Genomic DNA, 72,089 nt, shown 5'->3' with positions numbered 1-72,089 from the left:
GTACTATTTCTCTCTGCTAAATTATTGAAGATAAAAGAAGATATGATCAAATGGTTTCCCCACACATTGTTGGGTTTGTCCCTGGCTAACCACTACATCTTGTGTCTCTTGTCTTGGCTTGTTTTCTGTCGATCGTTTAATGTTCTATCTGCACTTTAATTTATCTACATGTGATTGCTAATCTGTGGAATATAATAAGAAAAAGAAGTAAATTGTTATAAGCATAGAACATACCATAACTTAACACAAGTTCTAGGTGGGCAACAAAGTTTGGTTACATTTGGAGAAGGAGTGCCTCTTTAAGACCCACCACAAGCTTTCCCATCACCATCACTAAGGCTATAGGGGAGAATGATTTCGAACTCAAAATTCCACCATTCATTGGCCTGCACACAGTGTTCAATTTGGACCGCGTTTGACCATATTTTCCACCATTACTGGGCACATTAGACATTGCGGAATATCTCACACCAACAAAGTTAAACCCATACTGCATGGAATAGGTCATAAATGATCAGATAATGGACACGTAGATCAAGAACACTCGCCAGAAAAAGATCCAATTGTATCAGGTTGTCAAAGTTGGCCAACTCCTACACCAAGGCAAGTGGCTCACTAGGGATGAAGTTCAGTAGAAGTTTCCCCATCTCATGGAGGCACCCAATGCAATGGGGACCATTGCTTCCTAATGGGGGGGGGACTGATCCAAGTGGATATTGGTGTCCACCTTACTATTCCACTTGGACCCCCACCCTTGTTTCATTTTAGTTTCCTTAATTTTAGCACAACTTACTATTTTTGGCAGTTTTTCAGGTCCTAAACTTCTAGAGCCATTTTGAGGGAATAAAGTATGTTTTAAGGGAATACGGACATACCAAAAAATCCTTACACTTGTTTACTAGTTTTCTTTCAGCGTCCTCTTCAATTTATTCAAAATGAGGTATTATGATAGCCAAACGGAAATCGTATGCCAAAGTTACGACCCCAGGTAGTTGATGTACCGGTTTACCTAAACAGGGCCCATAGTTTTGGCGCTTCATATCCTAGGGTTTGGTTTTTGGATTTTTATGGTTTTCCATTATTTCTAAATAACAAATAGACCTTTGAGCCTCATTCTAACATAGTTCAGAGGCATGTATCTGTCACATCTCTTCTTAGAGATAAGCTACCATCACTCAAGCTAGTTTATTTCCATTTCTATTTGTAAGCATATTTTAGTTCTTTGATATTAATGAAAGGAAGTTTTATTTCCACTGCATATCTATGTTTGTGTATATTTGTACTTTGTTGCATTCTTGCATAAGTCCGGATCAAAGGGAAGTCACCTGGGGGGGGCGGGGGCGAAGAGAGCAGGATATTTCTGTAGGAGAGATAGAAATGTGTTGAGAATGGGGTGTTTATGGGGGGGAGAGATAGAAGAGGCACGCACAGGAAGAGAGAGAGAGAAGAGAGAGAGAGAGAGAGAGAGAGAGAGAGAGAGAGAGAGAGAGAGAGAGAGAGAGAGATAGAGATGTAGGAGGGAGATGTATAAAAAGAGAGAGAGAGAGAGAGAGATAAATAGGGGAAGGAAGCAGAGAAAGAGATAGATATGGGGGAAGAGAAGAGAGAGAGAGAACTAGAGAGAGAGAACTAGAGAGAGAGAGAGGGAGAGAGACAGAGAGAGAGAGTTGTGGTAAAGGGAAGCTAGAGAAAGATGATAAAATAAGGAAAGAGGTGATAGATAAAAATATGGAGTCATAGGTCCAATGAGAGATAATGGAAGGGATAGGGAAATATGTCGATAGATGAGGGAAACATGGGGGGTGGGGAGAGAGAGTGGGAAAGAGAGAGAGGGGTAGGGATGCTTAAAAAATGAAAGAGAGAAGGATATATTAGGAATAAATAATCACAAAGAGAGAAATGGATAGGGAGAGAGAAAAGGATGAAGAGTGGGGGTGGAGTAAAGGGAGGGGGGGGAGGAAGAGAAATGAGAGAGAAAGAGAGAGTAGGAAATAGGGAAAATTGAGAGAGATATAAAGAGGGAGACATGGGGAGAGAGATAAAGAAATGGATTTGGAAAAGGGGAGAGAGAAGCTAGGGGAGAGAGGACAAAAGCACGGGGAGAACAAGAGAGAGAAAGGGATAGGGAAAGAGAGAAAGAGGGAGTGGGGGGGTTAGGGAAGGGGATTATTAGTGAAGGGGGGAGAGATCCTACTATAGGAGGGATACATAAGGATAAAGTGTAAAAATTATGATGTATATTTGCAACTTCTCGTGAAGTTTTAATCAAAATCATAAGACCCAAACCTACTCTATTGTTATGTGGAAATCAATTCACAATTTAGAACATCAATCACAAACATGCAATGAGAAATAACACAAATGCACACAATATATTTCCAGGGAAAGTAATCTGCTAAAAACCCCAATGTATTCTTTCATTAATCTGGTGAATATAGATTTATTATAATATCTTTGCTCAACTGAGCACAACCTACAAGTGAATAACCTATCTCTTTTCTCACTGAGAAGCTCTGACCCAAACATAGTCAAATTATGCCTGTGCTTGAGGCCCTATTTCCTTGTGTAATTCCTTTATAAATTAGGCCCTCATTATTTAGGAAATTCCTCAAATTGATTGTGTAATTCCCAAGGATGATCATCTCACTACATGCAACACCTATACACTCAAGACTAGTCTACAACTGATGTTACACTACCTTGGATTATCCACCAAAGCCGAGGAAATCAAATTATCTACATGAAATAGCTATCTTGGGCTAATAGATCAGTTAACTAGATCATCATTGAGGTTGATTGAAGTCCCACTACATAATTGACCTTCCACTAGGTCCACAAACAGTTAGAACTAGTTTGGTTGAAAAAAAACTGAGATAATTGACCTTGATTGGTAAAAATTAGCAATCACACATGCTTATAGGGGGGTATGCAAGGGGGCTACAACCCCCCTACAAGGGGTCTGAGGCAGTGCTCTGGGACTTTTTTTTTGACCCTATATTAGGTGCGCAAACCTACCTATAGTTTTGTGTATGTATTTCACACATGGTTTTGGGCGTGATGGTTTTCGGTCCATGGAATTTTGTACATCCGTTCAAGGGAACTATGATTATGTTATAATGTAGGGTTAATGGATTGGGGTTTATGGATGCTTCTGCATGTATAGATTTGTATTGTAACATTGAAAAGAACATAATGAAAAATCAATCTGGTAGTCTCGGTTTTGGGATCCAGGGGAAAATCTCTGTGTATATTTGTTTTATGTGTTATGCTCTTGCCATTGTTTATTTTTTATTTTTAGAATTTGTATGCAGGTAGTTTATGTACGGTGTTAAAACCTAGACTTAGTGAAGGGCGCAGAGATAGTACTATAAGAGAGAGGGATAAGGATAAAATGTAGAAATTATGATGTATATTTGCAACTGCTCATGAAGTTTTAATCAAAATCATAAGACACAAACCTACTCTACTGTTATGCGAAAATCAATTCACAATTTAGAACATGAATCACAAACATGAAATTATAAATAACACAGATGAACAGAGTATTTTTCCAGGGAAAGAAATCTACTAAAAACCCCAATGTATGCTTGCATTAATCTGGTGAATATAGATGTATTATAATTTCTTTGCTCAACTGAGCACAACCTGCAAGTGAATAACCTATCTCTCTACTCACTCAAAAGTTATTACCCAAACTTAGTCAAAGTATGCCTCTTCTTGAGCCCTTATTTCCTTGCGTAATTCCTTGATAAATTAGGCCCTCATTATTTAGGAAATTCCTCAAATTGATTGTGTAATTCCCAAGGATGATCATCTGAGTACATGCGACACCTATACACTCAAGACTAGTCTACAATTGATGTTAAACTCCCTTGGACTCTCCACCATAGTTGGGGAACTTGAATTCTCTGCATGCAATAGATATTTTGGGCAAATAGATCAGTTAACTAGATCATAATTGAGTTTGATTAAAGTCCAACTACATGGCCTTTTACTAGGTCCCCCAACAGTTAGAACTAGTTTGGTTGAAAACAACCTGAGATAATTGACCTTGATTGCTACAAATTAGCAATGACACATGCTTACAGGGAGGTATGCAGGAGGGCGGTAGCCCCCCTGCACGGGGTCTAGAGCAGTGCCCTAGGAATTTTTTTTTGGACCCTATATTAGGTGGGCAGGCCTACCTATGGCGTGCATTCTATACATGGTTTTGGGCGTGATGGTTTTAAGTCCATGGTATTTTGTAGATCCGATCAAGGGAACTATGGTTATGTTCTAATCCAGGGTTAATCGATTGGGATTTATGGATGCTTCGACATGTATATATATGTATTGTAACATTGAAAGGAACATAATCAAAAATCAATCTGGTAGTTCCGATTTTAGGATCCAGGGGAAAATCTCTGTGTATATTTGTTTTATGTGTTACGCTCTCACCATAGTTTATTTTCTACCTTTAGAATTCGTATGCAAATAATTTCTGTACGGGGTTAAAACCCACACTTAGTAAAGAGGCGAGAGATCCTACTATAGGAGGGAGACATAAGGATAAAGTGTAGAAATTATGATGTATATTTGCAACTGCTTATGAAGTTTTAATCAAAATCATGACACAAACCTACTCTACTATTATGCAGAATTCAATTCACAATTTAGAACATCAATCACGAACATGCAATGAGAAATAATGCACAAGCACAGAATATTTTTCCAAGGAAACAAATCTGATAAAACCCCAAAGTATGGTTGCATTAATCTGGTGAATATAGATGTATTACAATTTCTTTGCTCTGTTGAGCACAACCTACAATTTAATAACCTAACTCTCTGCTCACTGAGAAGCTCTGACTCAAACTTAGTCAAATCATGCCTCTTCTTGAGCCCCTATTTGCTTGTGTAATTCCTTGATAAACTAGGCCCTCATTATTTAGGAAATTCCTCAAATTGATTGTGTAATTCCCAAGGATGATCATCTGACTGCATGCAACACCTATACATTCAAGACTAGTCTACAACTAATGTTACACTACCTTGGACTGTACACCACAATTGGGGAACTTGAATCATTTGCATGCACTAGCTATTTTGGGCTAATAGATTTGTTAACTAGATCATCATTGAGTTTGACTGAAGTCCCACTACACAATTGGCCTTCTACTCGGTCCTCCAACAATTATAACTAGTTTGGTTAAAAACAACCTGAGATAACTGACCTTGATTACTACAAATTAGCAATCATACATTCTTACAGGGCGGGTATGCACGAGGTTGCTATCCCCCTGCACAGGGTTGGGGGCAGCACCCAGTGAATTTCTTTTTGGACCCTATATTAGGTGGGCATACCTACCTGTGGTTTTGTGCATGGATTTTGCACATGGTTTTGAGTGCGACGATTTTCGGTCCATAGTATTTTTTAGATCCAGTCAAGGGAACTACGGTTATGTTCTAATCCAAGGTTAATGGATTTGTGTTTATGGATGCTTTGGCATGTATACATATGTATTGTAACATTGAAAGGAACATAATGAAAAATGAATGTGGTAGTCCCGGTTTTGGGATCCAGAGGAAAATCTCTGTGTATATTTGTTTTATGTGTTATGCTCTTGCCATTGTTTATTTTCTATTTTTAGAATTCCTATGCAAGTAATTTATGTACAGGGTTGAAACCTACACTTAGTGAAGGGGGGAGAGATCCTACTATAGGAGGGAGGCATAAGGATAAATTGTATAAATTATGATGTATATTTGCAACTACTCATGAAGTTTTAATCAAAATCATAAGACACAAACCTACACTACTATTATGCATAAATCAATTCAAAATTTAGAACATCAATCACAAACATGCAATGAGAAATAACACACATGCACATAGTATTTTTCCAGGGAAAGAAATCTGTTGAAAACCCCAATGTATGCTTGCATTAATCTAGTGAATATAGATGTATTACAATTTCTTTGCTTAGCTGGGCACAACTTGCAAGTGAATAACCTATCTCGCTACTCACTGAGAAGCTATGACCCAAACTTAGTCAAATTATGCCTCTACTTGAGCCCCTATTTCCTTTCATAATTCCTTGATCAATTAGGCTCTCATTATTTAGGAAATTCTTCAAATTGATTGTGTAATTCCCAAGGTTGATCGTCTCACTGCATGCAACACCTATACACTCAAGACTAGTCTACAACTGACGTTACACTACCTTGGACTCTCCACCATAGTTGGGGAACTCAAATTCTCTGCATGCACTAGCTATTTTGGGCTAATAGATCAGTTAACTAGATCACAATTGTCTGAAATCCCACTACACAACTGACCTTCTACTAGGTCCTCCAACAATTAGAACTAGTTTGGTTGAAAACAACCTAAGATAACTGACCTTGATTGCTACAAATTAGCAATCACACAAGCTTAACTGAACTCTAACTCCTCCAACTAAAATTTACTAATCTAATTGAGTGACAAGAGCCATGTCACGTCAATTAACTGCAACCAAGTTATCTATTGTTGTGGAAATTCTAATTTTCTCAATTTAATCAAGGCAAAATCAAATTGAAAATTGCTTGCTGCATTTTTCAACACAAAGAGAGAAATAGATAAGCAAAGATAAAGGAATAAAGAGGAAAAGGACGAAGAGGGAAACAAAGTGAGAGGGGCGAAAGAGGGAGAGATAGAGAAAGAAAAAAAGATAGAAGAAGATGGGAAATGAGCATGTGTGTGTGTGTGTGTGTTATACAATGTGTGTTCATTATATAATGCACGTGTCTTTTTAAAAAACATGTAGTTTATTAATGTGCATGTGTTACTAATTCAAAAATATTTTCGATAGGGACACCTTTTCCAGTTACATGGTGGATGAGGTGGCCTCTTTGATTTTAGGTTTGTGGTAACAAACATCTTAGTTTGTTCCGTATAAATCAAAACACATCCATTTTTACAGCTTCTTAATTTTCAACCATGATTCCTCAACACATTTATAGAATGTATGCAAACACACACAATATCTCTATATATTAGAAATTAATTATTATTTTTAACACACACACACACACACACACACATATATGGAATTAATTATTACTTTTTATTTAATTTTTTTGGACATATAACAAATTTATAAAAAATCATAGGTCTTTTATTTCCACTATAACGTTCCATTTGTTGACTTAGTTTGAAAAAACAAAAAAACCACACTAGAATATATGAGGACCTGTGTAGTTAAAAGAGAAAATATGAATATGATAAGAACCTCATAGCAATGCTATCAATTAACCTCGTCATTTTAAGGCTTCATTTCTTAATTTAAAATAATATAAAATCAACATTCAAAATTATAGAAAAATTATTTGATGCACAATATCCCTTAGTTATATACAATCATAACCAAACCTAAGGCCTAATAGGAAGATATGCATCATGTTTTAGAGAAAAATCATACAAATTTGTTTCAAAAAATTCCACCATTACATACCAAACCTGGGGCCTAACATGAAGATATGCATTATGCTTTAGAGAAAAATTAACATACCAATTTGATAGAAGCACCATTTTTTTTAAGTTACACCATTTTTCTATAAATAAAAGTTATATATTCAGGAAAAAAAATTGATTGTCTACATCTCATCCTTTTACATTATGTCCTAAAACATTGTGTAAATACTTCTATTAATTCCTTTTAGTGATCAAAATTTTGTTTTTCCATATTTCTATTGCAATTAGCATATCATAATTTGGTAGCTTTATCTTGCACCAACCAATAAATATTCTTTTGGAAATTAAAAAGCTAATTTACATTTCATTGTAGCATGATAAACTTGAGAGATTTATAACTTCATGGATTTACGAGGTGGGCCTAATCTTATCTTAATTTGTGATTAGAATAGTATTCTTGCTAATAGACTAATCTATCTTGAGTATAGCTGCAATGGAAAAGTACAAATTTAAAGGAACTCTCTGTGTTTATGTTGAAATAACCGCATGTTTTCGAACCTTTATTTTTCAATATATAAAGAAAATATGTCAATATCATTTGTTTAAAAAGGAAATTAACGCACTTATTTATCTAAATATTCTTTAATAATTGTCACATTTAATAACTACCTTCCCAAAATTTAGGCATTCTAGTTTTAATTTACTAGTTTAGGCTCACAAACCCCATAGAGAATATGGATGCCTAATAAATATGAAGTTTTATTGCTTAATAAATATATTTTTTATTAGAATAGCACTATGACTAATTCAAATTATATATTGCATTTTATTACATTCTTTTGTCTCTTTCCCAATTTATTGTAATAATCGCTTGATTCCATATTGAGGGTGCTAAGATCTTTTAAAGGTTCATAATAATAAAGCATTAAATTCATGAGAACAAAAATCAGCTTGCTTAGATATAAGACAACTAGTATCTTTATGAAAATGGTGTGCTAGTGATTTAAGTTATCTCTCAATTTCCAACATGTCTCCCTTAACATTATCTACCTGAAGAAATCAACTTGGCTTACATCATCTCTCACAAGGGGCCGCAAACTACCCATGAGTTCCCCACATGTAAAAATAAGCTTTCACGAGTACTTACACATTATCCATCCACAAAGTTACATGTAAATATCAACTCTTTCAAGTGCTCACAAACAAGCCAATTGTAAAATATAGCTCCCCTAGAATTAGTACCCTTAGTGAATATTAAGTGCTACAATGATTAGTATTAAACGCTTATATATAAAATTAAGTACTTAAAACAATTTTTTTTCTTATTTCATCAACAATGAGAAAAGAGTAAAGAGAGTTGTGTTCTTATATGTATATGCGGGTTTAATTGACCCTTTTTTATGTTTTAGGATGTTAGCACTCCTTAGTTTCCCATGGCTGAGAAAGGAGATCGAAGGAGGTAACATCAAACCAGAATTTGACTTGGTATATAGCCCTACCAAATCAAACAGGCATCTCTGAAGCAATCTCACAGTCAATGAAAGTGACTAGAGAACATGTAGATTTTAGGCTAGGTAATTGGCATAGTAGGGTTTGATTTAGGGTGTGTTGGACAGAAGCAGTAGGTCTAAAATCTACGTCAAGAATCCCAAATGATGAGTTGCAAAGATAAGATGGGGCAAGGTAAATACGATTAGTGCCACAAAGAAAAAAATTTCATTGTAGTATGGTGAGGGAAAAAGAAAAAGAAAAATGAGCATATAAGCATGAATTCATTTGCTTAGAAGAGAAAACACTTAATGCAAAACCTCAAATAAAACATAGCATATTGATAATGAAATATTCTTTAAAACTTAAGATATAATCACCAAAAGAATATAAATGGATGCTAAAATACTTAATCATCAAATGAATAAAGAAAACTGAAGAAACATAGTGCCACAAACCACATCACAGGAATCCCATGAAAATAGTTGTAACTGCTTATATTTCTGCAAAAATGTCTAATACACTTGTCCAAGAGATGAGCTTCAGGAATCCAACTCCCTCTATGAGTTCATTTTTACTACATATAGATGTGAAACAACATTCCCCCTCTCAGGGGTCAAATCCTCCTTCTTAGGCACTGATTTCCTACTCCCACCTAATCCCTTCCACATCATGAGTAGTTAGAAACTACTTTCCTCTTTTACATAAATTGATTTGAATTTGACTTGAGAGCATTTAATTACAAAATATCCACTCTAACCATCATTATAATATTCAACTACATCAAGTAAAAATATTTGGACACTAATTACATTGGCCAAAGTTGAATTTGACCAAGAAAAACTCGAAATCTGGCTTTGCCACATAAGCGCAATGAAAAACTCAGAAGTGCAACGTGGTCTAGTAGAAACGTAGTGTCGTCTTTGAGGAGTTTTTCGTTGGCTTTACTTGATCTCTGAGCTGAACTAATGGTTCGTGAAGGTATTTGACAATGTCTAGAAGACATCTAAAGCTTCAAGCCTACAAAAATCCACCTCCAAAGTGCCTAAAAATCCAATCTCCTAAGACTACTCCAGAAGCATAGCGTGGGGTCCAGAATACTGGCAGAAACATGAAAAAATGCTAGTTTTTTTACTTTTCCTTCAAAATTGTGAGCTGACATGAGAGACCAAGTATATATTTGTGATGTAGAGGTTAAGAGAAACCTAGATATGTGTTCCATTCGTCATTTTGATGCTCTAAGAAGAAGCATATCATGGCCATGTTGCGCTTTTGTACATCAAAATTTCTAGAATTAAACAAAAAAATCAAAATTTGCCATACAATTCCCAAAATTCTCTGCTTCCTCATTTTTCAGTCATGGCTTAGACAACTAGAGATGGATCAGCTAGAAAATCCAAGTTATCTCTCTTCTTAAGCTTGATTAGGGATTTCTTAATCCCTCTCTTCATGTTCCTAACCCTGATCTTGCACACCATGTTTCTTACATAATAGAGCCTTGCCATATGCCTCTACAACAAAGTGTTTCTTTTTTTCTTCCTCACAACCTTCTCTAGGTACACATTCACTCTCTCAAACCAATATTCCTTGTCCTCTTCAATTTCAGTTACTATGGAGTCATGAAAGGTTTTTAGGGTTTGAGTAGGAGGAGGATTTTCTGCTTGTTGTCCCTTATTAATCATGGCTCTGGTTGTGGGTCTCTTTGACTGTACCTATGTGTCTTAACCTTGCCTTGATTCGTAAATGACTGCCTTACCTTTGCCCTTACCTAACTTGCTGGATGATGGAGGCTCTTCATGTGATTTACCTTGCTGCATTAGGCTTAGCTTCAATTTCCTGTTCTCTTGTTTCAAGAGAGCCACCGTGAAATTTTCATTGGAAAGATCATCTTTGAGCTCCCTAATCTGTGCCTATTTCTCTTTGATTATGTCTTCAACTTCTTTGTCTTCATTGTGTTCTGTTAGGTCAACCATGTCTAAACCAAGAGATGGTTATTCTTCACTATGCAATGGTGTATCATGTATGCCTCTTAATGATTCTTGTCTCATAGTGCTAGGCTGAACTCTTTCCTCATTGATAGTCTTCCTAGGAAGCATCTTAGCTTGATCCCTAGTTCTAGGTCTAAGAATCTCAACTATTTCAGGGGAAAACACCAATCTTTTACCTCTTCTATAAGTCTTTGTAATCTCTTCCCTAGGTGTCTTTGTCACTAATGGCCTACTTGATGAGCCAACCTCCTGTGTCCTACATGGTGCTAATGGAGTTCTTTTACTATTAGGTTGACTAATGGTAGGCATAAGAAAAGCTGCTTGCATGAATGTCTCCCATGGTATGTTAACCTATGAAAGCTGAGGAAGAATTATGACTTTGATCAAACCATGATGAAATAAACTGGTCTGATGATATCTCCCTTTGCTTTGTACTTTCTCAGTCATCTTGACTAGGCTCCTGAATAAGTAATGGGCCAAGTTAAATGGTTTGATTGTAGTGAAGTGAATCAACAACCTTATGTGATACTAATACAACCGAGAATCTCTCCCTTCACAAGTAAAATACCTCATAATCACCTTCATCAAAGGAGCAAATCTATCCAACAATTGCCTGAAAGAAAAGATATGAGTGGAAGCATCTTTGTAGTGTGGTTTCAGGAAGACTTTGTAGTCTTCAATGTCCAAATCCATCCCCTTAAACCAAATTTATTATTTTATATGGATACCTGTGGCTAAAGCTATGACATCTACTGATATGATGAAATCCATCCATACTATGGTGGTTTTATCCCTCTTGAAATTTGTAGCAAAAAGGTTGGTCAACTTAGCATGGCAGCCCACCTCTTGTATCTTTTCACAAAACCCTAGGAAACCCACACCTTCAAATGATTTCTTGATAATGATGATCCATTTATCTCCTTCATATGAGTTGGCTCATATTTGGAGACATTCCCTCCTTTGTTATACTTCTTCTTCTCACTGGCCATGGTGTTGGTTTGCATGATAAAAACCCTAGCTTGATAGGAGGGAAGGGAAGGGTAGGATTGGAAAAACAGGGGAAAATGAGGAAACTAGTTTAGGTAAGAGAATAGATGGGATAGGGATTAGTGAAATTTGTAGGAAAATTATAAGGGGTAGGGATAAATGTTAGGGAGACTTAGGAAGTGGAATTTCTTGAAATGGATGAGGGAAAGAGGGGAAAAATGCAACAACACAATCCTAACCCGGAATTTTAGCAAAAGTGCAATGTGGCTTAGGGTTTTTGGGGAGAATGATGGAAATGAGGGAGACAGGTGTGGGAAGTGGTTTGGGGGTGTGTATGAAGTGTGTAAAGGGGTGTTAGGGAAAGAAAACTAGGGTATTTATCTCTAAACTGGAGCAAACAAAAAGAATACCAAAAGCGCAGTGAAAAACCCTAGGAGAATAATTTCACCATTTATTGAAGGAAATCTTTATATAAAAGTTTGATGAGAGGCTATACTTGCTAAACGTCTCTGGAACTTGTAGATTGCTGAATGAACCCTTTTTATGCTCTATTTTACCTCCAAATCCAAAAACACAATATGCTTACAAAAAACGCAACGTGCTCAATAGCAAGGGCATTAGTGATGGAAAAATCAGAGTTTTGAAGCCTGAAGTGAAGCACAATGGTGGATGAGATCTCTAGGAAGATGAAATGAAGTGATTTAATGCTTATATGGTCTCTTTATAGCTTGAAAGTCAATTTTTTCTTTTGGTAATGGTATGACATTACATGTCCTTTTGAGAATCAACACAATGAGGTAGTGTACTATAGATTTATTGCTCTTTCTGGAAAGGTTACATCTCCATGTGGGGTCAATGTACCTTTGAAAACTTTTTTGAACGCTTTTCCCTAATTACTAACTCCCATATGGTGGCTATGGTGATGACATGACTCCCTACATGAATTTTGATGACATGGTCTAATCATGACACCAAATGCATATCTTGAACCATGATTTGGAACTTTGAACCTTTAAAGTATGAATGTTTATGATTTGATGACCAAAATGATGACCAAGACACTCATTTGATGACCTATTATAAAGAATGATGACATGACCATAATGACATTGTATGACCTTGAAAATGGAGGGAGTAGTAATAATACCTAGACACTGACCCATGATCATTTGAGAATAAGGACATGTCAAATTTTATTTGAAACTATAACAATTTGACCTAAGACCTTATTAACCACATGAAAGAGTACATTTTATCACTGAAACTACGTGAACACTAACATAAACAACCTTCACGGGGGCTTATCTTTAACATTACGATATGGTATTGTACATCCTAACCATTCCAAGGACATATCTTTCTCTATTAGGCATACTTGAAATAGACTCATCCATGATTTTGGGATATATCTTTCCTTGATATATGTACGTATGTATCAATGTACATTACATATATTTTGTTGAGATATGGTTTTTTGGATAAAGTTTTTTTTTTTTTCAAAATTAAATATGCTAACTACAATTTTTGAAGTTTAGATTTCTTTGAGGAAATCAACTTCAGCTAAAAGTTGTTTTTCTAAGAATGAACAATCATCCTTCTACATTATGTTTATATTACATGGACATTATCTACATATTTTTTTATTATTGCAGTGTGAATGGCTCATAATAGACATGATGGGGGGTAATAGTATGTGTTAAAGTGGACCAAATTCTATGAATCATGGACTTCAGAAAGGCCTTCATGTTGCATTGGAAGTTTTTAATATAAAAGAGTGAGAATGGGTTGTGAGAACTTCTATGAAATCCGAAGGTAGTAGAGTGATTTTATTTGTGGAAGCATTTTTTCCATCTTCCTAATTATGTTGTTTTTAACTTTTAAAAAGGTTATATGCATATTCATACACTATATTCCTTTATGGATAATGAAAATTAAATTTATTGCGAGCGTGGAGGAGAATAGATAAAATAGAAATGATGCAATAATGATTTTTAAGAGAACTCAAGGCTTTGTTACCATGTGTAAAATCCCTGAAATGTTTACATGTTTACCTTATCATGTGATTTATTACCCTCATTGCTTGATAAAATTCAAGTATTTGTTCAAATTCATTATCAAACCACCTTGATGTTCCCTCGTGTAGTGTTATTGTAGCTTACTTATATATCCTTGTCATAATAGGGGGAATTTGTTCATGAGTATCTTAATGAAATGTTGTAATATCCCCCAACCGATTGAAATGGCTGGACAAAATAATAATAATAATAATAATAATAATAATAATAATAATAATAATAATAATAATAATAATAATAATAATAATAGTAATAAATAAATAAGCGGCATTAGCCCATAGTAATTTCCCGTAGTTTCTTCCAAGAAGGCCAGCTATAAAAGGAGCAACATCCTAGAAAGGCATGGAATTTAGTTTTCTCTTCATTGTTATTTTGAGAGCTCATGCGAGTTTTCAAGTGAGGGAATTTAGGATTCTCTATGATTCATGGGAGCACACCAACATAGTAATTTCCCGTAGTTTCTTCCAAGAAGGCCAGCTATAAAAGGAGCAACATCCTAGAAAGGCATGGAATTTAGTTTTCTCTTCATTGTTATTTTGAGAGCTCATGCGAGTTTTCAAGTGAGGGATTTTAGGATTCTCTATGATTCATGGGAGCGCACCAACATGTATATCCAGTTTGCAAGATGACATAGGCTGCCAGATGCTGAAAGGGAGAGCATAAAAAACGACCCTGCTTGTATGTATCATTCTAAGCATTTAATGAGGGTCGAGCCTCACTCTTTGGCAATAAAAAAACAACTATTTCCTTCGGTTTTAAGTATGTGGGTTGATTTCTCAAGCCAGTTAGCTACCGAATAATGGAGTGTGACTAGCTAATCCATAAAGTCAAAAGTAAGTTATCCATGTGGGAACATAGATGACTTTCTATTTGTTGAAGAGTAATTATGATCAAAGTTGTGCTTCAAAGGATATATATATATATATATATATATATATATATATATATATATATATATATATATATATATATATATATATATATATATATATATATATATATATATATATATATATATATATATATATTGGATGCATTTTTTTCTCATCCCCTCGACAGTCATTAAAAAAATTGATGCCATTATTGCATGATTTCTCTGGTCTGGTGTTGGAAATGATAAAAAGATACACCTTAGTATACTAGAGGCTCTATCTCAGCTATACGAGATGGGGGGATGGGGCATGAGAGACACAAAGTGCTTCAACTTAGAACTTCTCTCTAGAAATGTTAGGCCCATATACTACTAGTGTAACCCCTTATTGTTATTAGTACATGCCCCTTATTATATTCTTGTACCCATGTAGTCCCCATATTGTTACTATTGTGCCCCATAGAAGCCCACTATTGTTATTATTGTGCCCTTACATTATTATTGTTATGTCGGCTCTGATTATATTATGACTCCTTAGACTCCTATATATAGAAAGGAGGTCTTTTCATTTTTGTCATCCAAGAATTGTTCATTTATCTAATGTAAAGGAGGTTTCCCCCTCGAAGAGGCTGAATTCTAAGGCGTTGATCTGTCTTTTCTATCTCTTCTTGAGCTGGTTTCATAACATTTGGTATTAGAGCTTTGGATTCTAGGGTTTCGCTGCTCCAAACAGGTCATTGTGGCATTTTCGCTATAATTTTTTTCTACGATGTTTAAGAAGCTAAAAAAAAAACCATTTGATAAGACATCGCGCTGAATCTCGGGTCCAAATTTCAGAGCTTTTCGCGCTATATTTTCGGAGATATGATCTGAGGAAGCCGGTATTTTTGCAGACTCTTGAATTACATTCCAAACAGGTGACCTGGGGAAAATCGTCATAACTTTCTCTCTGAGCATCGGATTGAAATTTTGTAAGAAGGTACAAAAATAGGACGAACTATAGTTTCTTGTATATATTTTTTAGTGCCAAAGGTTGAAACAGTGACACGTGGAACTTCATACAAGTTTTCTCTTCTGGAAAGGTCTATAATCAGGTCATCTTGGGAGATTGTGCATAACCCTTTCTTGGAGAATCCAATTTGGATCATACCGGTGGCATTGGAAATAGGACGCAGAGGGCTACTACAAGTCACAATTTCAGAACTCAAAGATCCGAAAGTACGGAGTTACAGTCATTTCAAGATCAAGCTCCTAAAATCGAGAAAAGGCAAGATGAGGAAGTTTGATGGCAAGGATCCGGTAAATTGGATACTTCAGATGGAGCAATATTTTGATCTACATGGTGTACCACTATTACAAAAGGTATGTATTGCATCTTCATATTTAGAATCAGATCAATTTTTATGGTATGGAGGGCTTTGTTCTCTTAAACAACTTGTAACGTGGTCAATTGTCATGGAGGAAATGATAGCACATTATGAGGATACAAAGAGCAACACCTTCTTTATAGCAAAACCACAACAATTGGAAAGAGTAAAAGGGATTTGTGACATAGTGGAAATCAAAATTATGGAAACGAGGAAGCATACCCCTCACAACTATAAAGATGGAAGTGTTGTTTCTCCTAGCATTCCACAACCTACAAGGGTTACACCACAACAATTGGAAGAAAAAAGAGAAAAAGGGCTTTGTTACAATTGTGATAGCAAATGTACTAAAGGTCATAAGTGTGTTGAGAAGAAATTATTTTACATAGAATATGAAGAGGAGGAAGAAAAAGATCAAGAAACATCAAATGAAGAGGATATACGCCAGGACCCCACCCTAGAGAAAGAAGAAATGAATCAAACCATATCTTGTAAAACATTGGCAAGAATTACCACTCCTCAAACTCTCAAGATAGAAGGATATATCAAGAAGAGAAAGGTGCAAGAAGTGAAAGATCACATCGAGAAAGAAGAAATGAATCCAACCATATCTTGTAATTCATTGGTCGAAATTACCGCTCCTCAAACTATCAAGGTAGAAGGACATATCAAGAAGAAAAATGTTCAAGAAGTGAAAGATCACATCGAGCATCAAGAAATGAATCCGACCATATCTTGTAAATGATTGGAAGAAATTACCACTCAAACTCTAGAGATAGAAGGACATATCAAGAAGGAAAAGGTTCAAGCAGTGAAAGATCACATCAAGCATCAACAACAAGTTCTCCAACTTTTAAAGGATAACGCCACTTCAGTGAAAAATCAAACGAAACAACAGGTAGATCAACATCGTAGTGAAAAATGTTCTGATGTAGGTGATTGGGTATTTTTACTGCTACATCTCAAGCAAGCTATTTATGAGAAGGAAATGTTGGCAATACTACATGCACTTAAAAAATGGCGACCTTACCGAATGGGAAGACTCTTGAAGCTAAAAATGGATCATGATAGTCTTAAATACTTTTTAGAACAACTATTATCTTTAGAAGAAAAGAAAAAATGTGTCACAAATATGTTGGGTTATGACTTTGACATCATCTATAGAAAATGGAAGCAAAATCTTGTTACAGATGCACTCTCAAGAAAGGATGAGGATGTGGAAGCATTGTTTTGTGTTATATATATTATCCAACCAGATTAGATAAACGAAGCAAAGGATGAATGGAAGAAGGACGAAGAAGTGTGGCCACTCATTCAAAAGTTGCAGAAGATCCCAATTCAAACAATATTTCCATAACTTGAAGAGGAAGGAAAAATCATATTGGAACCTAGAGCAGTCACATAAACAAGAACCCGACAGCTACGAAATCAATCAATTTCAGAGTATCTCATCAAGTGGAAGAACTTACCCACTGAGGATTCTACATGGGAGGACAAGAATATTCTACAGAAGCATCAAGAACTACTCAAGTGTTGAGGACAACACTTTTTGAAGGAGAGGGGGATGTTAGGCCCCTATACTACTAGTGTAACCCCTTATTGTTATTAGTATAGACCCCTTATTATATTGTTGTACCCATGTAGTCCCCATATTGTTACTATTGTGCCCCATAGAAGCCCACTATTGTTATTATTGTGCCCTTACATTATTATTGTTATGTTGGATCTGATTATATTATGACTCCTTAGACTCCTATATATAGAAACGAGGTCTTGTCATTTGTATCATCCAAGTATTGTTCATTTGTGTAATGTAAAGGAGGTTTCCCCCTCGAAGAGGCTGAATTCTAAGGCGTTGATCTGTCTTTTCTATCTTTTCTTGAGCTGGTTTCATAACAATAAACCTATGAAGGGCTTTTAACTCTCAAGGAATTTAGTAGGAGGTTGTACAAGGGAAGTATCTTAGACTCCATAGTTTGGAAGAATGGGTTAAATTTTGAGCTCTATAAGCCAGCAGATAATCATACATTTGGAGGAGCATGACATCATCAAAAGACTAGATATGTGGAAACTTGTGATGGAAAGGTTGAGATGGGAGAAAAATCCACATTAGATTAGATGACACTAAGGGATTTTCTATGAACTACTTCCTTTCTCCGCAAACCATTTAATATTTGCACCAAAGGGGTATATGTTTCCTAGCAGATTTTCACAGCATTGAGTTTCAAGGAACTCTTGAACACATATGGCCCCACTCGTGGGACTTGGGTCTACTGACTGGTTTGGAACTGGAATGGGAAACATACAGATATAATTTAGTTTCCACAAGTATCTCAATCACCAATAGGGATGACTCTCTTACCTAGGGTGGCAGGAATGTCAACAGAAAGATAACAGTCAAAGAATTTTACCTATGCATCTCTGGTTTTCCTATGAGATCCCTCCTTGAAGATTGGACTATTTCTATGTGGAAGTGGGAGGCTACTTTAAAGCTCAAATGCTTCTCTTGGTTGACTCTATTCAACTAAATTATCACATGGGATAATTTGATGAAAAGAGGTTTTCTTGGTCCTACTAGATGTCAATTATGTGAAATAGTGGTTGAGAATTGCCTACACTTATTTCTTGGATTCTCTTATGTGAAAGAAGTTTGGAGGCACATTGCTGGGTTTTATTGGGGATAACAATGGATTCCAATTGGTCTAGCATGCACAAGTCCTTCAAGATAGTCCCACTATATGTGATTTGGGGCATTTGGATCTCCCAAAATGCTGTTATTTTTTAGGACAAAGTCTCTCTCATTGCTACCATATGCCTTAACATTATTGTGAAGTTTTCAGAGAATGGTCCATGGATGCCTCGACTCTCCAAGCGAGATGCCTCCTTCAAAGATCTAGGAGATTCTTTCCCAATGGGTTTTTTTGATGTGACTGAGAAAGGTGGCAACTATGGGTGTGGGGCACTCATCAAGCTTAGCCCTGAAATGGAAGATCATTTTTACCAGCATGGGGGGGGGAGGGTACAATCTTCAAGGCTAAAATTGTAGCTCTTTGGGGGCTCCTGAAATGTCTGAAATGGTTAGAGATTGAATCTATCAAGATCATTGGAGATTTGAAATCTATCAGTGAGTGGGTGTTGGGACAAAATTACCTCTAGATTCCCCCACCTTACACCATTGGATGGCACAAATCATGAAGATCATTCATTCTTATGAGGAAATATCCTTTTCTCATGTATATAGGGAACAAAATGGGATGATAGTTGCCTTGTCTAAATGTGGACTTCTCCTCTGTTTTGGCACGGTGGAATTTGAAATAATTATGGATGGATATATATGTGCTCGAGGATCCTTTGAGTTCTGAGCTGGGGTATATTTTGGTATTCATGTTGCTATCTTCCTGTAGATGTTGGGAGTTTTTATTTTTATTTTTTGGTTTTATGGAATCTGAAAATTTTGAATGCAAGGTATTGAGAATTTTATTATATCTTTATTGTAAGGTACATGGATGTATGAAAAATTTAGAAGATTGGTATTTTCCCATCTACTATATAAACATTTTATTAATCAAGATGTTGTGTTTTTGTTTTTATTTATTTATTTATTTATTTTTTTTGCTGTTGAAAAAAAAGGAGGTTCAAGCCTCTGCTAGTTGATTAATTTGTCCCTACACAGTCTTCATGACCAATAATGTCGTCTCAGTAGTTCCTATGGTGTGGAAAGGGGATCATTACATCACAAAGGAAGAGGGTCAGTTGTCATCATTGTCTCTGTCCAAAACATGAGAAAGCTGGTCATCGTTGGAGTCATAGCTTGCTAAAATCATCACTGATCGTTAGGTCAAGTCGTCAGTCATCGCTGGATTCTAAGCCTGCAGAGTTCACATAATCTACAACGGGTGTTGAGGATCTTATCTCCGGGGGGGAGAATGTTACCATTGTACATGTTGGGGAGAGAAGATCAGGGTGGAGGGTGTTACCATGGCACACAATGGAGAGAGGAGATCGTGAACCTTTAAGCTCTTCACTCTTCGCATAGATTCTCATCCACTTTCATGGTAGTTGTAATGGCCATCTTTCACTTCTATTGTGTGTGGATGTTCGCTTTCACATGAGTTGCATGTTAGTGAACTAATTTGTGGATTTTTTCACATATTTTTTTTGAATCTTGCTCTTTCATTCCATGCATAGCACTAGTTGTTAGTTGTGAAGTACTTTACAATTAATTTTAGTACTCTTTTACTCTTGCACATCCTATATGGTTTTTGCTAACTAATTTCTATTAAGATATACTTAGTACTCTCATTGTTGTGATATTACGATCTTGTATGTTGTATTAAAAGTTTATAATTTGTGGGTTGATTCATCCTCACTCTTCGAGTATTTCACACTCGCCTCGGATTAACATTTCTTCACTCGAAACCCAAGAAAAAGAAACAAATTGGTGGTAGTTGAGCCCACATATCGAATGAGACTCATATCCCAAATAGTGTGAGGTATAAATGGGACTTCACAGTGGCGAGATCCCTTTACCATTGGTGGTGCATTTTTCCTTGTCAACATAATGATAATACTGGTTTTGGATCTCAACCTATTTTTTGAAGGGTGTAGTTCTCATTAAAATCTAAAACTGACAATGTAGTACCTAGGGGAAAGGTTTCCTTACATATTCTAAATTGTTCATCTTGCCATCATGCTACATGCACATGTTGAGAAAATGTTCCAACTTTTATAAAAAAATATTTCATGAAATCACATACTCATGCCTAATGCCAAATATAAGTTCATCATAAAAAAAATATATGTTGAATTTGAACATGCGATAAGAAATAATGTGATGTTAACTTAGCTAGGACTTCAAGAATGTAGTCTATTTTCTTTCCTTCCCGCTATGTAGTTCATAGGTAACATATTTGAAGTTTCGTTTACTATCACCCTCCAAAATTTGTGCTCCTTAATTTTATGAATGCACCAACTTAATGATGCAAATCCATTGCACCTAGAGCATGTCCCATCTGAACAAGATTTTGCATAATATCTTTTTTTCTTAGGCCATGGATGTGTGATGCTATGAACAAATTCTCTTGATGAAAAATGTGGTAATTTGGATGAGAAATCCTACACAATGTCACGATGAAAAACATGATGAATGTGTACATATGTTTCATACCAATAATCTATTTTTGCATGGTATTTACAACATGTGTTACGATCTATGCATGTTTTAACATACCAAGTTTTGTATTTCTCAAAAGATCTTTGGTATAGGTTTAGTTCCATGGGCTCTATCTTAAATATCTCATAGAGTTATATTTGTGTCATGTCAAGGAAGTGCTTAAGGTGGGGTTAGTGGTCTTCAAGAATTTTTTATTTTATTTTAGCACATATTTTTTATTGGATGAAGCCCTATTATTTCCATGCTAAAAAATTTGTAGTAGTTCCTTAACATCATAAATTGACTTCATGTGTGAATGAGACGACCTACCTATGAAGGGACAATAATATGTTTTGAATGTGGTAACCTACCAATGAATACCCAATAATTTGTTTGACATGGTTTATCAATTTTTTCTTTCAAAGATTTTTTCTTTTTCCTTTTTAATTATGAGACATGCATGATATAAAATGATGTTGCCTTGTGGATGTGTTTGCAATATATTCTAATATTACAATATGAACCACATTATGATATTTTAAATTAGTCTTTCCAATTGTATTGAAAGCATCTTGAAGGTTTCTAGTAATGTGATTATTGGTGTTTGTACTTCTAACTATATTTAAGCCTAACATTCTCCTTGCAACAACTAAATAGTGTACTTTTAAGAAGGCCAAAATAATTTACATTTAGTTGCATCACTTTTTGAATCAAAATATTCTTTCAAAATTTTATGGCACTACCAATAAATAGTTTGTTTACGTAACTTACCTACAAGGCATTCTAGAGAACTTTCATCCACCTGATTAAATATATGAGTTCTTTGTCATTCACTTGAGAGCCTAGGTAAGGAAGGTGAACACAAAGTGTCAATCCATTTTCCAATAGAATGTAGCACTTCATTCACCTAATTGTCAAGCTTAGGATTGCTTTGGACAATTTTTTTGGTTTATATTTTGAACATATAATTTTTGAAATTCAACTTTCACATGATGATACACTTCACCAAAAGGATTCAAATCATTCAATTTTTTAGTTTCCACCACTAGATACTCAACATCTCAAAAAATTTAAATGTATTCTTCTGCTATGTAATGCCTCATTGATTGAATATTAGCCATAAGATAACTTGATGTTGTAATTTGAATGGCCTCCATTGGATGCATACACTTCACTTGCAGCAAGAAACTAGAGTCCACCATGGAATTTGTTGTGCAATGATTTGAGCTAGTCATGGGTGGATGCAAATCTTTCTCCATATCAAATCTTGCATTTACTCTTAGGTATGCAACTTTTTAAAGGGGGGAAAACTTTGTCCTAGAAGTTTTTGATTGTTTAAGTTACCCATAATTAAAAGGTTCTAATAGATCAATACTATGTCAAAAACAGTTAGCGAAATCACTTTTAAAAAACCACCACTTGCAATAGAATATTTTCCATGGTATTTTTGAATATGAGTTTTAAACATATGAGGCAAAATGATAGGAATGTAAAAGTGTGTTTCTTTCTTATACATGTATGAACATGCATGTGTTAATAATGTGCACAAGTTCTTGCTTCTATGCCTAGTCTCATCCAAGAAGGAAATGCCAACATGGTGAAGGGAAGGAATGGGCATGCATTAATAACACATGTGCACATTCCTATCCCACTCTCATGTCATAAGGAAGAGATATATGGAGGGGTGGATTAATGAGAGAAAGAGATTGGGGGGGGGGGGGGTAGAGGGACAGAGAGAGTAAAGGGATAAGGAAATGAGGATATAGAAAATGGATACATGGAGGGAGGAGAGATAGAGATAATGGGGACATAAAGATAATGTTTGTTTTTGTTAGAGAGAGAGATGGAAAGGAGGAGTGGGGGAGGAAGAGAGAGGTATAAAAGAATAATGAGAGAGAGAAAATTAGGGATAGGGAAGAGGGAGGGGGGAGATATAGGATAGGGAAATGGAGATAGAAGGAAAATGAGAGGGGGTTACATAGATTGTGTTAGAGAGAGAGAGAGGAGGGGGAAGGGAGAGGGATCTGGTGTTAGAAAATTATATATTACAGAGAAATGGAACACATAAAATATTGCATAAATATAAACACAGAAAAGAGCGTAAAATAAGAGAGACATAGATATACGTGGATCACCTAGTTTGGGCTACATCCATGGAGAAACAACCAATCCTTCATTTATTATATTATCTAGAAAACTGAAGAGATACAACCTACAACAAATCCGTTGTAACACCCTCTTCACTCTCAATCTCCTCTCTCTTCCTCACTCAGAATACAGATATACATAGACACAATACAATTCCCTCATATATAGTGAGGGGTTTCCTTCTAGGGAAAAAAACCCTAAAGTAAACATACCTTCTACTGTCAGATCATCTGCCTAATGAACAACCCAGATTGACTAGAAATTACTAGACTTTTACAAGGAAATTTTACATCTATTTTTAGCTTCGGGGGCGCTTCCCCCGAACCCCCGCAGGGGGGACAAGCCCCCCCTGCATGGAGGGGTGTACAATCTTCTTGGGGTATACATCTAGCTGAGACCTTTGAATACAGAAGATAATCAGGCTCCACACCCAACAATCTCACACTTGGAAACTGATTATAGCAACTCCACCGCTGCTTCATTTGCTAGACAATAACTCCACTTTAGATCTAGCTATTTCTTGTCTTCTTCATCATACTTGAAGACAAATTGAAACTGAGAAGATTCTCAGTTTTGCCCTGGTTACAACTTTTGTTAACATATCTGTAGGATTCTGGCTAGTGTGTATCTTTTCCAGCTTCAACTATCCATCTTCCAACACTGACCGTAAGAAATGGTACTTGAGCTGTATATGTTTAGTCTTGGAATGAAATGCAAAGTTCTTTGCAAGATGTATGGCACTCTGGTTGTCACTGTATAGCTTGCCCAACTCCTGCTTCTTACCCAATTCATCCAGAAACCTTTGTAACCAAATCATTTTTTTACTAGCCTCTATAGTAGCAACATACTCTGCCTCTGTTGTTGAGAGTGCAACAACACTTTGCAGTTTTGAGACCCACCTCACAGCTATTCCACCTACAGTAAACACATACCCTGTTGTGCTCCTCCTGTTATCTCTATCACCTGCCATATCTACATTAACATATCCCTCTAGAGAAATGTTTGAACCACCAAAGCATAATTCTTGATTTTTGGTACCTCTCAAATACCTGAGAATCCACTTCACCGCCATCCAATGTTCTTTTCTTGGATTGTTCATGTACCTACTTACAACTCCCACTGCATGTGCAATATCAGACCTCGTCTAGACTATTGCATACATTAAGCTTACAACTGCTGATGCATATGGAAATTTAGACATATGAGCCATTTCTTCCTGAGTCTTGGGACACTCCTCCTTACTGAATTTGAAATGGCTAGCCAAAGGTATACCAACTGGTTTTGCTTTCTACATATTAAACCTTTCCAACACCTTTTCTATGTACTCACTTTGAGATAATGTTAATTTGTGATTCTTCCTATCTCTAGTTATTCTCATGCCAAGGATTTGTTTTGCAGCACCGAAATCTTTCATTGGAAATGAGTTTGCCAATTTTCTTTTGAGCACATTTATCTCCTGCATGTTAGAACCTGCAACAAGAATGTCATCTACATACAATAACAATATAATATAGCTGCCATCATTTTACCTTCTGAGATAAACACAATGATCAGAGTGACACCTAGTATAACCTTGTTTAGACATAAACCTGTCAAATTTTAGATACCACTGCCTTGGAGCTTGTTTTAAGCCATACTAGCTCTTCTTCAACCTGCACACTAGTTTCTCCTCCCCTTTTACCTCATATCCTTGTGGCTGCTGCATATATATCTCTTCCTCCAAATCCCCATGGAGAAAGGTTGTCTTTACATCTAACTACTCAAGATGCAAATCTTCAGCTGCTACTAGACTTAGAATAGTTCTGATTGAAGTCAATTCCACAATAGAAGAAAATATGTCATCAAAGTCTATACCTTTTTTCTGTGCAAACCCTTTCACCACAAGTCTAGCTTTATACCTGTTTCCACCTCCATCTTCTTCCTTCAACATGTAAACCCATTTATTCTGCAATGTTGTTTTACCTGCAGGTGATGTGACTAAGTCATAAGTCTGGTTATTTTCTAAGGAGTCCATCTCTTCTTTCATGGCTTGCTCCCACTTCTTCCTGGTTTCAACCTGCATTGCTTCTTCATAACATTCTGGTTCACCAGAATCAGTCAACAGTAAATAATATAATGAAGGAGAGTATCGTTCACGGGGTCTACTTATCCTGGTAGATCTTCTAACACCACTTTCAGGTGTTTGAAGTGCTTGTTGTTGTTGTGGTTGTTGTTCTTGCTATTGATCATTATGATTTTCAGGCACCATCACTTTTCTTGTGATATCATCAAGAACTGTGTATTCTCTATTTTCTTTTTCCTATTTCTTTTCCTGCAACTGATTCTTATACAAGACCTTTTCATTGAATATTACATCTCCGCTCCTAATGATTTTATGATTTTCATAATCATATAAGCGATAACCAAAATCATTAACACCATATCCAATAAAGGTACATTTCTTTGATTTTGCCTCAAGCTTTGCTCTATTTTCTTTGTTAATGTGGAAAAAGGCTTCACAACCAAAAGTTTTTAAAAAAGAGTAGTTTACCTTTTTACCTGTCCATGCTTCCTCTGGAATACCACCATCCAAGGAAGTTGAAGGCCCTCTGTTTATTAGATAAATAGTAGTATCTATAGCACCCGTCCAAAATTGTAAAGGAAATGCTGCATGCAATCTCATGCACCTTGCACGCTCCATGATTGTCCTGTTCATCCTTTCTGACACACCATTTTCTTGTGGTGTTCCTGGAACTGTCTTCTCTCTACGAATTCCATTCTCAGAATAGTAGCTATCAAACTCTTTGCTTCTATATTCACCTCCATTATCTGATCTGGGACACTTTAACCTTTTTCCTATCTCATTTTCAACCAAAGATTTCCATTTCTTAAAAGTATAAATACATAAGATTTATTTCGAATACAATAAATCTAGGTTTTTCTGGTTGCATCATCAATAAAAGTAACATAATAATGAGAGCCACCAAGAGATGATACTTGAGGAGGTCCCCATACATCTCTATGCACAAGCTCTAATTTTTCGTTGTTCTTTTCTTTCCCAACTCTAAGGAATTTGACTCTCTTCTGTTTCCATAGACACAATTCTCACAAAATTTTAAATGAACATGCTTCAAACTTGGCAACAAATTTCTTGAGTGAAGAATCTGCATCCCCTTCTCACTCATGTGCCCGAGCCTATGATGCCACAATGTTGTATCTTCTCTTGTATAGGTTAAAGCATTAACAAAATTAGAAATACCATTACATAAATACAATGTACCAACCTTTCCTCCTTTCGCTATTACTAGGGATCCTTTAGTGACCTTCCAGGTTTTATCTGTGAAAGTAGTTACACAACCTTCACCTCCCAACTACCTTGTTGAAATCAGATTTTTCTTTAGATTTGGAACATGCCTTACCTCCTTCAATAGCCATTGATTTTCATTCTACTGCTTTATGAAAATTGTACCCATTCCAATTATTTTACATGTTTTATCATCACCCAATCGAACCTGTCCAAAATATCCTTGAACATAACCATGAAAATGTTTCTTATCAGGTGTGGCATGGAATGAGGCCCCTGAATCTACCACCCAAAAATTAATAATATTTTCTAATGAAAGAATCAAAGCATCTTGCAACAAATCACCTGTTACATTCGATTCATGATTAGTTTCTTGTTGCGTGTCTCCTTCTTTTCCCTTCCGAGACTTGCAATCTTTCTTCAGGTGTCCTTTCTTCCTACATTTCCAGCACACTATCCTCTATCTAGACTTGGATCTGCCTTCTCTTGACTTACTGCGATATCCTGAGCTCTTTCCTCTTTCCATTTTTCTTCCCTTAGTCTCTGCAGTCAAAGCATTACCTAATGTCTCACCCGAGCTTTTCCGTCACATTTCCTTGCTAAGGATTGCACCGACAACATCATAAAATTTTAAAGTACTAGATCCAGGGATAGAGTTCCTAATTGCCATAACTAAATGATTCCAACTTTCTGGAAATGAGCATAGAAATAACAGATCCCTAACTTCATCATCAAAATTTACCCTTACAGAACTTAGCTGACTTGTAACTGTATTAAAATCATTTAAATGGTCTGCAACAGATACACCTTCTGACGTATTCATATTAAATAAACGCTTCATAACTATAAGAAATATCTTATTTGAGGCCAAGGGTTTTTCATATAGTTTGGCCAATGCCGACATTAAACTCTCTGTTGTTGTTTCCTTTGAAATATTAAACACTATCGATGCCGCCAGGCACAGCCGTATTGTTCCAAGTGACTTTCTGTCAAGAATATCCCATTCTGTGTCTTTCATACTCATTGGCTTCGTTGTCTTTTCTCTCAATGGTAGGTACATATATCTCTGATAAAAATAATCTTCCATCTGCATCTTTCACCGCTGGTAGTTTTGGCCGTTGAATTTTTTGACCCTAAACCTACCATCTTCCGCCATTGCTCCCACTCGAACTAGGAACCCTTCTCTCCTACGCATTTATCAGCCAAATAGACCTTCGGCTTTGATACCAGTTGTTAGAAAATTATATATTATAGAGAAATGGAACTCATAAAATATTGCAGAAATAGAAACACACAAAAGCGCATAAAACAAGAGAGACACAGATAACGTGGTTCACCCAGTTTGGGCTACATCCACAGAGAAACAACCAGTCCTCCTTTTATTATATTATCCAGCAAACTGAAGAGATACAACCTATAGTAGATCCCTTGTAACACCCTCTTCGCTCTCAATCTCTCCTCTCTTCCTCACTTAGAATACAGATATACATAGACACAATACAATTCCCTCATATATAGTGAGGGGTTTCCTTTTAGGGAAAAAAATCCTAAATTAAACATAAATTCTACCGTCAGATCATCCTTCTAATGAATGGCCTGGATTGACTAGAAATTACTAGAGTTTTACAAGACAATTTTACATCTATTTTTAGCTTCGGGGGCACTGCCCCCGAACCCCTGCCAGGGGACCACTGTTGGAAATAATACTGAGAGGGGGGTGAATCAGTATTATCAAGTTCTTTTAACAAATATTCCTTATTTATACTTTGAATTATTTTTGCATATCAATACCATAAAATAATGAGCATGAACAGGAAAAAAAGATCGTCACACTAAAGAACACCAGACATAAGGTGGAAACCCAATGTGGGTGAAAACCACTTGCTGCAATATGTCTCTATCTTCTTTCAAATTAGAAACTCCTTTTACAATGATTTTGTACTGGTGCAGTCCTTTACTAGTACACAGGCTACAACTTGCAGAGAGCTACAACTCTCTCTCATTTTCCAGTCTCTTCTGGAAGGGAGCTACAACCCCCTACTTCTTTTCTTACAAGGATCACTTTTAATAAATTTTCAAACTGGATCCATAAACATCAAATGATCATCAAGCACATGTAAATTACACAGTCAACTGTAGTAACCAGATCAACAATAACAGAACTAAACCCAGAACACCTTATCAACAGAAAAATTCAGTCAACAGAAGATCTTAAGACTGATATGCAGTTTTTCTTTCTCTGGCCTGCGTCGCTACGCACTTCACCTTCTGCTTCCCTGCGTATACCCGCAGAGAGCCTTCTGCTGCACCGCGTACCCACGCACCGCTTCTTCAACCGCGCTGCGTACTGTTACTGTAGGTATGCACCCAGAGACACTATCGCGCCATGTACTGCTACTGAAACCACGCACTCATAGATACTATCACGCCGCGTACTTTTACTGTACGTACGCACCTGAACCTCTGTCGCTCTGCGTACCCACGTAGTTCCCCTTCTTCTGGTCTGCGTACCCATGCAATGTCCCTTCTTCTTCTCTGCGTACCCACGCAGTTCTCCTGTTTCTGCTCTGTGTACCCACGCAGTTGCACCGTTAATCATCTACGTACTTCTGATTAGGGCCGAATTGGCAGTTCACCAGTGTGCTACAGTTAGTCGGATGCCCAGATCTGATCATGCGCTCGAGAGATCACCCTTTACAGATTCGCTTTCAACTTCTCTTTCATATAGATCAAGCTTTTAAAACAATAACCCAATATTTCAGATCTTAAGATATTCAATTTGGAAAAGATACATATCCAAGTGATCTCCTTTGCTTTATATAGGCAAGCTCCTCCTAAAATCATGGATCAATACCATAGATAACCAATACCAGGGGCCCAAAAACATGGGGCTCAATAATAATAATAATATAAAACAATACCACGGGCCAAAACCATAGAACCAAGAGCAGCGGGCTAAATACCACGGGCCAAACATAGGAAACCCCACGTGAACGCGCTTCTCTGCCTTGAAGTAAGTGAAACTAGGGGTACGCACCTTCTGAACATGTTACCTGCGTATCTGGCCGGTCCCTTCACGGTGTACCTGCGTGTACGCATCTTCTGAACTGTTCTCCTGTGTACTTCTTAATTTTCAACATTTTGAGAGCTAGATCAGAGCATTTCCACTTGAGGGTGTTGCCATCAAGTACAACATCTGTAACATAGAGCCATATCAGAATCATAATGCCAACGATCTCCCCCTTTGGACTTGATGGCAACCTCAAAATTTTCAGCTTCATTCTCCCCCTTTGACATCAAGGGCAAAGGGTTATGCTCCCCCTAATAACATGCTCCCCCTGAATATGAACCAGATCTGAAAAGAAGAACCATAATCCTCCAAACACCATAAATGACCATGAAAGAGATAGAGACATATTGCAGCTATATTCAGACCAGTGTCCATGATCTCCTTCTGTACATCCTCCATAATGCCAACAATGCATTATATGCTCCCCCTAAACCTGTGCCATTCAACCTTCAACGAATCCGCAACCCAGCACATGTACGCATATACCCCAGATGAACCATGCGTACAACCATCAATCAGAAGAGAATCAACAAGATGATGCATCAACAACCCCCAGCTTTTGCCTGAGGTATTCAAAAGTCTCCCTGGGCAATGGTTTGGTGAGTATATCATCAACTTGTTCCTTAGAAGGAACATACTCCAGCTTGACCTTCTGTTCAAGCACTTGTTCCTGGAGAAAATGATACTTGATTGGTATGTGCTTGGTTTTTGAATGCATGACTAGGTTCTTTGAGATGCTAATTGCACTTGTGTTATCACATAAGATGGAAATAGGTGGTGTACAAGTGATTTGAAAATCCTGCAAAGTCTGCATCATCCAAAGGAGTTGAGTGCAGCAAGATGCAGCAGCAACATATTCCACTTCAGCTGTAGACAAGGCAATCTAACTCTGTTTCTTGATGAACCAAGATACTAGTCTAGAACCCATAAAGAACGCACCACCACTTGTGCTCTTCCTGTCATCCACGCTTCTGGCCCAATCTGCATCTGTATAAGCATGAAGTGTGAGATCTATATCTCTAGGATACCATAAGCCATAATTTTGAGTCCCTTGAAGATATTTGAAAATTCTCTTCACTGCCTGAAGATGAGTCTCCTTCGGATTTGCCTGAAATCTTCCAACTATTCCAATTGCATGCATGATGTCCGCTCGGGTACCTGTCAAATAAAGTAAACTTCCAATCATAGATCTGTAGGTTGGTTGATGCACTGCTGCAGATTCATCATTTTCACTGAGGCTACATCCTGTGACCATGGGTGTACATACTGGTTTTGCATCTTCCATGCCATATTTCTTCAAAATCTATTTGAGATACTTGGTTTGAGACAAAAAGATCCCTCCTTTTTGTTGGATTTGCAAACCAAGAAAATATGTCAGTTCTCCTAGCAAGGACATTTCGAATTCTTTCTGCATCACCAAAGCAAAGCTTTGACTCATAGCTTCTTCATTGCTGCCAAAGATAATGTTATCTACATACACAACAAGTATTAGCAATTTGTCATTTTCAAATTTTATATAAAGATTGCTATCTGCTGATCCTTTTAAAAAACCTTGTTGATGAAGATATTTGTCCAAACGATAGTACCAAGCCCTTGGAGCTTGTTTGAGACCATAGAGAGCCTTTTTCAATCTGCATACAAGATTTGGATCATTTCCAAGAATGAACCCATCTGGCTGCTCAATGTATACTTCTTCTTCCAAATCTCCATTCAGAAAGGCTGATTTCACGTCCATTTGAAATACTTTGAAATTTTGAAAGCTTGAGAGAGAAAGGAACATTCAGATGGCCTCAAGTCTTGCAACAGGAGCAAATGTTTCTTCAAAATCTATCCCTTCTTGCTACGCATACAATTTACAAACAAGTCTGGCCTTGTTTCTAATTACTTCTCCATTTTCATTCAATTTATTTTTGAAGACCCATTTTGTTCCAATAACATTCTTATCCTTTGGTCTAGGAACCAGCTCCCAAGCGTTGCTCTTTTCGATCTGCTCAAGTTCTTCATCCATTGCTTTCACCCAACATTCATCTCTGCATGCCTCTTTCACATTTTGTGGTTCAGTGGAGGAGAGTAATGCCAAGTAGCTTGAAGCTTCTACAACTGTTCTTCTTGTTTGTACACCTGCTTCTTTCTGCCCCACAATCTGAGATTCTGGATGATTCTTCTGAACATATCTGGATGGAGTCTTCTCTTCTATTCTTGTCTGCTCCTCTGGTTCTTCTTCTTCATCATTCTGTCTTTGAGGGTAGCCTTCATCTTCTTCGATGTGTTCATGATGTACTTTCCTAGGAATGTATCCCTTCTCATCGACCACTACATCAATGCTGTCAACAATTCTGCCAAGTCTTTTATTGTAGCACTTGTATGCTTTGCTATGTGGAGAATAACCAAGAAGAATGCCTTCATCTGCTCTAGGTTCAAGTTTGCCAAGTTTCTCATCAGTATTCTTAATATAACATTTGCTCCCAAAGATTTTGAAGTGCTTTACTGAAGGAGTCTCACCACACCAGAGCTCATGAGGGGTTTGAGTACTGTTCACCCGGACATTTGTTTTGTTGAGAATAACAACCGCAACATGTGCAGCTTCACCCCAAAAAGTTGCGGGAGTTCCCGACTCATCAAGCATATCATGAGCCATTTGTTGGACTGTTCTGTTCATTCTTTCCACAACTCCATTTTGCTGAGGAGTTCTAGCTCTAGAGAATTCTCTTCTTATTCCATGTTCTTCACAGAAATCGAAAAATTCATTTGAGGTAAACTCCCCACCTCTGTCGGATCTGAGGCACTTAATTTTGTATCCTGATTCATTTTCAACCAAGGCTTTGAAGGATTTGAATTTTTTGAATGCTTCATTTTTGTGCTTCATAAGTCCTAACCAGACAAACCTGGAGAAATTGTCAATGAATAATATAAAGTACTCTTCTCCTCGTGGTGTCCTTTTCCTGAATGGATCACATGTATCTGTATGAACTAGCTCAAGAGGCATGCTAGCTGATCCTTCCTTCTCCGGAAAGTTAGTTCTGGTTTGCTTTCCAAACTGACATGATTTGCATATGGTGTTGTCTAGAATTTTGATATCTCGAAGATCGCGAACTGCCTGATATCTGCATGCTTTCCTTATTTGTGAAAAACTTAGATGCCCCAACCTCCGATGCCATAACCAGTGTTCATCATCCTTGCTTAGATAGCATTGTTGTTGTCCTTCTTCAAATATGTATAGATTATTTGGAGTTCTTTTACCTTTGATCACCGTTTTACCTGTATCAAGATCACGAACAAGACATCCATTTGTTCTAAATATCGCCTCGGTTCCTTGATCACACATCTGGCTGACACTTAGAAGATTATGTTTCAATCCATCAACATACAAAACATTTCCAGCCTTGACCTTTTCTTTTAACTGAGCAATCCCTTTTCCCTTTATAGTTGCAGGAGTATCATTTCCAAAAGAAACTTTCTTTCCCTTTTCTAGAGCAGAATATGACTCAAGTTTTTCTTTATCACCTGTCATATGCTTCGAACATCCATTGTCAATGTACCATAGATTTTCCTGTCCCTCTGCATAAAATGCTATTCCACATCTTTCTATTTGTGGTTCCTTTATTCTCCATGTTTTGGTGCTTGAGGCTTGTTCCTTTGTCTGCTGAAACCTGCTCCTGCATTCAGAATCTTCATGACCAAAGTTATTGCAAATAGAACATTCAACATCATTTTCAAGAGCCGAAAATTTGTTATAGGTCCTTTTTGTAATCCCAGTCATACTTCTTTATTTTTGAGCTTCTCTAGTCATGATTGTTTTATATGCAACACATTGAGCTGCTTTGTGACCAAAGTTATGGCAAGAGAAACATTGTCCATTGAAGAAACTTCTGCGGTTATCAAATCTACCGGCCAAGTGATTGTAATTTCTATTGTCATCCATTCTTGAACCAAATTGAGAGGATTTTACCTGTGGCTGGTTGTAGCTTTTGTTCACCCTTAAGACGGATTGCCCCTGATAGTCTCTATTTGCAATTCGCCCCTGCTTTACCTGATGGTCTCCATTGTGCTTCTACTCATTCCTTTTTGCTGCATCAAGATAACTTTTTGAGGTGGATGCTTGAGAAGTTTCTCCATTATAGCCCAGACCTGTCTTGTTTAGTGGAGAGCATTGTACATTGATAATCTCATCCAAAGTTTCAGATCCTTTGACAAACTTAAGATTAATAGCTTTTGTTTTCTCAATCTATTTTCTAAGACCAACAATTTCACCTTCTAATTTTTTAAGATGTTTTTCTTTTTCATCAATTTGAAATTGTAGAGTATCAATGATCATGTTATTTTCTTCTATACATCTCTTGAGTCTAGTAATTTCTTCATAAAGGCTATCCACATCTATAGCATCCATATAATCATCATCTTCAAATTCCATTAACAGTTTATAGTCAGTACCTCGTTCATCTTCATCACTATTTGATAGACCATCACTATCTTCATGAGTGTAGTAGCTTTTCTTATTTACATTCTGTTTCTTGTTCCATCTAGCAGGTCCCTTTCCTTTTTCCTTATAAGGACATTTTGCAGCATAATGACCTACTCTTCCACAAGCAAAGCATTTAAAAGGTAACTTACCTCTGAATCTTCCAGAACCCCTTTGAAGATTTCTGACAAAATTTGATTCTTCTTCTTCTTCTTCTTCTGGCACGTGACTTGCTTCATAATAGTCTCCTTTTCCTGAAGCAGCTTCTCTTCTGTCTGATGGACCTCCCTTTCTCATTTCATAAGCAGTTAGAATCCCATGTAGTTGAGACATAGTAAGAATTCGTAGATTTTCCTTTTCTTCTATTGCAGACACTTTAGATTCAAACTTGGGGGACAATGATCTTAGAACTTTTTCAACAACAATAGCCTCTTTTATTTCTTCACCCAAGTTTTTCACGTAGTTAACAATCTCATCTACCCGACGAAAATAGTTAGCCACACTTTCATCATTATACATCCTGAGATTCTCATACTGAATTCTGAGGGTTTGAAGTTTAACATGCTTTACCTGTTCATCTTCTTCGTAGCTCAAGACAATCTTGTCCCATATTTCTTTTGCGGATTTATATTGCATAACCTTCACAAATTCTGTTTGAGATAAGCATCCCAACAAAGTATTGACTGCTTTAGCATTTGTTTCATATTTCTTCTTTTCGGTCGTATCTGTAGGAGCAGCTGAAGGAAAAGTGTAGCATGTATCTATGATATCCCAAACTTCTGTACCAAGAGATTGAAGATATGCAGTAACTCTTACCTTCCAATAATTGAAGTTTGTCCCATCAAAAATTGGTGGCTTGATTGATGCTTCCCTCTCGTAGTTGCTCATGATGAATGATCTTCCTTCAAGCGATCAAGCTTCTCCGAAGGACCTACTCTGATACCAATTGTTGGAAATAATACTGAGAGGGGGGGTGAATCAGTATTATCAAGTTCTTTTAACAAATCTTCCTTATTTATACTTTGAATTATTTTTGCATATCAGTACCATAAAATAATGAGCATGAACAAGAAAAACAGATCGTCACACCAAAGAACACCAGATATAAGGTGGAAACCCAATGTGGGTGAAAACCACCTGCTGCAATATGTCTCTATCTTCTTTCAAATTAGAAACATTTTGTACTGGTGCAGTCCTTTACCAGTACACAGGCTGCAACCTGCAGAGAGCTACAACTCTCTCTCGTTTTCCAGTCTCTCCTGGAAGGGAGCTACAACCCCCTACTTCTTTTCTTACAATGATCACTTTTCATAAATTTTCAAACTGGATCCATAAACATCAAATGATCATCAAGCACATGTAAATTACACAGTCAACTGCAGTAACCAGATCAACAATAATAGAACTAAACCCAGAACACCTTATCAACAGAAAAATTCAGTCAACAGAAGATCTTAAGACTGATACGTAGTTTTTCTTTCTTTGGCCTGCTTTGCTACGCACTTCACCTTCTACTTCCCTGCGTATACCCGCAGAGAGCCTTCTGCTGCACCGCGTATCCACCCACCGCTTCTTCAACCGCACTGCGTACTGTTACTGTAGGTACGCACCCAGAGACACTATCACGCCACGTACTGCTACTGAAACCACGCACTCATAGATACTATCGTGCCGCGTACTTTTACTGTACGTACGCACTTGAACCTCTGTCGCTCTGCGTACCCACGCAGTTCCCCTTATTCTGGTTTGCGTACCCACACAGTGTCCCTTCTTCTTCTCTACGTACCCACGCAGTTCTCCTGTTTCTGCTCTGCGTACCCACGCAGTTGCACCGTTAATCACCTGCATACTTCTGATTAGGGCCGAATTGGTAGTTCACCAGTGTGCTATAGTTAGTCGGATGCCCAAATATGATCATGCGCTCGAGAGATCACCCTTTACAGATTCGCTTTCAACTTCTCTTTCATATAGATCAAGCTTTTAAAACAATAACCCAATATTTTAGATCTTAAGATATTCAATTTGGAAAAGATACATAGCCAAGTGATCTCCTTTACTTTATATAGGTAAGTGTTATAGACATTTTTGTGCCTTACAGCATAGAGCATGAAATGTCAATAATCTAAGGGATCCAAAGTCCCTAAACAGGTTGTTCTTACCCTTAAAGGAACAAGGTCAGCAAACCACAGCACTACAAATCAGTTCTCCACTGAAAAACACTCAAAAACAGGTCAATTCTAGATCAAAGCAGCTGCTCCAAAGGATACCTGGGCTGCATAGCAGGTGCAACAAAGGCTACCTGCGTTGCATAGTAGGTAGAACAAAGGCTACCTACGTTGAGCGTACTTGGACATGTGGAGGAATCTTTTTCTCAAAGTGCCAGTGCCCAGGAAGCTTCCAGAAAGACACTTGATCATAAGATTCGCCTAATGATGAGTTAAGAGCTTCTAAAACTCCAAGTGGAAGACAGAAACTCCAAGTGAAGAACTGAAGAACAACTGGAGATGAAGAGGACAACAAGTCACACATCAAGCTGGCTTATCTTCACTCCAAAACTCTATATAAGGATCTCATCCCATGGGATCTGGAGGGCGGAATTCAGTGCAAAGAATCGTTGTTGGTTTGCAGTTGAGAGTATTGGGTGATTGCTTGAGGGAGGTGAAGAAGAGATTTCTCTCCGTCGGGAAGGTGATGCTGGATTGGACCTCTCATGGTTGTATCATCGCCTCAACCTTACTTCCATATATTAATAAAGCATTTGAGGTTCTTCTATTCGCATGTGTTTCAATGATGGATTGTCTTACTTGCGTCTTTGATTTATGCTAATCCTTGAATCATTTATACATGCATGCCTCTTGTAGTTTCCTTTTCTTGTCTTATTTGCAGGACCTTGTGTAGCTGGGCCCGTGAAAAGACTTGGAGCTGGGAGCAAGCGGAAAACAAAGGAGATAGGATCGACCATTTGCGCAAGACATCGGTAAGTGGATCTATCCTTTTTATCTCTTGCATGTCATAAAGAAGAAACTTTAGATAGCTTTGCTTTCAGTTGTTGCTAAGGAACTGTCACCCTTAGAGTGGGTTAGGGTCATTCCGAGTTGGATACTTTCCCCCACAACAGACTGGCGACTCCACTGGGGATCGTGTCTTGTTGGTAGCTTGTGTTTCTTGCTATTCATTTCTTAAACAAAAGAGTACCGAATCGAACTACATGCGAGTCCTTCGAATGCAAAGTAGAGGGCAGCTACTCTAGCCCAGTGCTGGGCATGTTTATGATTTGAAGAGCTGATCCACAAGGACTCTTTTAGCTCTTTGTGATAGTGTTCATCTTCCTTTAATCATCCTCTAGAGTATACTTGACTGACAGCCTCTGATTTGGCCAAAAACCGTTCATTTTTTAGCAAACTGTGAGCCGGAATCTGAGAGAGACGAGAGTTGTCTCATCAGTGCAGCTGCAACAAAGGCTACCTGCACTAACAACGCAGGTCCCGAAGGGGCTACCTGCGCTGCATCTCAGATTGGCAGTGCAGCAACTGCGCTGATCCAGTTTTGCCTTGTGCAGCTAGGATTACCCACTGTCTGTTGCCCAGTTTTCAGTATTGTTTTTGCAGCCTGTTGTCAACCTGTATACCCAGCTGAAACCATTTCTCTTTGCCTTCATTCCCCCCTCAGTTGTATGAAGAAATCATGATTGTTCTTATTGTATTTCTTGATGTCATTCACTGTTTCCCATAGCGAAAGCGAACTAGTCTTGCTATGACCTCTTGGATCTAGACCTGTGAGAAAGTGTCATTGTGATTCTAAGAGCTAGTTTATTGCTGTTCATAGCTGCTTGAGCATTTGCTTTCGTTATATGGTTCGAATTTCAGTATTTCTTGTGTTAAAACGAGTGAATCTTAAGGTGTTCTTTTGATTATTGGACAAAACTTGTTTGCTTACGCTTGAAATCGAATTCGAAATCATACAACAACTTTCTTTTTGTATACATCAACATTAAGGAAGAAGAAAAGAAATACTTGCATTGTGCATGTGCATTTTGACAGTTTGCATGTCGATTTAGGAAAAGTGCATCAGTGTGTGCTCTATGATCTGTTTGAAAAGATGATGTCTTTCTTTTCCTTCAGTAGTTAAGGTTTTCATAAGTTGAAAGAATTGAAAAAGCTTGCTTATCATTCTTAGACTGCATTTAGGAGTTGTATCATACATCACGTGGTGATCCATAAAGGCAAAATGCTAAACAAGATCAACCTAAAAAGAACTGAATTTATCTAACAACGCTTTGAAACATAACGAAACACATTAGAGGTCTAGGTAGAGACGTGAACCGGCGTCGTTAAACATAGTGACTGTCGATCTCTACGAAGGTGGGTGATTCCTCCTGAGGGACGATAGCACTAATACGGACTTGTGCCCCCGCGTACCGTCGCGTATATTGGGGGACCCCTATAGGAACAAAGCCTTTATCCATAGGAAGCCGTGTCGACCGCCCTACTGATCGCGATGCAGTGAACACAGCATTCACGAAGATCGACCACTCGTACCGTAAAACGTATTCTGTGGTTTCGCGAAAGGTTTGGCACACCCTTGCCTAGAACTCCAGAGTAGTTTCTTTTGGCCTTTTTCAAACTCTATAACTGAAAAAGTCCATCCGAGCATTTGTCACTTCGGGCTCGTTAATACATCGAAGGAGACTAGAGTCATCTTTAGCTTTTTCTCGACTCTTAAAAAGTGAAAAAGCAAGTTGTGTCTAAAGCGTCGTCATATAAAATTCATCTTAAACGGAACGTAATTACCCCTGATTCCTACGATTGATCTTAAAGTTGAGAACATGGAACACACCAGCAAAGGGATTCCACATGATGGGACCCCTAGCCCTTTCTCCTCTTGGGGAGAAGTTGGTGCGCCCCACATGGCCACATTGTCGCTTCCAGGACTAACAATTGGCCTGCTAGTTTGGCTATTCTCAACCGCTGTAGTTCAGACCACCACGGTTCCTGAACAGTCGAGTCAACAGTTAGACCCGTCTAGAGCTACCCTCCAGCCTTCCACTTCTTATGAGCCTTCCTCCGATCCTTCTTCTTCGAGAGGTCAAGCCGCCAAAAGTGCAGCTCCCATAGAAAAGAAGAAGGAAAAGAAGAAGAAAGAAAAGAAGCAGAAGGAGCCAAAGGCGCCTGGGGGCAAGCAGAAGGTATCTAACGAAAACCCACACACAGCACGGACCGGGCCCAAATCGCCGTGTGTCATATGTAGAGGGAACCACTTCCACAGTGATTGTCCCAGTATTCCCCGGATACTAAGGGACTGGTCCCCTCGTTTGCACAGTTCGTAAGCGTCAACCTCTGACAACCAGGTTGAATGCTTACCGTCGACCAACGAAAGTGAAGGTTCTAGACGACGGAGGGGAATGAGATCCCCCTGCGAACTGTGTGAAGGCAATCACACCCTTCGCCGTTGTCCCTTTTTAGACGAAGCAAAGAGAGTTTTGGAAGATCAACCGGTGGCACCGGTGCTACTTCCTCCTGGATATCAAAAACTCGCGCCAAGTCCTTCGTTGGTCGAAAATACAGCTGCCCCGCTCATAGGGCCAGCTGAAGTGTCAGTCGCTGAAAGTGAACCTACTGAATCCGGACCGGACGAAAGTCCAAAGGTCGAAACGGCAGTTGACCCGGTTCTCCCTTCAGAAGTTTCATCTTCACATACCACAGTCACTGAGGATTCATCTTCAGTTGACACCCCTACCGAAGAGAGTAAGGATGACACCGTCCAGGTCCTCTTCGTCAACACCGATTCTGATGAACATCAGGGCAATGTGCCCACTCCTTTATCGCAGGAAGGAGCGTCGTCAGGATCATTTCCGGCCGTATATTCGGTCCCACCACCAAGCAACCTAGTTGTGTCCTTTGATTGGAACCAACTAGGCAGACCCCAGTTACCAGCCAGTATACCATTTAGAATTATGTTAAATTTGGACAACTAGGTCCAAACTCCATGTTCTGATGCTCAGATTAAGAGGCTAATATTTTTGTTGGATTCCTCTTTTTGAGAGGTGTAAAATCCATATAAAAATAGTCTTAATCCGATGAGCAGAACTTATATTTTGAATTTATTATTCTTAATAAATTATATGTGCAAGGTCAGCCAGTTTTGTAATGTAGGCTCACATGCCCAACAGATGTGTCACACACCCTCATTGATGGATATATATATACAGGAAAAGTTGGAGAGAATTTGATCACAACACAACTCACATCTTCCTCTCTCATCCTAAAAAGTACGAGCTACCTGGAGGACGAATTTCAGCCACACGTGGGAAGGACGAAGAGGATTTTTCTGCTGCTAGGGTTTCGCAGAAGTTTGACCAGCGTTGACTTTGGTCAACGCTTGGTCCAAACAAGATGAAAAATTGTGGGAGGTTCGATTTTTGAAGGCCGTACTACCTGGCACAAAAATCGAGGTCAAAGGGTTGACCGTTTTGCTGCTGCATTGACTTTTAGCTTGCTGCCCCTGCGTTGACTTTTCAGGACAGCGTTGACTTTTGTAGAACTGACTTGGGTTGACTCATCTACTGGTTGGAGGGTTGTTGTGACACATGCTGGACTGGCTGACCAAAGGAGACTTTGCTGGTTGAAGCATCCTGTTGACCGCCGAAACGAACACATACATTTTTCTTGTTTCTGATTTGTCTTCTGTAAGATCTACTTATATGTTCTATCTGCATTTTGCTTATCTACTTGTATGATTGCTGTGAGAAAAGTGAAATTGCTCTTAGCATAGAACATCTACAAAACTTTACATGGTATCAGAGCTGAGGTGAAGACAAACTCTATCTATAGCAATCATCATCGAAGGAAAGGGATTCCTCTAAGCTTGAATTCAGGGAGAATGACAAGCTGACTGGAAGTGATGATCTCAAATTGGAAGATGTTATTAGATCTCAAATTGGAAGATCATGATCTCCTAGATCATGTGACAGGGAAGATTCAAGAACCTCCATCAAATGCCTCTGCTGTTGTTAAACACAAGTATAAGAAGGGAGAAATCAGAGCAAAGCTGCTGATCAGGGAATCCATAAATAAGAGTCTGGTTGCCTACATATCTGAACTAGGCACATCCAAGGAGATGTATGACAAACTGATACTTATGTTCCGAGTAAACAATGTGAACCAAGTGCTATTCCTCAAGAACAAGTTGAAGAATATGAAGAAGGGCCGAGACGAGTCTATTCAAACTTTCTTTATGAAGTTGACCGAAACCAGGAACAATCTGCTAGCTATTAGGGAGACAATAGCTGATCGTGAGATGGTTCTCACCGCACTTGGAGGACTTCCATATGAATGGCAAGTATTCACAACTACCATTCTCAACAATAATACCATCCCTAACTTTGATGAGCTTCTGTCTAGATGTATGCAAGAAGAAACAAGGATGAAGGAATTTGATAATGAAAGAAATACTGCCTATGTTGCTCATTCCCGAAAGAAGAACTCTGGTGGTTCCAAGGACAAAGGAAGGACTAAGACTCAAAAGAAGAAGGGTAAATGTTTCACCTGCAATAGGACTGGACACTATGCTAGAGAATGCCCCTTCCAGAAGAATTCTCCCGATAATGACGACAACAACAACAACCGAAGGAATGGGAATCGAAGAAATGACAAATCCAAAGGAAAGAGAAAGGCTCACTTTGAAGGAAACAATCCACCTTCTAAAAGGACCAGAAATACCAGGTATGAGGAGTCTAATGTTGTTGATAAAAGAAATGATTATATTCTAATATCTGCTCTCTCAGCTGCATCTCTGCCCGACACTATGGGTGTCTAGCTAATCGATAGTGGTGCCTCAAGACACATCATCGGATTCAAGGAAGCACTTTCTGACATGGTTGAAAGGGATACTAATCTAGAAATTATCCTTGGGGATAATGCCACTTATCCTGTGAAAGGGACCGGGATTGTGACCCTCCACTTGTCTCAAGGACAAGTCCTCCATCTACAAGATGTACTCTATGTACCCAAATTGAAGAAGAACCTTGTGTCTGTATCTGCCATGGAAGACAAAGGATTCAATGTAACTTTCTCTGATGGAAAGGTACTCATGTGGAAGAAGAGCTTCAAGGAAGCTATCTCAATTGGTTTTAGAGTTGGTACACTCTACCAGGTTGGAGGGAGTCCGTTGGGAGCTATGACTTGTGATACTATCCGTCAAACCGAACTATGGCACCGAAGATTTGGACACCTTCATTACAAGGCTCTTCCCGAAGCAAGGAAGGTGGTGACAGGGATGCCCGATTTTGGAAATAATCATAAAGGTGTATGTAAGGGCTGTGCTGAAGGAAAACATACAAGGGGACCTTTCCCCTCAAGTGTCACAAAGACATCTGAGATATTGCAACTGGTCCATTCTGATCTTTCCGGTATGTTGCCTGTAACATCCCTGGGGGGATGTTCTTATTATATGACATTTACTGATGACTTCTCTCGCAAAACCTGGATATACTTCTTGAAGAAAAAGGATGAGGCTTTCATGTGGTTCCGTACCTTCAAAGCCTTGGTGGAAAATATGACCGGAAAGAAGATCAAGATTTTGAGGACTGACAATGGCACTGAATATGAGTCAAATGAGTTCAAAGAATTTTGCAGAGAAGCTGGCATTAAGAGGGAGACTACCACTGCATATACTCCTGAGCAGAATGGTGTTGCTGAACGCAAGAATAGGACTATTGTGGAAGCTGCCCGTGCCATGCTATGTGACTAGGGTCTTCCAAAGTTTATGTGGGGAGAAGCTGCAAATACTGCTGTGTACATTCAAAACCGATGCCCTCATTCCGCTTTGGACTCCAAAACTCTCGAAGAGGTTTTCTCTGGTAAGAAACCTGATGTCTCACATTTTAGAATTTTTGGATGTCCTGTCTATTTTCATGTGCCGAAAGAAAAGAGAAGTAAGCTGGATGCTACTGGGAAGAAAGGAATGTTTGTGGGCTATAGTGAGACTTCTAAGGCATATAGAGTCTATGTACCTGGTCAAAGGGAAGTAGAGATAAGCCATGATGTCACTTTTGACGAAGATGCTTCCCTGAAGAAAGTAGTAGATCTTCCTAGATCTGAAGAAAACCATGAAGAAAGACCTGGAAATCTGGAAGAACCCCAGGATGAGACTATGCCTGATGTTGAAGGGCCAATGGACCCTATTGATCCTTCCCCTTCTCTAGGAAAGAGGCCATCATGGCTCAGGGACACCCTCGAAGATGCTGAGGGTCATGCTGCCCCAAGGGGAACATTCCGAGAAAGCAAGAAGCCGTGTAGATACCAAGGGTATCTAGCTGCCATGAGTACTATTATACAATCTGAACCTGGATCTTTTGAAGAAGCCATCAAGCATCAAGTCTGGAAGGATGCTATGCATGAAGAATATGAGGCTATTATGAAGAATGATGTCTGGGATGTGGTCCCGAGACCGAAGGACAAATCTGTTGTCACCGCTAAATGGCTCTACAAGATTAAACATGGATCTGATGGGAGTGCTGAAAAGTTTAAGGCAAGATTTGTTGCCCGTGGCTTCTCTCAAAAGGAAGGAATTGACTATGACGATATATTTGCACCTGTGGCTCGATATACCACCATCTGATCCATCATAGCCCTTGCTGCTACGCAAGGATGGAGTCTTCATCAGATGGATGTCAAGACCGCTTTTCTGCATGGTGCAATAAAGGAAGAGGTGTATGTAGAACAACCTCTGGGATTTGAAGTTCAAGATCGAGACACTTATGTCTACAGGTTGAAGAAAGCCCTCTATGGGTTAAAGCAAGCACCCAGAGCTTGGTATGAGAGGATGGATAGTTACTTGATGAAGCTGGGCTTCACTCGAAGCAATGCTGATTCAAACCTTTACTTTAAGGTTGAGGAAGGAAAGCCTCTCATTCTAGTGCTGTATGTGGACGACCTCTTCCTAACAGGTGATGACCCTCTCATTCATCAATGTAAGAGGGAGCTTGCTGCTGAGTTCGAGATGAAAGACCTAGGACTGATGCACTATTTCCTAGGCTTGGAGGTCTGGCAGAGACCTGGAGAGATTTTCCTTTCTCAAGGAAAGTATATTGTGAAGCTTCTGGAAAGATTTGGGATGGTGGACTGTAAGTCCGTGTCGACACCAATGGAACTCAACTTTAAGAAGTTGAGTGGCAGCGCTGCAGGGCCTATCTTGACCAATCCTACTGAGTATCGTCAACTCATAGGAGCTTTGATGTTCTTAGTGAACACCCGTCCGGACATATGTTTTGCAGTGAATACTTTGAGTCAACAGATGGTTGAGCCTCATCATTTTCACTGGGTTGGTGCCAAGAATCTTTTGAGATATCTTCGGGGCACGATAAACCATGGGCTGAGATACACTGCCGGGAGTGTGATACTCCGGGGATATACTGATGCCGATTGGGCTGGCAGTGTGGTCGATCGTAAGAGCACATCTGGATGCTGTTTCAATCTTGGTTCTGCTTCGATCTCATGGATGAGCAGGAAGCAGAAGTCGGTGGCTTTGAGCACCGCGGAGGCCGAATACATTGCTGCTAGTATGGCTTGTTGTGAAGCAGTTTGGTTGAGGAAGCTCTTTAGTGAGCTGTTCCAACATGTGCTAGATACCACTGTAATACTCTGTGATAATCAGAGTGGGATTCGTATGACTGAGAATCCTGTGTTCCACGACCGATCCAAGCATATTGATATCATGTACCACTTTATCCGGGATATGGTACAGCGAGGCGCCGTAAGGCTCGATCATATAGGAACTGATGAGCAGGTCGCGGATATTCTCACTAAGCCCCTGGGGAAGGTCAAGTTCCTAACCTTCCGTGAGAGTCTTGGTGTCGTGGAAAGACCCTATGATGTGGGTGCTATTGGAGGATGAGCTCTGGGAGCTCTGGGGGGCTTTGGGGATAACTTCTCGGAGCTATAAGCACTCATAATGCTTCTGCCCCACCCTTGTGATTATTGAGCTGGTTCGCCACTCATTTAATCTGTGCCCCGTATGCATCCTACCCATTGAGTTCAGGGCTCATGGGAAGTACCTCTCATTTGGCCAATGAGGTGTGGAAAAGCTAGAGACTATTAGCAAAGACTGATGGACGCATCAGAGATTGCCGTACTCTCTATCTAGGATGGCATGGTCCAACCACTTGATCTGGGATCAAGATTTGTGAGGTCTGGGACCTCTGGACTAATTATGTCAGTCGGGGAATGATGTCTTTGTGACTGACCCACTTCTGTTCTGAAATAAAGAAGCCAGCAAAGCAAGTTTCGGCGGGATGACTCACGATGTTAATTGCACTAATAGATGGAGTTCTCCCTAGTTGAGAGGGAGTGTTAAATTTGGAAAACTAGGTCCAAACTCCATGTTTTGATGCTCAGATTAAGAGGCTAATATTTTTGTTGGATTCCTCTTTTTGAGAGGTGTAAAATCCATATAAAAATAGTCTTAATCCGATGAGCAGAACTTATATTTTGAATTTATTATTCTTAATAAATTATATGTGCAAGGTCAGCCAGTTTTGTAATGTAGGCTCACATGCCCAACAGATGTGTCACACACCCTCATTGATGGATATATATATACAGGAAAAGTTGGAGAGAATTTGATCACAACACAACTCACATCTTCCTCTCTCATCCTAAAAAGTACGAGCTACCTGGAGGACGAATTTCAGCCACACGTGGGAAGGACGAAGAGGATTTTTCTGCTGCTAGGGTTTCGCAGAAGTTTGACCAGCGTTGACTTTGGTCAACGCTTGGTCCAAACAAGCTGAAAACTTGTGGGAGGTTCGATTTTTGAAGGCCGTACTACCTGGCACAAAAATCGAGGTCAAAGGGTTGACCGTTTTGCTGCTGCATTGACTTTTAGCTTGCTGCCCCTGCGTTGACTTTTCAGGACAGCGTTGAATTTTGTAGAACTGACTTGGGTTGACTCATCTACTGGTTGGAGGGTTGTTGTGACACATGCTGGGCTGGCTGACCAAAGGAGACTTTGCTGGTTGAAGCATCCTGTTGACCGCCGAAACGAACACATACATTTTTCTTGTTTCTGATTTGTCTTCTGTAAGATCTGCTTATATGTTCTATCTGCATTTTGCTTATCTACTTGTATGATTGCTGTGAGAAAAGTGAAATTGCTCTTAGCATAGAACATCTACAAAACTTTACAAATTATAGTCCAAATATACAAAATGGTGATGGCTGGAACTATCATTGATGAAGGGGCATCTGTGAGTATCCTGTCCTCTATTGCTTGGAAAGCACTGGGTTGCCCGACGTTTTTGCCTGAGACAAGAAATCTCTCGGGTTTTGACAGAGGAACCAGTCGACCATTAGGGATTCTACCTAATGTGCCTATTGCACTGAAAGGGAAGGCTGTCAAGATGAATTTGATGGTCGTCCAAGGACCCTTGGATTATAACCTACTCCTTGGACGAGACTACATATATTGCATGGAAGCAATAGTCTCCTCGCTCTTTCGAATTATGTGTTTTCCATACGAAGGAAGGATGGTCAAGCTCGTAGACCAACTTTCACTTCCGGGATCACGCATCGCAAATAGTCACATACCCATCCTCAATGGTCTCTTTGATCAAGAAAGGTCTCTACCTCCGGTTCTTCTTCCTGATGAAGGCGAGTGATTCGGGAAAGGAAGGCCGGAACCCAGGGGGCATGCATCCTGGTCTGCTCTGGAGGCAGAAGAAACCTTGGGTGTAAAGTAGAATTTCCGCGGAAGAATATGACTAGTCCGTACCCCGTCCCCTCCTTCATCTTTGTGAATCTTCCTCTGAGCCATCTTCGTGGAGAAGAAGGACAAGAAGACAAAGAGAGACTGGGAATCTCAGAAGGGGCTGTTAGGAGTGGGGTTGTTCTAGAATAGGATTCTTCTGTCAAGGTTACTTGTTTGACAAAAGTCATTCACCTTTGTCTAGATAGGTAGGCTCCATCAAAGAAGGGGATCCGTTTGCGGCAGCAAGTAGGTACCATCTTTGGGTAAAAGGCCAGCCTCACCCATTAAAACAAATGTTTTAAAGGATAAGTAGGGGCAGCCCCCAAAGAAAGAGATGCTATTTGCTGCAACAGATTGTAACCATCTTTGTGTAACCTAATGATAGACATTGCCAAAGAAAGAGTTTCATTTGCGACAGCAAATAAAACCATTCTTTGGGTAACCAGAAAGAGGTAGGCCTCTCCCGGTAGAACAATTTGTTTTACCTGCAAATTGAGGGGTAACCTTGAAATTAGACTTACACCTGGGGGCATGCAAACCTCTTGGAAGGCAAGCATAGGCGACTTTTAGTTTTAGGTAGAACTAACCCACTAACCCGTAGATAAGTCGATACCTGGCTTGCACAAAAAGAGGATATGGAGCAATGCATAGGGAGATGAAAGCTCTCTAAAAAATAGGAATCTTCCATGAGACCTTTCTACATTATGACTGGTAAGAACGAGCAGTTTTGGAAAAGTTCATGCTCGTTAAAAAATAAACGCAAGATCCGAGCAGTTTTAATGCGGAAATTCATGCTCGTTAAAAAATAAACGTAAGCTTGTGAGCATGCTTCCCCCCAGTGTTCAAGCTCATTCAGAAAAAATGAACCGGTAAATAACCATTTGAGACCGTAAATTCATCAGCCATAAAAGCCTTGGTCGTGTTTGTGCACCGTCACCTCCACTTGTCATTTGGCCGATCATTCACATCCACTTGATTGTTTACCTATTTTGAGGAACAGCTGCGAAGAGTGATTTCACCTAGCCATCCTTGTGACACTGCCGTGATTGGAAAATTCCAACCTGTACCTGGAATCTGTTGCTATCCCTGTTTATCACTCGTTCCTCAAAAGACGAGTCTTCTTTGAGCTCTTTTCACTGACTCGTAAAATATGAAAAGTTTGCCGAGTTTCGGCCTTCCAGCTCGTTAAAAGGACCAGAAGAGCTATCCCTCCTCTAGATTTTAATCTTTTTGGACCTGAGGGATTATTGCACAAAAAGATCGAGCGCTTGTCTGGTTCGGCTCGATAAAGATATCGAACATTCATCCCTTTTGTATTGTTTTATACTTTTTCGGACTTAAGGGATTAGATGACGAAAAAGGACCCCTGGAGTTTACTTTATTTACACTTTTCAGACTCTCTAAAAATGAAAAGGACCGAGTTGTCTTTGTCGCTGGGCTCGTTAGAAATATTAGATAGCGACAAACTTGTCTTTAGACAAGAACGAGTTTCCCTATCGCTAGGCTCGTTAAAACATAGCGATGGGCTTGCCCGAAGGGCAGGTTATAGATCAAGCATATGTTATCCTCCTCAAGCTTGACAAAAATAAAGAGGTACTGGTCAGAAATGACTGGGGAAAAATTGGGAAGAACCTCAAAGCTTAATGGTAGCAAGTCGCTCTTGAACATGACACTTTTGCCTCCATAAATATCGGGTTGGGTTATTATCATTCACCGGTCCCTTCACCATGGTCTCGCCATACCATCCATACATGGGGTAATGCTACCGATCCATCTCATTAGTGTCGTTATATGTTCAAGAGATGTCATTCAGAAAGTGTCAACCGGGTCCCATCCACTACCGTACATCATCTTTCATCCTTCCATGACCGCCACCCTCAATCATATTTCACAGATCGTTTTCACCAATCATCACTAGCTCTGTTCCGTGTCACTGATGTGGGATTCATTAAGGCCCTCCTTTGACGGATCACTTCTTGTCGACATCAGCTCATTATCCAAGAAGTTGATCTAGGAACACCCCCTCAGTACTTTGAAGCTTGCATGCCTCAATGGCAAGTTTCTCACTCCCGGCGATAGGTATACATTAAGGACCTTCGACCAGGAGACTTTGCGTGGTGTTCGACGTCAGATCCTATATTCACACCACGTGAATTGTGCTGCAGTACCTTGAGGGTCATCATCATTATCGGTGATTCCTCTCGCGCTTGTTAATAGTTTACATTATTGACTGGTAATCAAGTGATGTCTTTCCATGTTCGACTTCAAGAAATTCTCACATGGATCGACTTGTACTAAAGTGAAGATCGGACATGTTTGAAGACCCCGGATCTAGTTTCATCCATCCGGGCTGCGATATATATTCAGGAGATAAAAACATAGACATGTGCAGCAGATGATTATCCTACTAAAAGGATGATAATTAAAAGCAGAGAATTATCCGTCTCTTATCAGACGATCGTCCGTTTATGTACGACAAATGTATTTATAAAGCTGATCATGGGAAATGCCCGCATCAGCTAGATCATGAAAAGAAAGTATGAAAAGATAATGTATTGTATTGTATTTTGTTACAGGTCACCTCGCGACGATTTGAATGAACTTCGGATCCTCCTAATAAAGCATTTCACCCGATAAACGACCTCATACTTTAGGGGGCAACTGTTATAGACATTTTTGTGCCTTACAGCATAGAGCATGAAATGTCAATAATCTAAGGGATCCAAAGTCCCTAAACAAGTTGTTCTTACCCTTAGAGGAACAAGGTCAGCAAACCACAGCACTACAAATCAGTTCTCCACTGAAAAACACTCAAAAACAGGTCAATTCTAGATCAAAGCAGCTGCTCCAAAGGCTACCTGCGCTGCATAGCAGGTGCAACAAAGGCTACCTGCGTTGCATAGCAGGTAGAACAAAGGCTACCTGCGTTGAGCGTACTTGGACATGTGGAGGAATCTTTTTCTCAAAGTGCCAGTGCCCAGGAAGCTTCCAGAAAGACACTTGATCATAAGATTCGCCTAATGATGAGTTAAGAGCTTCTAAAACTCCAAGTGGAAGACAGAAACTCCAAGTGAAGAACTGAAGAACAACTGGAGATGAAGAGGACAACAAGTCACACATCAAGCTGGCTTATCTTCACTCCAAAACTCTATATAAGGATCTCATCCCATGGGATCTGGAGGGCGGAATTCAGTGCAAAGAATCGTTGTTGGTTTGCAGTTGAGAGTATTGGGTGATTGCTTGAGGGAGGTGAAGAAGAGATTTCTCTCCGTCGGGAAGGTGATGCTGGATTGGACCTCTCATGGTTGTATCACCGCCTGAACCTTACTTCCATATATTAATAAAGCATTTGAGGTTCTTCTATTCGCATGTGTTTCAAAGATGGATTGTCTTACTTGCGTCTTTGATTTATGCTAATCCTTGAATCATTTATACATGCATGCCTCTTGTAGTTTCCTTTTCTTGTCTTATTTGCAGGATCTCGTGTAGCTGGGCCCGTGAAAAGACTTGGAGCTGGGAGCAAGCGGCAAACAAAGGAGATAGGATCGACCATTTGTGCAAGACATCGGTAAGTGGATCTATCCTTTTTATCTCTTGCATGTCATAAAGAAGAAACTTTAGATAGCTTTGCTTTCAGCTGTTGCTAAGGAACTGTCACCCTTAGAGTGGGTTAGGGTCATTCCGAGTTGGATACTTTCCCCCACAATAGTAAGCTCCTCCTAAAATCATGGATCAATACCATAGATAACCAATACCAGGGGCCCAAAAACATGGGGCTTAATAATAATAATAATAATATAAAATAATACCACGGGCCAAAACCATAGAACCAAGAGTGGCGGGATAAATACCACAGGCCAAACATAGGAAACCCCACGTGAACGCGCTTCTCTACCTTGAAGTAAGTGAAACTGGGGGTACGCACCTTCTGAACAGGTTACCTGCGTATCTAGCCGCGGTCCCTTCACGGTGTACCTGCGTGTACGCATCTTCTGAACTGTTCTCCTGCGTACTTCTTAATTTCCTACATTTTGACAGCCAGATCAGAGCATTGCCACTTGAGGGTGTTGCCATCAAGTACAACATCTGTAACATAGAGCCATATCCGAATCATAATGCCAAGAATGACCACTGGCCCCCGGACCCCCCAGCTAGGGGCGATTGGCCCCCTCGAACCCCGCGAGGGGGACAAGTCCCCCCCGCATGGAGGGGTGTACAATCTTCTTGGGTTATACATCTCGTTGACACCTTTGAATACAAAAGATAATCAGGCTCCACACCCAACATCTAGGAGGGAAACATGCAGGGAGGAGAGAGAGGGATGGATATAGAGGGAAAAAGAGGGAAGGTAGGTTAGAAAGAGAGAGGGATTAAGGGAAAGGTGGAGAGTTAGGGGGAGAGAGATGTGGATGTACTAGGCAGACACACAAACATGCACACACATGTAGAGAGGGAGAGATGAGAGAGACGGGGAGGGGGGAAAAGGATATAGATGGGGGAAAGGGGGGAGAGAGAGAAAGGGATATAAGAGACAAACATAGAGAGATAGAGAGGGAGGCATATGGAGAGATAGAGGTAGTGGGGAGAGTTAGGGGGAGAAAGAGACAAAGTGAGAGACAAAGAGTGGAGGATTAGGGAATAAAAGAGGGAGAGGGATATATGGGGGAGATGTAGGGGAGGGAGGGAGAAATTGATAGTGCGAGATGTAAAGGGAGGGAGAAAAGGAGACATGGGAGAGGGTGGAGGGAGGGAAGGAGAGATAGGGAGAGATAAAGGGATATATGTGTAGAGAGAGAGAGAGAGAGAGAGAGAGAGAGAGAGAGAGAGATAGAGGGAGAGAGAAATGTAAGTGGAGAAATAAAAGGGGAGAGATAAAATAGGGATATATGAGTGAGACATACAAAGAGGGGGGATATATGGGGGAAGGAATAGATACATAAAGACAAAAAAAGAGAGATTAGGAAATAGGGAAAGGGAGATATATATACTAATACGGAGACATATGGAGAGAGAGAGAGAGAGAGAGAGAGAGAGAGAGAGAGAGAGAGAGCATATGGACACGTGCAGGGTGGGGGGGGTAAAGGGAGACATAAGGCGGGGATGAGAGCAAGAGAGATATGGGGGAAGGAAGAGAGAAGTGGAATTAGGGAAGGGGGAGAGAGAGAAAGGGATGGTGAGAGATAGAGAACAAGGAATAGGGGAAAGGGAGTGATGGGGAGATATTGTTAGGAAAAGGGATATAGATGGAAAAAGGGAGGGAAATAGAGAGAGTGTATGCATTAGAGTGGGGGGAGATAGGAAAACAAATAGTGAGAGAGAGAGAGAGAGAGAGAGAGAGAGAGAGAGAGAGAGAGGGTTGTAGGAGGGAGATATAAATGGGCGGGGGGGGGGGGGGGGGCAGAGAGAGGGAGATAGGGATAAAAGAGAGGGGGATAGAGAGATAGAGAGAGCGAGAGAAGGAAGTAGGGGAGATGGGGGAGAAAGGCATGGATCTAGGAGGGAGACATATATGGTAGGAATAGAGAGAGAGAGAGATGAGGAGGAGGAGGAGGGAGACATATTGGAGGAGAGAGAGAGAGATAATTAGGATGGATACATATATGGGGGAACATGGAGAGAGGGATGGGGAAGTAAGAGAGAGATATAAAGAGATATGGGGGAATGGGGGGAGAGGGATGTAATTGTTGGATTCACAATTATACTGAGAGGGGGATGAATCAACATAATGATAATTTTTTACTTATTTAAAAAATTATTCATCTTAAAACATAAATCTCAAATTCTGAACAGGTAACATGGTATATATGTGGAAAATATTGCAAGAGAAAACCAAAAAACTTCTATATACGAAATACATTGTAAGCACCAACCTAATGTTACATCAATTTGTACGCACCAACCTACATGAGACATCAATCCCTTATGTTTATTTGTAGGAACTAACCTATAAGAGACACCAATCCCCTTTCTTTTTTTACAGGAACCAACGTATAGGAGATACCAATACCCACCATTGTAAGATTTGTAGGGACCACCTACAAGAGATACTAATCCCACTACTACAAGATTTCTAGGCACCAAATTACAGAAGACACCAATTCCCACTAAAACAAATATTTGTAGGAACCAACCTACCTCAATAGTTCTTCTTACTTCACTATGTATGTTAGCTAATTCTGCTTTCACCAAGTCTATTTGTTGCTTCTACATTCATTAGGTTTGTTAGTTACTTTTTCCTTCACGAGGGCAACCTGCTGCTTCTTCCTTAATTAGTTCTACTTTTCCAAAAACCTATTTCTTTTGTACTTTGTCAAAGAATGAATTTGTACAACCTTCCACATATCCAATTTTGCAAATTTGATTTTGAAATTTCTACCATAGATACATAGAGAGCTCCTCTCTGTCTCATCCAAATATCACAGTCTAAAACATCTCAAAAATAAATTTATAGAAAAAATGCCAATTTGACCTATTTAAAGCATGTTTCAAGATCATTAAGAAATATCAACTTCCTCATATCATATGTCCAAAATTATAGAAAGGAAATGTGTGAAATTTCTATCATATGTGCCTTGAGATCTATTTTTCTCTCATCCAAATTTCACAAAATGAAACATCTCAAAAGGAAAGATAGAAAAAATGTCAAGCGGAGCATTATATTCCTCATATTATATCTATGAAATTATAGCAAAAGAAGGTCTAAAATTTCTATCAGAAGTAACTTGAGATCTCTTCTTTGTCTCCTCTTGATTTTAGACTGTGAAACATTAGAGAGAAATATATATAGAAAAATAACAGTTTACATATTTGAATAATATCTTAGAAGCATTCAAGAAGCCTCAATTCTCTATTGCATATCTATGAAATTATAGTGAACCAACGTATGTAATTTGATACATAGCTAGATGACAATATTCTATCTATACCCTCCATGTTTCAAAATCCAAAACATATTAGAATTTATAGAAAAAATCGATAGCTAACATATTTGAAGAATATTTTGAGAGAATTAAGGAAGATTGAATTCCTTAAAGCATATCTATGAAATTATAGTGCACAAATGTACACTGTTAGGTCCCTATAATACTAGTGATTACTCCATTACTATTGTACTTGTATCCCTTATTAATATTGTTGTGCCCCTATTGTCCCATATTGTTATTACTGTGCCCCATCTAATCCCTCTATTATTATTTTTGCGCCTTTATATTATTACTGTTAGGTCAGCTGGGTTATATTGTGACTCCTTAGACTCCTATATATGGAAAGGAGGTTTTCTCATTTGAATCATCAAAGAATGATTTATTTATGTAATGTAAAGGATGTTTCCCCTCGAAGAGGTTGAATTCTAAGGCTTTGATCTATCTTTTCTATCTTTTGTGAGCTAGTTTCATAACATTTGGTATCAGAGCTTTGGATTCTAGGGTTTCACTGCTCAAAATAGGTCATCATGGCATTTTCACTATAACATTTTTTTCTGCGATGTTTCAGAAGTGAAAAAAAAAACTCATTTGAGAAGAAATCGCACTAAACCTCGGGTCCAAATTTCAGAGCTTTTCACACTATATCTGTGGAGATATGATCTAAGGAGGTTGGTCTTTTTGCAGGCCCCTGAATTATATTCGAAATAGGTGACCCGGGGAAAATCGTCATAAATTTCTCTCTGAGCATTGGATTGAAATTTTGTAAGAAGTTATAGAAAGTGGACGGACTGTAGTATCTTGTATATGTTTTTCAAACCCAAAGGTCAAAACAGTGACATGTGGCATGTCGTACAAGTTCGCTCTACTGAACTAGTCTATAATCAGGTCACTGTGGGAGATTTGGCATAACTCTTCCTTGGAGAATCCAATTTGGTTAAGACTGGTGGAATTATAAAGAGGACGTAGAGGGCTACTGCAAGTTGCAATTTTAGAACTGAATGATCCAAAATTACAAAGATACATCAGATTCAATATCAAGCTCCTACAAAGTGAAAAAGGGTGTGTAGCTTTTTTTAAATTTTTGCATAAGCTTGGTTTGAAAAATTAGTTTGAAGGAATTCAAAGGGCATAGTAATGAATTATTATCGGTAATAGATGCCCCAAGTAAAGAAAATCAAAACACCTAGTAAGCAACTTGAAAGCTCTAGCATGACTCATGAAGAAGAGGAAGAAATGCAACATGATATATCAAAATTATGAGACCAAGCGCAACTAGTGACGCTTGCACAGAAAGTAACAGAATCTAAGATGGATGGTTTAAATAAAGATGTAGAAGCTAAGATGGATTGTTTAAAGAAAGGCGTATAAGCTAAGATGAATGATGTGGAAGCTAAGATGGATGATTTGAAGATATATTTGAAGACAGATTTGAAGACAGGCATGGAAGATTTGAAGACAGATTTTAAGATAGATTTGACAAAGTTTCTACATAAATGCTTACTAATGGTGAAAGGGTAGTAAAGGAAACTCATGATGAGAACAAAAGAAATTTTAATCATGATTTCATAGACTCTAGTGTTGGATCAAAGACCCACTATATTCCAAAAATCGATATGAGAAAGTTCGATGGCAAGGATCCCGCAACATGGATATTACAGATGGAGTAATTTTTCGATCTCAATAATGTGCAAAACACAGAAAAGGTACGTATTGCAACTTTATATTTGGAACCAAATTAGTTTGTATGGTATCAATGGCTTTTCTCTCATAAATAAATTATCACTTAGGCAATTTTTACAGAAGAGTTGACAACACATTATGAGGATACAAAAAGCAACACTTTTTTTAACCAATTGATAAGTCTCAAACAAAAGGGTTCAATAATGGAACACATTGAGGAGTTCGAAAAATTGAACATAAGGGTAAAAAATATTCCAGAGGAGCATAGGATTGATGTGTTCATAGGGACTTTAAAGGATAATATCCAACATGATGTTCGCCTTTGGGAACCTGATTCATTAGAGAAGGCATTCAGGTTAGCAAGAAAAATGGAAAGCAAAATTATGGCAACCAAGAAGCATACCACTGACAAATATAAAGATGGAAGTGTTGTTGCCCCTAGTATTCCACAACCTATAAGGTTGACACCACAACGATTGGAAGAGAAAAGAGCAAAAGGGCTTTGTTACAATTGTGATAGAAAATACACTAAAGGTCATAAGTGTGCTGAGAAGAAATTATTCTACATAGATTGTGAAGAGGAAGAAGAAAGGAGCAAGAAAGGTCAAAAGAAGAGGATATACTCCAAGAAAAAAGCCTAGATAAAGAAGAAATGAATCCAACCATATCTTGTAATGCATTGGCTGTAATTACCGCTCCTCAAACCATCAAGATATAAGGGCAAATCAAGAAGAGAAAGGTAATAGTGTTGATTGATTCAGGAAGTACCCACAATTTTATTCATTGTAAGGTAGCAAAATAATTTAATTGCTTCCTATATCCAGCACTAGAGTGTCAAGTGATGGTTGAAAATGGAGGAACAATAAATTGCTCTGGAAAGTGCCATAATATCAAGCTATCCATGGGAGAATATGTATTGACTAGCCCAATGCTTTCCATTCCAATGGGAGGTGCTGATGTTGTACTAGGAGTCCAATGGCTACAATCCTTGGGTACAATAGCTTTTAATTTTCAAAAACTTGTCACGAAAGTTTCTGTGGAAGGAAAGGAAGTTGAATTAAAGGGTATTGCATGGAAACCGGGAAAGATAATTAGCTCTAACGGTATGATAAAGCTTCTAAAAAAGGAACAAAGAGGTGTAATTGCACAATTATGTTCGCTAGATGTTTCCACATCAAAATCATCTATTTCTTCAGATCTCCAAAAAGTCTTGGACAATCATTCCAAGGTATTTGAGACTCTCAAAAGTCTCCCACCTATTCACGATCATGATCATGCTATTCATCTAATTCCAGGAAGTGTTCCTCCAAACATCAGGCCATACTGATATCCCTATGCCCAAAAGAGTGAAATTGAACATATGATTGCAGAAACGTTAGAGGTTGGTATAATTCAACCTAGTCAAAGTTCTTTCTCTGCTCTAGTAGTATTGGTGCACAAGAAGGATGGATCAGGGTGCATGTATCCGAATTATAGGGAGCTCAACAAGATCACTATTAAAGATAAGTTTCCCATTCCTGACATTGATGAATTACTGGATGAATTGCATGGATCAATTTACTTCACCAAGTTGGATCTTCATTCAGGATATCATCAAATCAGAATGAAGACTCAAGACATTCCGAAAACAACATTTAGAGATCATGAGGGTCATTATGAATTTTTGGTCATGACTTTTGGCCTTACCAATGCACCTTCTACATTTCAAGGCTTGATGAATTCTATTTTCAAACCCACCCTTAGAAAATTTGTGTTAGTATTTTTTGATGATATACTAATCTGCAGCAAGTCTTGGAAGGATCATGTTGAACATGTTGATAGGATGCTACAACTATTGGAGGAGAAACAATTATATGCAAAAAGATCCAAATGTTTCTTTGGAGTACAAGAGATGGAATATCTGGGTCATATTGTGTCTCATGAAGGAGTTAAGGTAGAACCTTGCAAAATTAAAGCCATTAAGGAATGGAAAATCCCAACATCCATAAAGCATCTGCGAGGATTTCTCAGGTTGACAAGGTATTATCACATGTTTGTTAAGAATTATGGGAGAATAGCAACACCTGTAACAACATTATTGAAGAAAGATGCATTTTCATGGACTCTAGAAGCAACAAAGGCCTTCGAACATCTTAAAGAGGCAATGTACCAAGCACCAGTCTTAGCTACACCGGACTTCACAAAAACATTTATTGTGGAATGTGATGCTTCAGGAAATGGAATTGGTGTTGTTTTAATGCAAGATGAAAAACCCATTGCTTTTGAAAGTCATCCAATCAAGGGAAAGTTTTTACACAAAGCTATTTATGAGAAGGAAATGTTGGCAATACCACTTGCACTTAAGAAATGGTGACCCTACCTAATGGGAAGACACTTCAAGGTAAAAACGGATGATGATAACCTTAAATACTTTGGAACAAAGATTATCCTCTGAAGAGCAACAAAAGTGGGTCACAAAGATGTTGGGTTATGACTTTTAAATCATCTACAAAAAAGGGAAGCAAAATGTGGTGGCATATGCACTCTCAAGAAAGGATGAGGATGTGGAAGCATTGTTGTGCGCCATTTCTATTATCCAACCAGATTGGATAAATGAAGCAAGGGAGCAATGGAAGAATGATGAAGAAGTGTGGGCACTTATTCGAAAGTTACAACAAGGTTCCAGTACATCTGATACATTTAGCTGGCAAAATGATTTGTTATGGTACAAAGATCGCTTATACTTCTGTAATAATTACCAACTCAAACAAAAGATTCTTATGGAATTTCACACTTCTCCATTAGGAGGGTACTCAGGATTTTTAAAAACTTACCACAGGGTTAAGAAGGAATTTTTTTTGGGATGGCCTTAAATCAGATATTCAAAATTTTGTGGTGGAATGTTTGGTTTTCCAACAAAATAAAGTTGAAACAATTAAGACCCTGGGTCTATTACAACCTTTATCCATTCCAAGCCAACGTTGGGAGGAGGTTTCAATGGATTTTATCACAGGTTTACCCAAGTTTGAGGGAAAGAGTGTCATCATGGTGTTAGTTGACAGACTTACCAATTATGCACACTTTTGTGCATTATCACATCCATTTAAAGCCAGTATAGTTTCTACTGCATTTATGGAAACAATTCAAAATCTACATGGAAACCCAAAGATTATTGTAAGTGACAGAGATCCCATTTTCACTAGAAATTTTGGACAGAATTATTTTCTTGTCTCGGTACTCAGTTAGCTCATAGCTCATCTTATCATCCTCAATCTGATGGGCAAATTGATATAGTAAACAAATTTTTGGAAGGATATCTTCGTTGCTTTGTATCTGATAAATAGACACAATGGGTCAAATGGTTGCCTCTGACTGAATGGTGGTATAACACTTCCTTCCATACAGCAACAAAAATGACACCATTTATGGCACCTTATGGATATCAGCCACCATATATCACATCATATTTAAGAGAAAATTCTAAGGTTCAAGCAACGGAACATCACATCGAGCATCAACAACAAGTCCTCCAACTCTTAAAGGATAACCTTGTGTTGGTGTAGAATAGAATGAAACAATAGGCAAATCAACATCGTAGTGAAAGAAGTTTTGATGTAGGTGATTGGGTATTCCTACAGCTACAACCATATAAACAAATGTCCCTCAAGAAAGCTAAGAAGGATAATAAATTATCACCAAAGTATTATGGTCCCTACAAGGCGTTGCAAAAGGTTGGTACTATGGCATACAAATTGGAGCTTCTTGCAGCTTCTCGAGTGCACCCATTTTTCCATGTTTCATGTTTAAAGAAGGTTATAGGCGATAATCTCCCAGTTCAAACAATATTTCCAGGACTTGACGAGGAAGGAAAATTATATTGGAACCAGAAGCAGTCACAGAAATAAGAACTCGACAGCTACGAAATCGATCAATTTCAGAGTATCTCATCAAGTGGAAGAACTTATCCACTAAAGATTCCACATGGGAGGATGAGAATTTTATACAGAAGCATCCAGAACTACTCAAACGTTGAGGACAACACTTTTTTAAAGGAGAGGGGCATGTTAGGTCCGTATAATACTAGTGATTACCCCATTACTATTATAGTTGTATCCCTTATTAATATTGTTGTGCTGCTATTATCCCCATATTGTTATTACTATGCCCCATAGAATCCCTCTATTGTTATTTTTGTGCCTTTATATTATTATTGTTAGGTCGGCTGGGTTATATTGTGACTCCTTAGACTCCTATATATAGAAAGGAGGTTTTGTCATCTGAATCATCAAAGAATCATTCATTTGTGTAATGTAAAGGAGGTTGCCCCCTTGAAGAGGCTGAAGTCTAAGGTGTTGATCTATCTTTTCTATCTTTTGTGAGCTGGTTTCATAACATACACAGTTTGAAACACAAATATCTAATAATAGTCTAATTACATCCTCCTAGTTTCAAGGTTCAAAAAATCCCAAAACAAAATTTATAGCAAAAAATTCCAAGTTGACATGTTTGAATAAGATTGCAAGAGCATTCAAGAAGCATAACTTCCTTAGACCATGTCTCTGTGTTGGTATTATGGTCTATGTGTTGTCCTTGATGGCAACCCACATATATGATAATCAAATGTATTCTCAGGTTAGTTCGTAAATGATAAATTGATGTATGATGACAACTCACATTGTAACAGGTCAATTCATAGGTAACAAAGTAGTGACACAGAAAATAGAATGATAGAACAAAATGATGGTAAAAGGTTTACATCTCAGAATCAGAAGTTTGATACAGGGAGATTGTTATTGTTGTCCTTGATAGCAACCTACCTAATGAGTTTTCCTTGATGACAACCTATTTTATGAAATGGAATTAGTTTAGAAGAATGATAAGGTTTAAAGTTAACAAGATATGTTTACAGATATGACAGAATGCATGACAGTTCAGAGGAATCATATTGGAATCAACGAATTGAGGAAAAATAATGTTTTAAGTTGTATATGTTGTTTAGCCTAGTCCAAGTCACATATACACATGGGTACAAAGAATAAAAGGCACGTATACGTATGAATGTAGTTTTGCAAAAGGAAAAGCGCATATGGGATGGAAAATTAAGGTTAAATAATACAAAGGGTCCATACCATGGTATTAGCCCACAATATGGAGTGTAATAATGGTTACTTAATCCTATCTAAGAACACCATAGGTTCTAAGTGTTGTTTTAGTGCATGGTATTGATAAAGTTTCTAAGTATATAAGGAGGAGAAGATCAAAGGGATAAATGTGCAAGTGAAAGGGTTTTTTCATGAATACTTCTATCTGAAGTATATTTTGTGTTGTAAGGGCTATGGTTATGATATATATTTGAAACATCTTGTGCACCCTTGGATACAATGTTTGATCAGGATCATGAGACCTGAAATGACTTATCATTGTATGATATGATAATGGATAGGCTAGATGTGAGTGCTGACACATGTTTTATCTTTTAAATGCTATGATATGGGTATATCTTAAGTCTTGAAAAGCTGCAAAGTTATAAGTAATTATTTGTAGATCTATATGCAGGTTCACCTCGGTGAAGGTGTGCATACACGCAGATTCGGCACTTCCAAGAAGCGTATGTAGAGGAAGGGCTTGTTGTTCAGAAATGACTAAGCCATTTGATCAGTGTTTTTGTTTTATTGTGGTTTTTCAATGATGTCTTCATTAGATCTGAAGTTAAACTAATCGTATAACAAGATTGATTCTGTCTAACTATTTGATTGAGTAAGAAGGATTTATGTTCATAAATGACTCATCAATCTGATCAATGATGCTACTTCTTTGTTGTCTGTGAATGATGTCCTCTTGATTGATCTGGGTTAAATGAGCATGTCTGAAATAAATCTGATTGAATGATGAAGCTGAATGAGGTTATGAATAGTGTTAGTGTTACTTGTTGATTAGAAACAGTTACAGTTTTGGTTTATAAGTTTTATGATTCAGTATCTTTCGAAGTATATGTAGGTTGAGTTACAGAAAGTAGCGTATCCACGCAGGTTGTCCTCATTGAAGTAACATATACATTCTGACATATGATTTTTGAGGTTGAAGTTGGATCTGGCTGTTTATGCATTGTTCTGGGTTCAATTCTATGTACTGGTTACAGTGATATGACTATTCTAGCTAATTGGTTGAATTTTTATTAAGTGTTGGTTGATTGGGTTTTCAATGATTGATTCAATTGTGTCAGAAGTTTCATTTAGCGATTGATTCAAATATTAATGATTTGGGTTTCAGTTATGTTAGAGATTAATGATTGAGTTTCAATGATTGATGATTGGGTTTCAGTGATTGATTGATTCAGTTGTGTCAGAGATAAATGACAGTGTTGCAGTGATGAGTTAAAGTTTGATTTTTGATATTGATATTAAGTGTTGTTAATGGGTCTAGTATGAAAATTTGATGAAACATGGCCTACAAGTTATGATGTGTTGAAGCAGGTGGATCCAGTCTAAAAATTTGATGAAACATGGTCCATGGATGATGCTGAGGGTTGGAGCCTCCAGTGAGGAAGTTGAAGCTTCCTACCAGTAGTAGCTGGTGATTAGATCAAGGGGTTGGAACTCCCTTCTAGTAGGAGCTGGAGAATGAGTAAAGGTTGTAGCCTTCTATAGGTTGGTTCTTGCATATTGGTACAAGTTTATGCCGATACAAGAACCAAGGGGTTGTGTTGGGCCTTTGTTTTGTCCTATTCTTACTTGGTCCCTTGTTTGGCTAAATGATTATTTTCGAGAATATTCGTTACTTCCCTTGTTTTATGAGGATTAAAACATTATTAGTAAATGTTTGTATGTTGCAGGTTTAAAATTGGTTCGATTGTAGCTTTATATAGGCTTTGGTCCTCCATTTACCTTCTTTTATAGTGTAGTATATTCGTGCACCATGCAATAGATTCCTATACCATGCAACAATTTCTTGTACCAATTGGGATTCCTACACTAGTTACAGTGGGCTTCTTTCACTTTGAAGAGTTTCTCGACTACACTCATTTTTAGTTCTCATCGACATCATATTGGTTTTTGTGTTACATGTGGTTGGAGTTATTGGTGGCATAGAAGATATGATCTATTGTATCCACTTGTTATGATTCCTCCAAATACAATACCACCCTTTTGGCATGCATTGTTCATCATTGTGGTCAATGATACAATGGTGCAGCAAGCTGTAATCTTTTTCTAATGTGGTCTTTTGATATATTATAAGAATATTTGAGGTCGTAACTATCGGAAGCAGGGCTAGATGTTGACTTTGGTTGAATACATTCTGTTACTCTATCATGTATTGCTTCCTACACCTGTTTGGTATCGCTTCTTCTTGAACAAAGAATATGGTAGTCTGTTTTCATCTCTCACAATAGGGTTGTACCGTACCTTTAAGCTGACATCAATTGTGGAGAAGGTGAAATCTTTCTTTGCAGCAATGAAGGCACTATCCCACAAAGGAGTCCGATATGGGTCATATGCTACTATAGAGGAGGTTCTTGCTACTGGAGACTTGTGCGCAATATGCGAGGAGAAAATGAATGCTCCCATATTATTACGTTATAAACATATATTTTGTGAGGAATGTGTCTCAGAATGGTTCGAAAGGGAGAGAACATGCCCACTTTGTCATGCTTTGGTAAAGCCAGCTGATTTGAAGCGGTTAGAGACTCCGTCAAATTGGGAAAATGATTTACAACAAAGAAATATAACTCAGTGTAGACACTACACAACATTGGTGGTTTTATTGGAGACCGTTTCTCTTCGAAGGACCAAAGATTTATTGAATGTGGGACAATGTTAAGTTGATTCACAATTGAAGTACGCTTGGCTCCTAGAAAGTGAAATCACATTATGGATGTCACAACAAGGGGAATAAGCTCTAGGTCAGCACAATGCCATGAAAGAGGGAAGCGATCGAATTTGTTATTGGACTCTAGCTCGACCATGTTGGGTGTGGAGCCTGATTATCTTCTGTATTCAAAGGTTGTTTCAACCGAATGTATACCCCAGGAAGACTGTACACCACTCCATGCAAGGGGGACTTGTCCCCCCAGCGGGGGTTCGAGGGGGCCGATCCCCCTCGGCTAGGGGGTCCGAGGGCCAGCGGTCCCTAGGCGGGGGTTTCGGGGGCAGCGCCCTCGAAGCTAAAAATAGATGAAAAATTGCCTTATAAAAGTCTAGTAATTTCTAGTCAATCTAGGCCGTTCATTAGGCGGATGATCTGACGGTAGAAGTTATGTTTAATTTAGGGCTTTTTGCCCTAGAAGGCAACCCCTCACTATATATGAGGGAATTGTATTGTGTCTATGTATATCTGTATTCTGAGTGAGGAAGAGAGAGGAGATTGAGAGAGAAAAGGGAGTTATAGCAGATCTGTTGTAGGTTGTATCTCTTTAGTTTGCTGGATAATATAATAAAAGAAGGACTGGCTATTTCTCCGTGGACGTAGCCCAAACTGGGTGAACCATGTATATCTATGTCTCTCTTGTTTTATGCATTTTCTGTGTTTATATTTCTGTAATATTTTATGTGTTCCAGAACTCTGTAATATATAATTTTCTAACAACTGGTATCAGAGCCAAAGGTCTATTTGGCTGATAAACTTGCAGGAGAGAAGGGTTCTTGGTTCGAGTGGGAGCAATGGCGGAAGATGGCAGGTTTAGGGTCGAAAAATTCAACAGCCAAAACTACTAGCTGTGGAAGATGCAGATGGAAGATTATCTATATCAGAGAGATCTGTACCTACCATTGAGTGGAAAGACAAAGAAGCTGACAAGTATGACAGACACAGAATGGAATATTCTTGACAGAAAGGCACTTGGAACAATACAACTGTGCCTGGTGGCATTGGTAGCATTTAATATTTCAAAGGAAACGAAAACATAGGGTTTAATGTCGACATTGGCCAAACTATATGAAAAACCCTTGGCCTCAAATAAGGTATTTCTTATGAAGCGTTTATTTAATATGAAGATTCCAGAAGGTGGATCTGTTGTAGAACATTTAAATGATTTTAATACAGTTACAAGTCAGTTAAGTTCTGTAGGGGTAAACTTTTATGATGAAGTTAGGGCTCTCTTATTTCTGTGTTGATTGCTAGAAATTTGGAATGGTTTAGTTATGGCCATTAGTAACTCTATCTCTGGATCTAGTACTTTAAAGTTTGATGATGTTCTCGGGGAAATCCTTAGCGAGGAAATGTGACAGAAAAGCTCCGGTGAGACATCGGGTAATGCTTTAAGTGCAGAGCCTAGGGGAAGAAAAATGGAAAGAGGAAAGAGCTCAGGATATCATAGTAAATCAAGAAAAGGCAGATCCAAGTCTAGATTGGGGATAGTGTGCTGGAAATGTGGAAAGAAAGGACACCTAAAGAAAGACTGTAGATCTCGGAAGGGAAAAGAAGGAGATGCACAACAAGAAAACAATCATGAAGAAAATGTGACAGATGAGGTTTTATAAGATGATTTGATTCTTTCTTTCGAAAATATTATAGATTCCTAGGTGGTAGATTCAGGGGTCTCATTCCATGCCACAGCTGATAGGAAACATTTTCATGGATATGTTCGAGGAGATTTTGGATAGGTTTGATTGGGTGATGATAAACCCTGTAAAATCATTGGAATGGGTATAGTTTTCATAAAACAGTAGAATGGAAATAAATGGCTATTGAAGGAGGTAAGGCATGTTCTAGATCTAAAGAAAAATCTGATTTCAACAGGGCAGTTGGGAGGTGAAGGTTGCAAAAGTACTTTCACAGATAAAACCTGGAAGGTCACTAAAGGATCCCTGGTAATAGTGAAAGGAGAAAAGGTTGGTACATTGTATTTATGAAATGGTATTTCTAATTCTGTTAATGCTTTAACATAACACAGGAGAGGATACAAAATTGTGGCATCATAGGCTTAGGCACATGAGTGAGAAGGGGATGTAGATTCTTCACTCAATAAATTTTTTGCCAGGTTTGAAGCATGTTGATTTAAAATTCTGTGAAAATTGTGTTTATGGAAAACAGAAGAGAGTCAGATTCCTTAGAGTTGGGAAAGGAAAGAAGAGCAAAAAATTAGAGCTTGTGCATACAGATGTATGGGGACCTGCTCAGGTATCATATCTTGGTGGCTCTTGTTATTACGTTACTTTTATTGATGATGCAACCAGAAAAACCTAGATTTAGTGTATTTGAAATAAATCTGATGTATTTGATACTTTCAAGAAATGGAAAGCTTTGGTTGAAAATGAGGCAGGGAAAAGGTTGAAGTGTCTCAGATCAGACAATGGAGGTGAATATTGTAGCAAAGTGTTTGATAGGTACTGTTCAGAGAATGGAATTCACAGAGAGAAGACAGTTCCAAGAACACCACAAAAACATGGCGTGTCAGAAAGGATGAACAGGACAATCATGGAGCATGCAAGGTGCATGAGATTGCATGCAGGATTGCCTTTACAATTTTGGACAGATGTTTTAGACATTGCTATTTATCTAATAAATAGCAGGCCTTCAAGTTCCTTGGATGGTGGTATTCCAGAGGAGGCATGGATAGGTAAAAAGGTAAACTACTCATTTTTAAAGACTTTTGGTTGTGAAGCCTTTGTCCACATTAACAAAGAAAATAGAAAAAAGCTTGATGCAAAATCAAAGAAATGTACCTTTATTGGATATGGTGTTAATGATTTTGGTTATCGGTTATATGATTATGAAAATCACAAAATCATTAGGAGCAGAGATGTAATATTCAATGAAAAGGTCTTGTATAAGAATCAGTTGTAGGAAAAGCAATAGGAAAAAGAAAATAGAGAATACACAGTGCTTGAAAATATCACAGGAAAAGTGATGGTGCCTGAAAATCATAATTATCAACAGCTAGAACAACAACTGCAATAGCAACAAGTACTTCAAACACCTGAAAGAGATGTTAGAAGATCTACCAGGATAAGTAGACCCCTTGAACAATACTCTCCTTCATTATATTATGTATTGTTGACTAATTTTGGCGAACCAGAATGTTATGAAGAAGCAGTGTAGGTAGAAACCAGGAAGAAGTGGGAGCAAGCCATGAAAGAAGAGATGGAGTTCTTAGCACATAACCAGACTTGGGACTTAGTCAGGTTTCCTGTAGGTAAAACAAAATTGCAGAATAGATAGGTTTACAAGTTGAAGGAAGAAGATGGAGGTAGAAAAAGGTATAAATCTAGACTTGGGGTGAAATGGTTTGCACAAAAAAAGGGTATATACTTTGATGAGATATTTTCTCCTGTTGCGAAAATGACTTCAATCAGAACTATTCTAAGTCTAGTAGCAGCTGAAGATTTTCATCTTGAGCAGTTAGATGTAAAGACAACCTTTCTCCATGGGGATTTGGAGGAAGAGATATATGTGCAGCAGCCACAAGGATATGAGGTAAAAGGGAAGGAGGAACTAGTGTGTAGGTTGAAGAAGAGCTTTTATAGCTTAAAGCAGGCTCCAAGGCAGTGGTATCTAAAATTTGACAGGTTTATGTCTGAACAAGGTTATACTAGATGTCACTCTGACCATTGTGTTTATCTCAAAAGGAAAAATGATGGTAGCTATATTATATTGTTATTGTATGTAGATGACATGCTTATTGTAGGTTTTAACATGCAGGAAATAGATGTGCTCAAAAGGAAATTGGAAAACTCATTTGCAATGAAGGATTTGGGTGCTGCAAAACAAATCCTTGGTGTGAGAATAACTAGAGACATGAAGAATCGCAAATTAACATTGTCTCAAAGTGAGTGCATAGAAAAGGTGCTGAAAAGGTTTAATATGTAGAATGCAAAACCAATTAGTATAGCTTTGGCTAGCCATTTCAAATTAAGTAATGAGGCATGTCCCCAAGACTCAGGAAGAAATGGCTCATATGTCTAAAGTTCCATATGCATCAGCAGTTGGAAGCTTAATGCATGCAATGGTCTGCACAAGGCCTGATATTGCACATGCAGTGGGAGTTGTAAGCAGGTACATGAACAATCCACGAAAAGAACATTGGATGGCGGTGAAGTGGATTCTCATGTATTTGAGAGGTACCAAAAATCAAGCATTATGCTTTGGTGGTTCAAACATTACTCTACAGGGATATGTTGATGGAGGTATGGTAGGTGAAAGTGATAACAGGAGGAGCACTACAGGATATATATTTACTGTAGGTGGAACAACTATCAGTTGGGTTTAAAAATCCAATGTGTCGGTGCACTTTCAACAACAGAAGCAGAGTATATTGCCGCTACAGGGGCTAGTAAAGAAATGATTTGGTTACAAAGGTTTCTGGATGAATTGGGTAAGAAGCAAGAGTTGGGCAGGTTATAAAGTGATAACCAGAGTGCTATACATCTTGCAAAGGACTCTGCATTTCATTCCAAGACTAAACATATACAACTCAAGTACCATTTCATACGGTCAGCATTGGAAGATGGACAGTTGAAGCTGGAAAAGATACACACTAGCCAGAATCCTGCAAATATGTTAACAAAAGTTGTAACCAGGGAGAAACTAAGAATCTGCTCAGTTTCAATTGGTCTTCAAGTATGATGAAGAAGATGAGAAATAGCCAGGTCCAAAGTGGAGCCATTGTCTAGCAAATGAAGTAGTAGTGGTGTTGCTATAATCAGTCTCCAAGTGGGAGATTGTTAGGTGTGGAGCCTGATTATCTTCTGTATTCAAAGGTTGTTTAAGCCGAATGTATACCCCAAGAAGACTGTACACCCCTCCACGCAAGGGGTTGCGGGTGTTATAGACATATTTGGGCACTGAAACCCCAATAAAATATGTCCATAAACCAAGGGCTTCTAAGTCCCTAAAAGTGTTGTTTCATACCCTAAAGGAGAAAGGTCAGCTGATTACATCACCTCCCAAAAGTTTTCCATGAAAATCTACTCAGAACTGGTCAAAGTAGGACCATACAGACTACCCAGTGCTAAAGGTGCGATGCATCTCACCTGCCACATGCAAAAAGTGCGATGCATATTGGAAATCCATTTCATAGGGTGCGATGAGCGAGGGCAAAAAAATGGAACAAGCAGTTTGCTAGGTGGAAACCTAGAGAATCTTCTAGAAACTGCTCATTTGACACTTGCCTCTCTGAGTTCGCCCAGGGATGAGTAAGAGATCTAAAATCTCCATGTGGAACCAGGAACTATCAGAGAGATGACACTAATAAAAATCCCAGAAGCTGACTCACACCCCTGCAAATATCTATAAATGGATCCCTCATCCAAGAGATCCAGAGGTTGGAATTTGGTAATTTGCAAAGAGGTGTTGTTGGTTTCTCTTTGAAGACATTGTTGGGTGATCTTGATTTGTGTGAGGTGAAGAGGGCTTTCAAGCTAGGAGGATTGCACTGGGTCAGACCAAGTGGTTGTAATCCTCTCTTCTATGACTTTTACTAATGAAGCTATTTGAGTTTTCCTCCATATTCTTGTTTATCTCTGAATATTATGTTTGTTATATTCATTTGTATGGCCAATATATATCTGATCCTATATTGTTTATAGTGAAAGATCTCTATGCTTTGATGGTATTATGCTGTTGTGAATCTACAGGTGCTCTTTGAAGCTGGACAAGTAAGGAAGAAATGGCGAGATTCTGTGAAAGGGGAAAGGAAACAAGCAAGGAGCCAAGTGGAAGATTGGGGTTGGTACTCTCTGCTTCTTTCCCATCTCTCTCTCGTAAAGGAAAAACAAGTGACTTTAATCTGTTTGTTTCTAAGATAGCTATCGATCTTAGTGGGAATAGTAGCTCTGCATAGACACTAGATTTCTCGATAACAAAATGGCGACTCCACTAGGGACTGATTATTTTGATTGCTTGTCTCTATTTGTTTGTTTCATAAACCAAAAACAGAGCCTAAAGTTAAGCTAGCTAGTTGTAGAGCTATAAAGGGCCTCTTTCACCTCTAGTTACCTCACATTAATATTTTAATTCGGGAGCATTTGGTAATTTCAAAGAGTGACTCAATCTGAGGCTATTTGTCAGAGTAATGCTAGTAGTACAACGTTCAACAAAAATACAAGAGTAAACGGATGCTTGTCTATAACTAAGTTACTTCAAATGAATAAATCACACACTCTAAAACTAGGCAACTTTATCAGTCAAGGGTTCGACAGCAATAGCCCATCCCTTTGGAAACTGATGGAAAGGAAATTAGAGCATGGACCACGGGTCTGGGAGCTAGGCAGTAAATATCGAGGCTCACTACAGCCACAGATCGTCTCTCACACCAAAATAACAAATGCGAATAAATGAAACGGCAAGTAGAAAAATGGAACAACAAATAAGAAATAGAACATCAAATCTAGAATGGAACAACAATGCTAAAATGGAACAGCAATCGAGCAACTAAATCTCGCGAGCAGTAATCAAGCTTTATCCTACCAACTCAAATGCACTCGTTGCAGTCAAACATCAATCTTTCATTCTCCAGGCAAATCAAGCAGCATGCACTAGTGGAACAACATTAATTACTAATAAGTATGGAACAGCGTTTGGAAATCATACAAACACACAACACACTTGAAGAGTAATCTGATCTATCACCAATCATCATCAACATAAATACAACTGCATTTCAAAATGGAACAGCATTACTCCCGAATAATAAAGAACACAACTTCCAGATAAATTCCACAACACGAATATACAACATAAGAGCTCTGTAACAAAATAATAACAATGTTCAAGTTAAGTCTAACAATATTCAATCAACTCTTAAAGGATTAGTGATATAATGTAGAGTCAATACAACAGTTGTTGTCTGTAAAAACCTTAATGAACGAATCTTAACAGAGCATATGATGTAACTTATAAAGCATATCAGATTACCAAATAATGACGATAAGCAAACCACACAAAAATCCAATCGTAGTGATATAGAAGCAAGTGTCCTCCAGGGCTGGGCCCTTACCCTCAAGGGTATACTGCTTTAAGTTAATCCAGGCGCAGAGATAAGATAATCACCAAGTTTATATTAATACATAAAACAGAAAGTACAACGAGCCAAGTTCAACGAGACTCGATGATCAAAGTTCAATATTTAACAGAAAGTTACATAAAAGCATAACCCCCCCAAAGCTAACAGTGTCGTCCCTTTATATAAGGGTGATGGTGGAGATGTCTAAGCAATAAGATAAATAAAGCAGCGATCCCTCAGGATCAAAGATCCTGAGGGATTCGCTAAACTGTTAATCCTTAATCACTTCTTTTCTTCTCCGCCAAGATGGTGCCTTCTCCTCCTTTTCAAGACTGGTTTTCTTCAACTTGCTTAACCTCGTTTGCACTCGGTCCTTCGTCAAAGGGACAACAGTTACCCTGTTCTTGTCTTTTTCTTTGGAACAACAGCTCCTCGTTTTTACCCCTTCCTGCACATGAGAATGACAACTATCAGCGATTAAGTCTTGCATACTAATTCCACATGTTTTGTTATAATTCTTTATTCTTTTCCACGTTCATGATGCAAAAATATTCACAAGTCCCACTGAAAAGCCATTGAAATGATCATCAAAAACATACCTTTTTAGTACTCCACACTAGCCTTCGAACTGCATTTGCTATGCAAGTGCAAAGTAGATCAACGCTACTTCAGTCAATCTCTGGGTTTGTTTATGAACTGAACAATTGACTTGCAAACATCCTAAGCGCCCTAGAGGTAGCTTGTGTAACCTCATTAGATCAGCCCTATACTTTGTAGTTACTGACTATCATTTGCTCGGCCTAAATCCCTGAACTAAACTGCAAACTGTGACCAAAAACCAAGTTAAAGTCTTGTTCCTTGACCATCGCACCCTCTCCTTTAGGAAATATGGATGCATCACACCTCCCATGTGTAGTAGGTGGGATGCATCCCTGTTTCCCTGTGTTATAGGTGCGATGATCAGACAAGACTAGATCTGCCTTCATATTTTGGTTTTTTCTTCACTCTCTTCAATTTTATTTAGGAGTTTTTTTGTCTGTGATCAGTAGACCACTGTTGAAACCCCCTTCTTTGCATCATCCAACCTATATTGTACAAATAATTGTGAATGTTTTTATGTATTGTGGGCCATTTACAGTTCTCTTTTACAAAGAAGTAGCTTAATCGAATTGTCGTCTATTGATTTGGAAGTGTCACAAGTGTCGTTTTCAGTCAAAGAAAAGAATTCCATTGTTCTTGATAGTCGATTATACTGTTACTCTTGTATTTGATCTAAATTAGTAGTATTTCAAGTGTCGAAAGCAGTTTTCAATTCAAAATCGTAAAAGTGTCGTCTTATCTCCTTTTCATTTTTTGAAAAGAAAATCGTTAGTACTATCACTTTGAAAGAAGAAATAATTCAAATTTGTATTTAGCATTCTTTTTGTCATTCACACATTAAGAAAGCGGAAAACAAATACATGCATTTGCATTTTCATTTATATTGCTTGTTGATTTTGATTTAG

General features: G+C 38.5%; 1 pseudogene; it reads left to right on the top strand.

The window, feature by feature from the left end:
* The first annotated feature begins 61,081 nt into the window (after positions 1 to 61,081).
* Positions 61,082 to 63,464, top strand: LOC149148054 (uncharacterized; annotated as a pseudogene).
* The last annotated feature ends 8,625 nt before the right edge of the window (positions 63,465 to 72,089 follow it).

This window comes from Pinus tabuliformis, chromosome 9, assembly GCF_031772625.1.
Source record: "Pinus tabuliformis cultivar Carrire ecotype Pingquan chromosome 9, CPIR1, whole genome shotgun sequence".
Taxonomy (NCBI): Eukaryota; Viridiplantae; Streptophyta; class Pinopsida; order Pinales; family Pinaceae; genus Pinus; species Pinus tabuliformis.
The sequence above is the reverse complement of the archived record's forward strand: the minus strand, read 5'-3'. Positions and strand labels throughout refer to the sequence as shown.